Genomic DNA, 72,089 nt, shown 5'->3' on the forward strand with positions numbered 1-72,089 from the left:
TAGATATATTTTGTCTGACTGAAAAGAATTTACAGTTTTTCAGTCTTAAGGCCTTTGAATGGGATGTGCTAGCCACAGTCCTACCTAGCCCCATTATCTTATATTGGTTTAATTTACTGGTTTCTGTCTGTAGACCCGGGCCCAGTAGAAAATTCATTGAAGCCAGCCAGAGGGCATCTATGATGAAAAGATTTCCAAAATCCCTCATTCTTCCCTCTTAGCACTGGAAATGCAACTGAAGAAATAATTGGTAACAGTAATAATCCTATAGGCATCGAGAGAGTGAGGTTAGTAGACAACACTTAAAAATAATTAGAGTATTATGTTCTGGAAGAGATCGGGGCTGAGGCTATTGCTCAGTGGTAGAGTGCTTGCCTGGCATGCATGAAGCCCTAAGTTCAATCTCCAGGACTGCCAAAGATGGGGTAAAACCCAGAAAATCAAGAAGATAACAAAAATTTGATGGCATCGGTAGATATTTGGGAACTATAAAAAGAAACAAAGTGGAAGAAAATACAACAAGCAAAATTACTATCTCAGTTGACTGGCCACAGCAGAGGGGAAAACCAGAGAGCGGAATACAGCTTAAAGGAAAACACAGAGAAAAAGACAAGAGAGAGAAAAGGATGGACATATGCAACTGAAGGTAAGAAGCAAAAAAGGGAATAACTGATGAAAGATGTTTAGTTGTAAGAATTGCATTAAAATATATGATTGAGAAAAAGAAGTCCAGAAATAGAGAAACATCATAATAAGCTATGGAAATGAACAATAGTGAAAACAAGAGTGGCCAGAGGAGATAAGTTCCTTCTGAAGATACATACAGTCACAAGACTGTTGGTTTCTCAAGAGAAACAATGGAAATCCAAAACAATGCCATGTAGATTTAAAACACCAGAAGAAAATAACTGCCAATCTAGAATTCTATACCCAGTGAGACTATCCCCTTAAAAGTTCTCTGGGGAGTCACAGAAGCATCCTTACCTTTTCCCATACACAGGAATGAACTGGAAATGGATCAGGTATGTAAATGGACAAAAATAAAATTGTGAAAGTGCTAGAAGAAAACATGGGTAGAGTCTTGAGAATGTGAGTGTAGAGATTTTCAAATTATGACTCAAAATCCATGTGCAATAAAATACTGATGAGTTGTTTAAAAAATGATCTTAATCAAATACCTCTGTGTGTGTGTGCATGCGTGCGTGCGTGCGTGCGTGCGTGTGTGTGTGTGTGTGTGTGTGTGTGTGTGTTTAGAAACAGGGTTTCACATAGCCTTGGCTGGCCTTGAACTTGCTATATAGCTGAGGATGACCTTGAACTCTTGACCCTCCTGCCTCCATCTCTTACAGGTGCATATTGTCATACACAGTTTATGCAGTGCCAAGGACTGATCTCTTGGCTTTGTTCATGTTAGGCAAACACTCTACCAACTGAGCTATAGCCCCAGCCCATTAAAACATGTTTTAAGAGCAAAATTTTACTATCAGTAAAATCTAAACACAAAAGGAAAATATCCGCAACATGCACCACAGATATAAGTTGTAGCTTTAATATTTAGGTTTAAGTTTGGTGCATAATAATCTAGAGAAATAAACCCAGGAAAGCTGAAGATCTATGTATCAGTGGGGTACAGTTGCCTGAGAAAAGGGACTAGTTGCTTCCCCGTTGTATTAGTTACTTTTTCAGCTTTGTTAGTTACTTTTCTGTTGCTGTGATAAAATACTAGGCCCCAAAGCAGCTTATAGAGGGAAGCAGTTAATTTGGCTTACAGTTAGTTGCAGAAAGACAAGGGTCCATCATGCTAGGCCAGCATGGCAACAAGCGGCAGGCATGGCAGCGGGCTCAGGAAGCAGGGCAAGCATGGCAACAAGCGGCAGGCATGGCGGCGGGCTCAGGAAGCAGGGCAAGCATGCCTTCAGCCTCAAACATGAAGCAGAGAGAGCGAACTGGAACCGGGGTGACTTATGAATTCTCCAAGCCCACTCACTTCGAATGACATACTTCTTCCAGCAAAGCTGCGCCTCTCACAACCTCCCCAAATAGAGCAGCTGACAGGGGCCCAGTGTTCAAATACCTGAGCCTGTGGGGACTTCTTGTTTAAATTACTGTAAGTGCAAAATGGAAAAACAACAGCAACAAAACGAACAAACCAAAACCAGGCGGGAGATCCGAACAGACACTTCACAAACGAAGCTATCCCAGTGAACAATAAATGCATAGAAAGGTGTTTGACCCCAGTGCTAAGTGGGGGTTATAAACCCAAACCCGGAGTTACCACCATGTTCACAAGAATGGAAAACACTGAAAGTTGGCTAACATCAAGTCCTGGACTGGAAGGGCACCAACTGACACTCTCCTCATATATGCTGGCCAAAATAAAATACCCACTTCTCCAGAAAAAGAGTGGTCTGTGTCCTTTATAAAATATGTGCCCTAACGTCCCCAAATACCCTCCCTACATTCATACCTGTGTCAGCTACTTTTATTATTGCTGCAACAGAATACTGGCACAGACAGCTTAAGGGAGAGAGGCTTATCAGCTCATGGCTTCCGAGGGGTCAGTCCATCATGGCAGGGAGGGCATGGCCATTCATCAAGGCACACAGGAAGTGGGACAAAGGGAGTGTCAGCATTTGACACAGCCACAGTTTTCTTTTTCCCTCTTTTCATTCTGTCCAGGCCACCAACCTGTGGGATGGCAACACTCACTCTCTTCCTCAGTTTACCCTATTTGGAAAGCCCCAAAAGACATACCCAGTGATGTGTCTTGACAACTCCTGGGTGATCCTAAATCTACAGTGAAAATAAAGCGTCTTAGTACTCAACAGAAATCCATGTCCGCGTGTATGAAGAGATTTGCATGAGGAACGTGTAGCTGCATTATTCATAATGGTCCTGGAGTAGGAGAACACATGTGCCTCAACAATAAAATTTAATGATCTGAAGTGATGTGCTGGTAAATGTTTGGGGAAAAGCCAGACTAAAGAGAGTAAATACTCTAAGATTCCGTTTATATCAAGTGAAACAACTAGGCAAAATACTCAGGGTTGGAGATGTATGCTTAAGTAGTGAAGCTAGCAGGGAGTGTGTAAAAGTGGTTGTCAAGGAGAAGGTTGCTCTCGTTGAGAGAACATGACATGGCATTTGAGGGTTGATAGCCACCTAAGTGAAGGGTCAGAGAATCATAGCCTGTATGTCTTTGTGTGTCCATGTGCACACACATGTGAGTGAAGATGATCACAGACTCCAGAAGGCAGCATGGGATCTCTCTTCGGGGCTGGACTTTCAGGTAGTTGTGAGAAATGTGATACTGAGAACTGAACTCAGGTCCTCCAAGAGCAGTGCACACTCTCAGCTGCTGAAACATCTCTCCATCCATTTTTCTAATGTGACAACATTAGAAAGCCAGGATTTGGAGAGCTCATTAGGCCATGGAGTGGAACCCCTGTTAAAGAGGGCCTGGCAGGCTAGTTAGTCTTTCCTACCTTGTGAGAAGTAGGCCTTTGTGGAAGCTATTGGGTGATGCCTTCAAAGGGACTGTAGTACTCTGGCTGTGCCTTCTCTTTCAAACAATTTATTTAGAAAGTTCATGGTTATTTATGTGCGTAGCACATGTGTGTATTGCCCAAGGAGGCTAGAAGAGGGCATAAGCTCCCCTTGAGCTGGAATTACAGGCAGTTTTGGGCCACCTATGTGGGTACAAGGAACTGAACTCTGATCCGATCCCTGGAAGAGCAGTATGCAATCCTAACCACTGAGTCATCTTTCTAGCCCCCTGGCCTGGCCTTCTCTTTTTCCCATCTTGCTCCAGGCTCATGACATAAGTAGTCCTGCTTTATTACCCACTCCTGCTATGCCGTTACCTCAACAGGCCCCAAACAGTGAGGCAAATCAATTATGGGTTGTGTTGGTTAGTTTTTTCATTGATTTAACACAAGATAGAGCCGTCTGAGAAAAGGAAGCCTCAAGCGACAGTTTGCCTCCATCAGTCTGGCTGTACGTGTGTCTATGGGGCTTTATCTATCTATCTATCTATCTATCTATCTATCTATCTATCTATCTATCTATCTATCTATCTATCTATTTATTTATTTATTTATTTGATTAATGGATTGACTGGGAGGGCCCAGGCCACTGTGGGCGGTGCCACCCCTGGCAGGTGGCTCTGGGAATAAGAAAGTAATCTGAGCAAGCCATGAGAGTGAGCCAGCCAGCAGCTTAGCTTCCCTGTATGCTTCCTACCTGTGCTCCTGCTTGTTGAGTTGCTGCCCTGGCTTCTAGAGATGACAGACTCTAACCTGTGAGGTGTAATAAACACTTTCCTCCCCAAAGCTGCTTTTGGTCATGGTGTTTTATCATAGGAACAGAAACCCAACTAACACAGCAACCTACAAAACCATGAGCCAAAATAAGCTTAACAAATACATTATTTCAGGTGTCTTATAAAGACAGTGAGATGATGGACACATCTAGCAAGAAGATGCCATCCATAGATCGGGGAATGAGTCCTCCCTAGACACCAAATTTGCTGCATGCTTATCCTGTACTTTCTAGGCCCTAGACCTGTGAGCAATGTATTTCTGATGTTTATTAGCCATTCAGCTTATGGTATTAAGTTATAGTCAGATAGTTGCTAAGGAGGCCAAATCACATAAAGAGAATATTCTCTGTGCTGTCCTGATTTCTGGTCCTTGACTTAAATCTTACCTGGATGTTAATTTCTTAGGTGTTCTGCTGTGACTTATCATAGGTGCTTAGATTTTTCTCTTTGTTGTACATTTTTGGTTTGGGGATATTTTCCTGTCTAGATGTTCTATTTCACAGCATAACAAAATCTGAGTCCTATAATACAATTCAAGCAGAGACGAGAGCCATGAGTGCTAGGTCATGAGTTGCCTTCTTAGAATGCCTTACACACAATTCCCATTCATATCTGTGCATGTTTACACTTTGTAGCTTTTCAGTTCCTCAAAGAACAGTCAAAACGTAAACATTCAATTTCACAAATGAAGAAATGGATGCAGAGAGGCATTTGCTGTCTTGCTGAGGTCTCAGAGGCTGGCAAGAGAAATAGATGCCAACTGTAAGTCCATAGTCAGAAATTTCTATTTACCCAGAGGCTCCCTCCTACTAGCTATTAGAAATGAAACAAATAAGAAAAAGCCGAGAATGATCTGGAAGCACTGGAAGAGCCTAGAATGAATTGCTAAATTTAGCCAACGTATTTTTTCCCCTCCAGAAACCAGGAAAAATAGGCTTAAGTGGATCATGTTCTTTGGTCTCCTTAATAGATGACTTCATCAAAAATCTCCGTGCAGTTTGGGGCTCTAGAAACTTCTAATTCTAGTAGCTTACCAGCATATATAGGGGGGCAACTTTCTAACTCAAGTGGGCCTCCAGGCTGTAGGTGATGCCAGCTCTCATCCTCACCACCCTTCCAGATTTTCCTGTGAACCGCTGCGGAATGACAGTGCTGGCCCAGCCACCCATTTCCTACCAGAACTTTATGATGTATTCTTCAGATGACACAGAGTCTCAGATGGAACCCTTGCCTTTTCCTGGTGACTGTTAAGGTAAGATGGCTTTCTCAGGATGCTGTCCCCAAACACTTAATACCTCTGCCCCATCCTTCACCAAGTGTGAGTTATGGCTCCAATGAGTCTGCCTGTATCTAGAATTGTTCATCCGACTCACTGCCAGGAGCCCTCATAGGAAACTAAGCCTTGCAGAGTGCTAACAGCTTCTGGCTGAGCCCCAGCGGGTCTCTCCGAATTTATTTCCATGAGTTTTCCATAGAGGGTTTAGAGATTCCAAAGTGATCTTCAGTTGTTGAACTCATCATAGCACCTTCCAGCAACATACTCTCTCCCATTATGATGGATGCTATTTCTTTAGTACATAGAGTTATATGCAAAACTCATGCTAGTCCTTAAAGGTATCATAGAAGATCTACAAGTCAATGTGTTTATTTTGACATCTCAGAGTCCTGTGTTCAAATTCCAGTTCTTTTTTCTCAAGTGGGGAAATTTAAAACATGTTAAATAATCTCCCAAGGTTAGCTGGGCACATGCCTTTAATCCCAGCATATGGGAGGCAGAGGTAGGCAGAACTCTGTGAGTTTGAGGCCAGTCTGGGTGGGCTACAGAGTGAGTTCCAGGAAAAGCACCAAAGCTACACAGAGAAACCCTATCTCGAAAAACCAAAAAAAAAAAAAAAAAAAAAAAATCCCCCAAGCCTTCAGATTCTTCATATATAAAATACAGTTAAAATTCAATGAGATAGCAAAGTATAAGACATGCTGTCAAGCCCATATGCAGTGATGGTGCCATCATTGTAGTTATTTAACTTCTGATGTCCTCCATTGACAGTGCTGATTAATAATACCCTAAATTAGGGTGGGAGGGACCAGGAGAAATGGGAAGCAGGGAAGGAGACTTATGAAAATGAAATGAAAACACTCAGTCAGTAGATGGCTTGAGGGTATAAAATTTGCTATACTTCCTCAGGTCTGGCACTTACCATGACTCACATCATCTCATAGCCTAGGGCTGGGTCTTGTTCCTTTATTATCCTAAATCCCTGGCACTATCCTATGCTCTTTCCTGTCACTGGCTGCATGGCAGTAGAATTTTTCCAAAATACTTTTGACATTTAATAAACATAGTATGTCACTGTGACATTATGTCATGTATCTATAACCTTTGACTTGAAACATCCCTTCCTGGAAGGAAGCTCATTAACACCCAGGAAATAAATGAAACTCACAAGGCTCAGGAAGTATCCAGAAGCCACAAGATTGGTAAGCCCCTTCCCCAAGGTTCTATAAGTAGTACTAACTGCCAGGGAGAGGAGACTAGGCTACTGTCTCTTTAAATGTGGCAGAGTGGACTGACCATCTGTAATGGTTAATTTCATGTGTAAGCATGGTCAGATCATGGTGCCCAGATATTTGGTCAAATATTCTGGATGCTCTTATTAGAGGATATTTTGGAAGAGACATAATTTTAAACTCAAGATTTTGAGTAAAGCAGTCCACTTTCCATAATCCATGTGGGCCTCATCCAACCAACTGGAGGCTTTAAAAGTCAAAACTGATGTCTGCAGCAGAGGAATTCTACTGGCCGATGCCTTTTGTGTCTGGCCTTAGACAGATCCCAGTGACTCCATTTCTCTGGAGAACACTGACATTAGGCCCCAAACAGGGGTGGCTAAGATTATGGATGTTCCACCCTTCATGGTTTGGATGTGAAATAGCCTCCATGTATTTGAAAACTTGTATCCTGGTTGTTGGTGCTGTTTGGGGAATAGCCTGTGAGACCAAAGCTTAGATAGCAGAAGTGGGTCACTAAGAGTGGGTCTTGAAGGTGATAGTCTAGCTCCTACTTGCGGTCTCTGCTTTCCAACCCACCAACCAAGCAAGAATGGTTTCTTGCCCAAATGGTTATTTTTGCCAAGAAGAAGATAAATTCCATATAGAGTGTCTTTGATGCCCTTCCTCCTCTCTGAAGTAAATCTGTGATGCCAGGAGCAGACATGTCTCACTGTCCAGAAAGTCTAAATCTTTTTTTTTTTTTTTTTTTGGTTTTTCGAGACAGGGTTTCTCTGTGTAGCTTTGCGCCTTTCCTGGAACTCACTTGGTAGCCCAGGTTGGCCTCGAACTCACAGAGATCCGCCTGGCTCTGCCTCCCGAGTGCTGGGATTAAAGGCGTGCGCCACCACCGCCCGGCAAAAGTCTAAATCTTTAAAACATTTAAAATGCCATATTCTGTAGGTCTTTGAAGTTTTAGATTACCTAACTAATTGAATGATATCCATGTATCCTAGAAAACTTAACCTGACTATAAGTTTGACTATCATAGAAGACTAATTATTAATCTGTATTTTTTAAAATTATCCAGTATAATCTAAATGAGTTACATAAACATAATACCTCAAATGAGAGTAGAAATATATATTATAATAAAATTAAGTTTAAACTTGTATCAATAAACTAAAATCCATAGTAATGTAAAACATTTATAAACAAGTGGTTCTCTAAAAGTAGGTTCATTAATCTACCCTTTCAATAGTTAGGATATCTTCTTTAATTTTGCCAAATACAAATAGACTAGATATTATAAATAGATTAGATATTGTAACTGTAATTCTTGCTTGTTAATTGTTTTGTTTTATGTAATGTTATTATGTTAAAGTTAAAACCTTTCTTTTTGAAAAAAAGAAAAGGGGAAGTGCTGTGGATATCGATTGCTCTATATGCTGTAAATGTATTGCTCTGATTTGGTTGATAAATAAAATGCTGATTGGCCAGTAGCCAGGCAGGAAGTATAGTATAGGCAGGACAAGCAGAGAGGAGAATTCTAGGAACAGGAAGGCTGAGTGAGGAGTGTGGGAGCCCGTTCCAGGGTTCCTCGTGGCTTTACCCAGCAGGTCCGAATAGAGGATGATCAGGACCACGGGCCTGAGTGCAGGTGTCTGAGATGGTCTGCACTTGGCTGTGCTGGGGGAGGAGGTCTTTTGCTCCACCCCTTGGCGTCTCTATAAAAACCCTGGACCAGAGACAGTCGGGGCCCGTTGGAATAGGTTCCAGGCCCTCTCGAGGCTATCCTTTATTTTCTATCTGTTTATCTCCGCAACATTCTCCACTATAAATCCTTCTATCTAATATTTCCTGCTGCTCGCACTCAAGAAAACTCTGGGAAGCTGTGGGGGTGGTGGGTAAACGCCCCACAGAATGGCGCCGTGAACAGGGACTAAAAAAAAGGGACTAAAGAAAAAAAGGGACTAAAGAAAGGGGAAAAAAGGGACTAAAGAAAGGGGAAAAAAGGGACTAAAGAAAAAAGGGACAAAAAAAAGGGGGGACTAAAGACAAATGAACAGGGACTTAAGACAAAGTAATAGGGACTAAAGATAAAGGAAAATAATAGTTTTATTACAGAGTTTTTGGTGAAAGTGCTGAGTTAGCCCTGCCAGTGGAAAGGCATGCCGGTGTTATGGAATATATATATATTTTTATATATATTTTTTGGGAAGGCAGGCGTTTTATCCTCGAGAGAAAAGGAAAGCGGACTGGAAGGATGTCCGATGCTGCAGCGAAATTCTCTTCTGTCAAAATTTTCTATCTTCTATCCCTTTCTCAATTTCTATCTGTGATAAGTATAAGATATAGGGTAGTAATATAGTTTAGGAAAAACTTAGAAGAATAAGATTGTGTAGGAAAAAATAAGTAAGGCAACTAGACAGAAAAACTCAATTTTCTAACTTTGGGGGCTTTGAAAGCAAACTGGGGAAAAAATCTTTCTTTGGGCTTTTCGGGTAGTAAAAAAAAAGCTCTTCTTGGAGCTTATGGGGAAGGAAAAGTTTCCTATGGAAGCTTTTGACCTGGGGACAGCTGAAATGCTAAGTCCAAGCGGCAGGAGAAAGTGTTTTCTCCCTGAGGCAAAAATGGGGGTGTAAGAAGTCAAAGTTTAAAGTTGGGAAGTTTTGGGAAAAGTTGGTCTTTCTCCTGGGGGAAAAATCTTTCTCTTAAACTCTAAAGCTTTTCTTGAAAAATTTGGGGGAAAAAACTCTCTTAAAAAGCCTTAATCTATCTCTTAAGAAACTTAGAAACTAAAGCCTTTCAAAACTCGCTCTCTCAGAAGGACAAAAATTAGAATCACCTGAAGATATTAGTATGGGGACCACCTGTGATTAGCTCTAAGGGAAAACAACAAACTTAAGACAGCAAAACCTAAGTTCTCTTTCAAGCTTTAACAATCCTCCCTGCAATGCAGGAGGCAGGGACAAGTTTCTAAAAACCTCTTCTAAGCTCTGTCTCTTCAAGCTAGTAAAAGACAGTGGGTCAGAGTACCCTAAGGGAAACGCTTGGGGAGAGTGTGGGTGAAGAGCTACAGAGAGCCCAAAAGGGCTGGAAACTTTACCAGAGAAAAGCAAAAAAGCCAAGCTTTTCAGTTACAGCCGAGCTGAGGCAGCAAAGGTTCTGAGTGAGCGTTTCAGAATGAAAAGGTGCTCCTCATCGTCTTATGCAAAGATTCCCTGAAACTGTTAGCATTGTATCCTCGCTTCTGAGCAAAAACCCAGAGGCGACTGGCCAGCGTCTCTGAGTTGGAGTGCATTTCGGGGATACTAGGGTTCCTGCAGTTGTAAACTTCCTGGAGCACAGAGCTGAGGCAGGAAGGTGCAGGACCCAGGGGAAGATTGCTAATGAACAAACAAAGCTAAAGCCGGTGTAACGGCACAGTTGTCCACTTTCCTACAAGTCCCGGTTGATAGGTCCACAGCTGCAAAAAGAAATCTGAGAAAAAGCTTTCCTATCAGAGTAAGGACCTTTCTGGGAAAACAGTAAAGCTGAACTATCTGAAGCAGTTGTGCTGCTGAGTCAGAACGCTGTCTGGGGAAAGAGCCCAGCCAGGGCAGAACAGAATTATCCAGGGGTAAAGCTTTCTTTTCTGTCAGAGAAAGCATCTCTTTGAGAAAAGCTTTGTTTCAACTGACTCCCGATGAAATGAGGGAGTGTAGCCCTGAGGGGTGATTGCCTCTGGCATAAGCTCTGTCCTTGAGCACCCAGACAAGCAAACACAACCCACTGGGGGACTGGGCCAGGTGAAGGCCTGATGAGGCAAAGCACCTGTTCTAATGGGAGTTTAGAAACGGCAAAACCTCCCTTGTTAGATTTTCAGTCTGTACGCAAACCACACAGACCCTGAAAACAAACGGACAAAAAGCCCCTACCTTCAGTAGCAGGGAAAGCCGCCGCTCTAGTGTCGGAAACTGTTTCTGGGGTAGAGGGGATAAACTGAGACCAAACTGGGAACTGTCTGGGAGAAAGACTCTGAAGAAACAGAGAAGGGACATAATCCTCCCCAGAAAATATGACCTGACAAAGCTGCTAGAATTTGAGGCAGATTCGGGGGGAGAAAAAAAAGCCCCTACCTCCAAAGGCAGCTAGCAGAAGTACAGAGCTGCAGATACCTGAAGCTCTGCATCTGGGGAAGGAAGGAACAAGCAAAATGAGATAAATCAGTGGGAGAAAATCTCTGAAGGAGCTATGGAAAAGCTGTTACAAATGATCTTGTTTTTCACTGACTGGCTAAAACAAACACAAGCCCCGAGGAAAGTTGCTCTCAGAAATGCCAGCCTCAATGCGTGCTAACGAGGCAGGTGTGGTTCTGATTCGGGGGCCAGTGTCTGATGAAGTTGAAACACCTGTTAAAGCCAGCTGAGGAGAATAGAAACCTCCCAATGTGCCATAGCTGAAAATGTAAAATGCTTGTTCAAATCTCCCATTGCAAAAGCCAAAAAACTTTGTTCAAACCTCCCGGGCAAGAATTTGTAAGCAAGTCTGGTAAAAGAGAACCAGTTGACTCTCAAACCCGATAAGAAATATGGGAAATGATATAAGGGACTGATATAAGAGACTGATATGGGACTGATATTATGGACTGATATAAGGGAAATGCATTCTGGGAAAGGTAGTTTTTCCGCTAAAGATGGCGACATTGCCCTGAAACACTTTTGTCAGCTCGAAAATACGTTCATGGTAAACTTAAAATACAGCCTTTAAAAGAAGAAGGAAAATCATCTAAGAGTTTAAGTGTCAGTTCCAATGAAAAATTGAAAGGATATGGAACTAGGTGCTTCGTGGTTTGGGGCTAAGTTGGTAAAATGCCTTATTTACCCTAATAGCTGTGCAAAGTTTTTTACGGTAGTTGGATGACAAAAAGCTACCTATAAGAGCAAACAAGTCACTTTAAAATCCTTAAAATACCACCTAATAGCTGTGCAGTTTTTGGTGAAGAGCTTTACAGCAGCTAAATATGGTAATTTCACCCTCAGTGTGAAGTGAAGTTTTTCAGTAGAGCAAACCAAAAGTACTGCTGTGATAGAAACGTTTGAGTTGAAGTTCTTAGGGGAGCCATTATGAATTTGGGTGAAGGGACAGCCTCTAGTTAAAAAACCGTTTACCGCTGACAGTGCATCTCTGCCGGTCTGGAACGGCTGACAGAAATGGCAACTTTAGAGTGTGGCTTCGTCCCGAGAATGTTACAATCCCCTAACAACAAGTATCACAACTCTATAATAACACTCACTAAATCCCAGTGCTTTATAACAAAGCTAACTATAAACTGTAAACTTTAGAAATGATGTACGTACTTCCTGTCTAGTTAAGAGAATCTTTCTAATAGAGATAGTGATAATAATTAAAAGTAAGAAGTAGAAAAATGAAAATAAGATGTGAGTTTGTAGAAAAATTGTCTTGTTAGATCTGTGTTAAGAAATCTTAGGTGTTTTGCTAAGTTAGATATATGCTAATGGTAGCCTATATAAGTTTGTAATATAGATCTATAGAGTTCCTTTAAGAATATAAGCTTGTAAGAAGTATCTAAGGTAGTCTTAAGACATGTAGTAATAAGTTTGTAAGATGCTAGTTGTAAATGTAAGTTTAAATAAGAAATAAGATGGAATGAATATAAGTATATAAGAATTAATAGGAAATATATTTGCTAAAGTAGTTCTATAAAGTATAAATAAGTAGATGTTAATATGTGAGTTTGTAAAAATGTGTAATGTTGAGTGAGTTCATGCTTAAGCACATGTTATGTGGGTTTGTAAAGTGTAAATGTTAAGTGTGAGTCTATTCTTAATGTATATGGTGAAAACACCTGAGACACAGGAGAATAGTGTCCTAGTAGACTGCAAAGTACGCGGTCTGAATGGTTTCAAAAGCTCCAGAAGCCGCTAAGAAGCTAAGAATGGCGGACGCCAGAACCAGCACAAGGCATCCGCAGCTGAGATCTGTGGAATATCAACGCAGCACAGAAAAACCTGAGCTAACAGCAAAAACGGTGCGGTTTAAAATATTACTATAACTAAAAAGGTCTGTGAGAACAAAAGTTGCAGAGACGCTTGTTTGAACAAAAATTAACTGCAAAAAGTTTTGGTTGAAAAATGTCTCTTCATATTTGGAAGTGAAAGCCTGATACCAGAATTTATTTCCTGTTTGAACTTTTTGAACTTAAAATGAGATAAAATTACAAAAAGATTTTGGTTATTGATTTCTCATATTTGGAAGGCTAGTACCAGAATTTATCATTTGAATTTTAAGACTTAAATGAAACAAACCATAGAGATTTCATTGCAATGGGACAGTTTTGAGTAATGACCTAGGAACGGTTTTCTGGAATTGGGTTAAAAATGGAACTGTTTAAACGAAGAAATGTATTTCTACTTAGAATCAAGATGCAATTTTGTGTATGCATATATGCTTTATTAACTGGAGATTTATGAATTGTTTTGTGGAACTGTTTATGTAAAAATGGAATTACTTATTGAACAGGTTTTGTGTTACAAATGGAACTGTTTAAACAGAAAAGTTTGGGCTTTCTAACTAGGCTTGAGATTTTGCTTAAAAATTATAAAGAAAAGGAGGAGCTATGAGATTGAATTATGTTCGCAGAAACCTATTGATATTAATGCACCCTGGCTTTGTGGATTTAAGGAAATGTTTAAGTTTGATGTGAATACATCGAAGTTTTTCCTATGTTCTGTTAACATGAAAATTCAAATGACTGAGTTAAAGTTGTAAGACGGAGAAAATTGTTAACTATATATAGCACCATATATGCTAATTCTAATGGTTCTGTTAAGAGTTTGCTTTGAGTTGTAAGATTGAAAGAATTGTAACTATGTATAGCAATATTTATGTTAACCTGTTAATGGTGATGATGAAGCTAAGGGATTCTTTAAGTTTGTAGTTGCCTTAAGAGTTTTTGGTTTAGAAAGGGCTTGAGGCAGCTAAGACTGCTGTGGTCACCTTGGACCTAATTCAAAAGAGAAATGCCATCTATATCATCCTCTACTCCCATACTGGGAGGTGTAACAGCTATGGAGATTGCTGTAAGCCATTAATAGTTATTTTTTTATATATTAAGAAGGGGGGACCTGTGGGAGCCCGTTCCAGGGTTCCTCGTGGCTTTACCCAGCAGGTCCGAATAGAGGATGATCAGGACCACGGGCCTGAGTGCAGGTGTCTGAGATGGTCTGCACTTGGCTGTGCTGGGGGAGGAGGTCTTTTGCTCCACCCCTTGGCGTCTCTATAAAAACCCTGGACCAGAGACAGTCGGGGCCCGTTGGAATAGGTTCCAGGCCCTCTCGAGGCTATCCTTTATTTTCTATCTGTTTATCTCCGCAACATTCTCCACTATAAATCCTTCTATCTAATATTTCCTGCTGCTCGCACTCAAGAAAACTCTGGGAAGCTGTGGGGGTGGTGGGTAAACGCCCCACAGAGGAGACACTGCCAGCCGCCGCCATGAGAAGTAAGATGTAAAGTACCAGTAAGCCACAAGCCACATGGCAACTTATACATGAATAGAAATGGGTTAATTTAAGATATAAGAACTAGATAACAAGAAGCCTGCCACGGCCATACAGTTTATAAGTAATATAAGTCTCTGTGTGTTTACTTGGGTCTGAGTGGCTGCAGGCCCTGGTGGGATTGGAGAAATCTCCAGCTACACACCAATATGTGATCAATCTATGCTCAAGCTCCTGCTGTGGTCACCATGCCTACCTCAAATACTGTGTTGTTTGCTCTGAAACCATGAGCCAAGGTAAATGGCATAACAAAGGAGAGGCCTATTGCTAGGTTGTACAGTCTGGCCTCAAAGGTCCCAATTGCAGGACCTTCTCACTTGTTCAACAAATATACTCAGGCCATCACATATCTATTCAGCTGGAATGGTTATGTCCCGTGGACATTTGTGGCATAAATATAGGAACAGAGCTTGCTCTCTCAGATGGTGAAGATGACTCTGAAGGACCACAGTTTCGTGAGCATCAACAGTTTTCAGTAGTATGGCTATCCTAGAAGCTTTACCTGCCAACTTGATAAAGCCTAGAGTCCCTTGAGAAATGAGTCTTAATTGAGGGTTTTCTCAAATCAGATTGGCCCATGGGCATGTTTGTAGAAGATGGTCTTAATTGTTAATTGATGTAGGAAGGCCCAATCCAGTGTGGATAGCGCCATTCCTGAGCTGGTGGTTGGTCCTTGGATACCTTGGATATATATATATATATATCAAGCAGTATTCCTCCATGACTTCTGCATCAAGTCTGCTCTGACTTCCCCCAGAGATGCACTATGACCTGGAAGTGAAAGCCAATAAATCTTCTTCTCCTAAGTTTCTTTTGGTCAGAGTGTTTTAATCACAGCAATAGAAACAAAACTAGAATAGCAGCCCAAACCCAGTGGGAATAAAGTAATTTCACAGCCTGTGAGCCCAGGAAGCACCATTGGTGTCACCTTGCAGGTGACAGCTCAGTGCACGGCTATGACCTTGGAATACTGTGTGTTGGGGGTACACACTTGGACTATGAATTGGCCCTTGACAAGCCTCAGTCTCCTCATCTAGCAGTAGGGACCACCATCGTGCTTCTCAGACAATTGCATGAGCCATGATGGGACTTACTTCATCCCTGCTGCAGGTCCACCCCATCCCCTGAGGTGTAGGCTCATTCAGGAACATCTTGGCACACTACTTGTAATTTGGGTTTTAATTTCCTTCTTTTTGTTATAAGCATAATAGAAGCAAAAGAGACAGATGGCAAGGCTCGATTCACTTTTACCAAACGTTTGTATGGTGCTAATATAAAACTAAAAAGCGAGAGACACAAGCTGGTTGCAATGATCCAGGGAGCTGAAGGCAGGGAGCCCAGGAGAGCTCTGGCCTGCAGGACAAAGCAAATTGCCCGTGGCTTGAGCAATGCTCTGCAGCCTGGCCTTCACCGCCTAGGCTACCATGGGGATATCACTGTTGATGAGGAGAGATAGCTAGCAGCAGATGGATTTCTTCCTTGACATAGTTCCTTCCCACAGGGACTCAAGAAATCAGGACACTGGTCACTTCCTTGCTGATAGTTCTGAGTCAGACAGCAAGATGGCACTTCACTTCCCCAGCGTATGAAAGCCATATTCTCTAGCCCAGCCATGGAAGTGGAGGGCCAGCCTGAGCCTTGGTCCTCAGAAACTGTTAGGTGAGAAGTTCTCAGCTGTGATGTTATTCACATCCTGAGCTGGCTAGTTCTTTGTTGGAGGCACTGCCCTCTGTGTTTGGAGGTCTAGTGACATCCTTGGGCTTTGCTGTGGTGGTTTGAATAAAAATGGATCCCACAGGCCCGTAGGGAGTGGCACTATTTGGAGGTGTGGCCTTGTTGGAATAGGTGTGACTTTGTTGGAGGAGGTGTGTCACTAGGGGGTGGGCTTTGAGGTCTCAGAAGCTCACATCTGGCCAGTGTGTTACTGTCACTTCCTGCCGACTATGGATCAAGTTATGAAACTCTCTGCTACCTCTCCAGCACATCTGTCTGCATGCCACCATGCTTTCCGCCATGACAACAATGGACTAATCCTCTGAAGTGTAAGCCAGCCCCAATTAAATATTTTCCTTTATAAGAGTTTTCTTGGTTACGGTGTCTCTTCACAGCAATAGAACCCTAACTAAGACATGACCTATGTACCATCATCCCTGATCCAGTTGTGAAAACAGAGATGTCTTCTGATGTCACCACATGTTGTGGGGTGAGTGGGGCATGCAGAGCCACTGAACTGATGGACTGAGCCTAACAATTAGGGCCATGCTGAAACAGATGGAATGGACGGGGCAACCCTGGCAGGGCATCTTCTACTCACTTTCTGCCCATTTCCACCCTGCAAAGGGTTTTCTTGGCCACTGGCCTCTGGTTGGCTTTGGGTGGCAGAAGACACATGGAGGAGACTCAAGGAAGCAGGGAGCGTGAAGCCAGGGCATTTCTCTTTTCCTGTGAGTTAGCAGAAGACCACTAGAGTGGCATCAGTTCCACCCGCTTCCACTTATCAGTGTTTGGAGTTCATCCTCTAAATTCCTCTCTTGACTCAGTTTGAATAGAGCCTCCACATACTGTTGTATTTGACGCAAATATGCCATAAGGCCTTAAGCAGATTTTCACAAATGAACCCCCTTCTCTTGAGTTCATTCATGTGACCAGTCAGTTACCCAGTCGGTGGTTTCCATGCTGCTATGGTTTGAAGACATCTCCCTCTTCCCCAACTCCATGTGCTGGGAATTCCACTTCTCCACATTGGCACATGAAGTTCTGTGGGGGTACAGATCATGGCACCAGAGTCCTCCTGATTGGGTGGGATGCCACTAAATGAAATGTAGAATAATGGAAGAGATTGCTTCTGGGCATATGTCTGAGGAATTAATTCTAAATTAAGTTAATGGTGGTGAGCAGGTCCACTTTAAATGTGAGCAGCACCAACCTTTGTGTGTGTGTGTGTGTGTGTGTTTGGGGGAGGGTTCTGGGCAGCATAAAAGGAGAAGGTAAGTTGAGCACCAGCATTCATCTCTCTTGCCTTCCTGACTGTAGGACTGACCAGCTGCCTCAAGCTCCTGTTGCTGTGTCTTGCCTCCCTTACTATACCCTCAAACTGGGAGCCAGAGTAAACTTTATTAGTCACAGTTTTCCAGAGTCACAGAACTTATGGAGTGATTATATCTATCTGTCTATCTATCTATCTATCTATCTATCTATCTATCTATCTATCTATCTATCTATCTATCTATCTATCGTCTATCTATCATCTGTCTGTCTATTATCTATCTATCCTTTTTCTGTCTGTCTGTCTATATAGAATTTATTTGAATGACTTACAGGCTGCAGTCCAAAAATGGCTAGTTGAAAAGTCCAAGAGTCTAGTAGTGGCTCAGTCCCAGGAGGCTGGGTGTCTCAGCTGGTCTTCGGTATATGCTGGAATCCCGAAGAAGTAGGGTCCAATGCAAGTGAAGGCATGGACTTGTTAGCAAGGTGAGGACAAGCAGCCAAGGAGGAAAAACCTCCTTTTTTCCATGTCCTTATACAGACTTACAGCAGAAGGTGTGGCCCAGATTAAAGGTGTGTCATCCCATTGCAAGATCTGGATCAGAAATGTGTCTTCCTACCTCAGAGGTCTAGACTGGAAGTGAATTCACCCACTTCACATGAGGCAGAAAATCTCTCACAGGTTTGCCCTCCATGTCTGGATTGTAGTTCATTCTGGATATAGTCAAGTGGATGACCAGGAACAGCTGTCACAGAAACCTTCCTTCTCACATTTCCTTTGTCAGGTGTCATAGCGACGAGTGACGTAACTGACACATTGGTGACTGTCTGAGAGATGGTGCTCAGGTGTTCAAGTTCTGGAGGAGGCAAGGAGAAAGTGTGGTCTGGGAGCCTGGCTTCCCAGGGAACAGGAAGCTACATGTTTTCCAAAGGTCATGAGCTAGCCCTAGCAGGTGTTCCCAGATCATAGCGCACTCTGGAAGAAGTGGAGAATCTTCCATTCTTTCTTTAGAACCGAGGGACTCTCTGGGGATGCCTGAATGCTCTATACTCATCTCACAATCCCTGTGGACAGGCCCTGGAGTAATCATTCTGGTCGTGTGTGTGTGTGTGTGTGTGTGTGTGTGTGTGTGTGATGTCCCTGACACCCCCTAATCCCCCACACCCTACCCCCCAACTCCCCCTAACCCACCGTGGACAGGCCCCGAAGCACTCATCCTGGTCTTCTCTGCCTTGACTTTTGAAACTCCCGACTGACGCCTTGAAGAAAGAGAACATTCCAGAGCAGAGAAGTCCTTCCCCGCTGTGGCTGTCAAACAGGCTTCTCACAGAGGTGCCTGGCAGCCATATTTCAAAGGTCACAGTTTCTTCTCAGCGGTTTCCTATAGAGTGGAAGTCTCTGGGACTCTGAAATAAATTAAAATATTGATTGAATCTTAATATTCTCTCAAATCTCTCAAAATCTCCAGGTCTTACATAAATCAATGTGTCGGTTCCAGGGACTTACTCAATAATCTGCGAAGTATCCTGGTAATTATTTTTGGGTACACCCCGTGGAAGAGGCCAGCCACCTCTCCATCATTTTTAGGGCCCAGGGTACAATAACCGATTAAGGGACTCTCATTTCTTATTTTAATTGCCGAGTTTCTTCCACTGTGTCTCCCACCGTGTCTCATGCAGCATGAGGAAGCCCATGAGTTGGAGCGAATCGGCCAGACTCAGTCCATGAATTGGAGTGAATGTGAGACACCCATGGGCTCGGAGCTCTCAAGCTCAGCTTTATTTTTACTAAGTTCCCCGCCTCTTCCTCTGGTGTCCTTGGCTTCCTGGCTATGACCGTTAAGAAAATATTACTCCTGTCCTTCTCCAGGCTAGGTGAGTTTGTTTTATTAGGGAAAAATGTACTTCTGATGGTACCCAAGGCAGTTACCTGGATTTCAGGAGGGGAGGAGGGTAATGGGCCACGTGCCTTCCACGCAGCCCTGGTTCTTACTGCAGCTAGAAGAGGAGCGCTTCAGTGTGTTGTGGGTTGCTGTGGTCCTTGGAGAAGTGGGTGTGTTTCAGGGAAGCTAGGTTGGGGCTTTCTCCAGGATCTTTCTCATCTGACCTGGGCTCTTCACAGCCTCACACTCTGCTCTTCCAGGGAATCCTCCAACACCCTCCAAATGTCAGCCTGATGGATGGTCAGCCAACCGTGAGGCCACCCTGGTGCCACCCTTGCCTTTGAACATATCCTGTTTTGATGCTTCCTCTGCCTCTACTTCTGGTCATCCTTCAATGTCTAGTTCACATGGGAACTCCAGCGTCAGCTCATAGGCTTCTACGGCATCCTATGTTTTCTTCTGCATCTGGAGTTCAGAAAAGTCTCAAAGGTTCTTTCGCACACAGCTCTTGGCCTGACTTCCCATCACCATGCACTAGAGTTTTCATGGCGACCCACATGAACCTCTGTTCCTTGCCCTTCACTGACTCCGTGGGTTTCAGCCACAATGGACACATGACTGTCCTTCTAGTGCTAGCACACCTGGTCCTCCTAGGGCTGTACTGCAGTTCCCTGTTCCTGGGGCACTGTTCCCTGCTGTGGGATGTTCTGTATGTCCTGTGGGAGCCCTTCTTGGGTTCTTTGTGGCGTTACCCAGCAGGTCCGTATAGAGGATGATTAGGACCATGGGCCTGAGTGCAGGTGTTTGAGATGGTCTGCACTTGGCTGTGCTGGGGGATGGTCTGTATGTCAAGTTGCTCTGATTGGTTAATAAATAAAACCTGATCGGCCGTGGCTAGGCAGGAAAGATAGGTGGGACTAACAGAGAGGAGATATAAAAGGACAGAAAGGCAGAAGGAGACGCTGCAGCCGCCGCAATGACCAGAGAGGCTGCAGCCGCCGCCATGACCAGAGACACTGCAGCCGCTGCCATGACCAGCAGCATGTGAAGACGCCAGTAAGCCACCAGCCACATGGCAAGGTATAGATGTATGGAAATGGATCAATTTAAGATAAAAGCACAGTTAGCAAGATAAGGACAGTTGGCAAGAGGCCTGCCACGGCCATACAGTTTGCAAGCAATATAAGTGTCTGTGTTTATTTGGTTGGGTCTGAGCGGCTGTGGGACAGGCGGGTGACAGAGGTTTGTCCTGACTGTGGGCAAGGCGAAAAAAATCAAGCTACAGTTCCCTGTTGTACCTGCAGGTCTTGATCCTTCATGTATGCCAGCTCTCTGCCCAGATGCTGTCTCTCTAGACCATCCTTCACTGACCAGCATACTTCAAAGAGCCCATTAGTCTAACTTAACTTTTCTTCCTAGCACTTACCATGATCTGGTGATAAAATACACCTGTTTACCACTTACGTTTCAGACTAAATAGTAATTGGTATGAGGGAAGGGAAGCCAGTCCATTGTTTTACACTATTGGATCCATGGATCTACAGTGTTTGAAACTTAGTAGGATCTCTCTCTCTCTCTCTCTCTCTCTCTCTCTCTCTCTCTCTCTCTCTCTCTCTCTCTCTCTCACACACACACACACACACACACACACACACACACACACACACACACACACACACACATGAATGAATGAGGTTGAAGCTGTTAGTGATAGAGAGAGCTGTCAGTTGCTGTCTGGCCCATCACCATCCGCTGGAAAGGTATCTGACCTCTAGGAAGGCAGGGATGCAGGCAGAGGCTCCGGAGACTGTTTCAGAGGTGCCATGGAGGTCACATGGTTTAGACCTCCAGAATGAATGAGTCAAGAGACAGTGTCAAGGAGTGGGGTTTTCTTTCTGCCTCTGCTCACGGGGTGAGCTTTGGATATGAGGCTGAGAGTGAGTTGTGGGTCAACCTCAAGACACAAGACCTGGTGGGAAATCGGAGGGGTCACCTGGAGCTCAGAAAGATGCTCATGACACATATGCTTGTGATATACCCAAGATAACACACATGGGATTCCCCCAACTTTCAAAGGGGGTTTTAGAGTGGGCTACAGTCTTACATGAGCAGAGAAGTAATAAGACAAAAGGGCCCATGTGTTATTCTCACAGGGACTCCGCTCCTATCTGCAGGATAGAAGAGGTGTTTACTGTGTTAATAGAGTAACTTGGGGTTACAAGACGATTGGACACTAATACATAGGTGTACCTGTTTAGAGTGACCCAAGTTATTTATGCAAACAGTAGGAAAAGAGTCTATCATGAGTCTTCTTGGAACACAAAGAATTGGGTCTCATGCTCAAACTTATTGTTAAACTGCTGAGTGGGAATGAAGGGAACCTTTGAGTTGATATTTGCATAGGCCAAGCAGTCTTCACCACAGGTAGCCAGGAAACTGTATGATTCACAGAGGAGCTATGTAACTTAGGTGATGTCTTGGTTACTGTTCTGTTGTTGTGAAGGGACATCACAATCATGGCAACTCTTATACAAGAAAGCATTTAACTGGAGCTTGCTTACAGTTTCAGAAGTTAAGTCCATCATGGCAGGCAGACATGGTGCTGGAGAAACAGCTGAGGAGAGGTATATATCTGGATCCACAGGCAGTAGGAAGAGCTGAGCCACTGGACTGGGCTTGGACTTTTGAAACCTCCAAGCCCATCCCTAGTGACTCACTTTTTCCAACAAGGCCACACCTACTCCAACAAAGCCACACCTCCTGATCCCTCTCAAATAGTGCCATGCCCTGATGACTCAACATTCAAGATTATGAGCCTATGGTGGCCATTCTTATTCAAAGCACCACAGGTACTGAGAAATCTTTCTGTCCCCAGATAGATGGGGAATAAGGAGGTTCCCATAGAGGACATATGTTTGCTCAACATCCCTTCCTTTACTGAACCACCTGCCCCCTGTGCAATGTGGCCTTGTTGTTGCTGTTTTCCTGCATATCTGTCCCTAGCCCAACAGGAACACTGATGCCACAACTGACAGTCCTTCGCCTCCTTGATGATGTCATCAGTCTGTGGGGGCACACCAGAGGTCAGCCAGAGAGCCTTTGTTTCTTTTTAGATGGCTGTCTCTCAGGAGGATGAATGGAGTTGGCAGTCTCTCTTCCTACAGCTGGAGGAGGTAGCTTGTCAAGGGAAGTCTTCACTTGGAGGAAAAAAAAGGGGTGGTGGGGGGAGTGGCAGAGCCTTGCTGGTTCCATTGGAGCCGGGTTCTAGTCACTCCTGAGTGAAATTCATCCTGGGCTTCTAGGTAAATATAAAACAAGTCCCCATTTCCCTTTGGCTAATTTCAACTGGACTTTGTCCCTTACAACCCAAACACTCTGACAAATACAAGTTCTTTCTCCTCCGCAATCCGTAAGAGCACAATGGGAGTAGCTGAGAAACCACTCACCAGGAGCATCGGTGTAATCATCTCTTCGCATGCCACCTGCCTCCCCTACACTCTACATGTATGCAAATGTAGGCACAGGCACACATGCACACAGGCATGCATGCATGCACACCACACCCCTATGCACTGACAGCAGGGGCAGCAGTGAGGCTGGGACTTAAACCAATATAGTAAAATAAGAATCTGAAACGTCCTCCTCAGCCTCATGCGCCCCCAGCAGGTGCTACTGTCTGTGCGGGAGGGGTCTGTAGGAAAGTTAGGAGGGGCAGGAATTGGCTCCCTGGGGGTGGGTCCTTGAGAGATGCTATCTCTGGCTACTTTTGAGCTTTGCTTTCTGCTTTCTGTTTACCATGGCGTGAACAGCTGTCCTCTTCTGCATATTCCTACAGCCTGCTTTCTGGTCCAGAAACACAGCACCAAGGGGCTGTGGATCGGACTCTCGGAAATTGAGTCCAAGTAAATCCTTCCTCACTTAGGCTGTTTCTCACAGGTTCTTGGTCACAGCAACGAGGAGCTAACAGTTTCCCTTTCCAGCTGGGAGTCCTCTGCCAGCGCCCAACCCCATTTTGCTAATTGAAGCAGACTCTGGTCATTCATTTCTGTTCCACAGCTCCACATTCTGAAGAGACAAAAAAAAAAAAAAAAAAAAAAAGAGTTGACATAACTTCCTTCGTTTTCTCCAGGCAGGAAGTTTGGGTTTGTCTTAGCTAGAGAAAGGGCCTATTTTAGCTCACACTTGCAGGCTGTAGTTCATTGCAGGGAAGCCAAGATGGCAGAAACCTGAAGCTGAGAGTCATGTGACACCCACAGTCAAAAGGAGAGAGGAAGGGATGCATGCTTGCTTGCCTCAGTTTGATCCAATCCCACACAGTCCAGGACTCCTGCCAAGATGACAGTATTCCTCACAGTGGGGTGGCCTCCCAAAATCAACCATTTTAACCAAGATAACCCCTGAAACATGCCAACTAGATCTAAGCAATCCACTGAAACCCCCTTCTCAGCAAGTCTAGGCTGTGTCAAGTCAATCATCAGAACTGACTGTCACAGGAATCAAAACAAAATGTCTAATTTTTTTGTTTTTACTTGAGAGTATCTTGGGCTAGGCTGGCATATGGGCCCCATGCACATGTAGAGCTAGAGTGGATCAGTAGGGGATGCTAAAATAATACAGAGTTCACAGCCAAGGAAACAGGCAAGGTCCAAGGTGGAGGCTTTGTGTCTAGTCAGAAAAGGCAGAGGAAATGTCAAGGCTGGACAGCAGATGCAGGAATCCCAGAGCCAGTAGCCTAAGAGCAGGCTAAAGAAGCTTTAGAGCAGTGGTTCTCAACCCATGGGCTGTGACCCCTTTCACAGGTTCACCTAAAATCATCAGAAAACACAGTTACCACATTTGGATTCATAACAGCCACAAAATCACAGTTATGAAGTAGCAATGAAAATAACTTTATGGTTGGGGATCACCAGAACATGACGAACTGTATTAAAGGGTCGCAACACCAGGAAGGTTGAGAACCACTGCTCTAGAGCAACCACGTGGAATGGGTAGAGAGAGCTTCTTGCTATTTCTTGGGCCTGTGAGGATGTGATAACAAGGCTGGAGCGATGGCTCAGTAGTTAAGAGCACTTGCTGCTCTTGTGGAGGACCAGGGTTCTGTTGCCAGCACCCACAGAAGGGATCACAACTATCCCTTAACTCCAGTTCCAGGGGATCAGTGCACCCTTCTGGCCTCTGTGGACACCAGGCACACACAAGACTCATACATGGGCAAACTCTTACACTTAGAATTGAGCTCAGCTGCTGGGCATGGCCTCGAGCGATGAATTTAGGAGGCTGCTAATGTCTTCTTCCTGTCAGGACCATCTCTGTTCCTTTTGCTTTCTCTAAGCTAGGGAAGGGAAGGAATTATTAGATTTGTTTTTCCTAGAGAGAATGCCTGCCTGAACTTTACCCATTTTGCTAATTTTTTTTCCGTTTTCCCCCTCCCATGGCCACAGACCTCTTTATTCCATGCTTCCTTGACGACATATCTTGAGACTTCTATTACTCATAGCCTGAAGCAGGGATTTAGGAGAGTGGAGTTCCAGACCCAGCCCAAGCATGGGACCTCAAGAATGTCACTGACCCTCTCTGGACAGTTCAGCTGAGTCACTTTCTGCCTCTTGTCTCCTTTCATTGATCAATCTCCATGCCACCAGGAACCCTAACCCCTTACCCCCAATCCAGAATATCACTCCAAATGCTCACTGGCATGCAGGTGTCTGCCTGCAGACTACACTCCTGAGATGCTACAGGCAATTTGGGAACTATATTTTTATAACACCACAGATGGGAGACCAAATTGAAATGAGATTTGCTTGAAAGTGCTGCTTTGAGCATTTTAGGCCTGTCCCTTCATCCGTCACGGCATTCAGGCATTCAGCTTTTCCGATGACCGCCTGAAATAGCCCATGGTCTTCCTGATCTCTCTCTAATGGTCTCGGAAAAAAGCTTGGGATCGATGCCGATGAACACCTCTCCTCTCTGCCCTCCGCAATCCTCACTCTAGACCATGCAGAGCTATAGCAATTCCGTAAGATGTATGTTCTGACCTCTGTGCACAGCCATGGACAGACTGGCTTTCCCATCATGCCCTGCGGGCCTGGAACAGCTTCTGTTGCCTTCCCACTGTGGCTGGCAGTATCCTTGGTCTAAGCTGTTGGCTCTGCATGTTCATTTGCATGCACCATCTTTGAATCTGCACCGCAATGGTCTTCCTGCCTCTGTAGTGCTACTTCCCTTCACTAGAAGCCATCTGTCTTCCCTACATCCCCGGGAGAGGCGCCTTTTTCAGCCTGAGCAAGTCTGCCCCAACTGGTTGAGCAACATGTCCTGCAGGGATAGCATTGTCCTCTGGGCTGGCTTTGCCCCAGGCAGGCCAGGGTGCAGGCTTAGGCAAGGGCTAGGGTGGTAGGGAGGTTGGGGTGTAGATGTGAGCATCTCAGGAGGCAGGGAAGTTGGAGTCAGGCAGAAAGCCATGCTAGGAACAGGGGTCCAGGAGTTCCATGGAGAAAATCAGATGTGGTGACTCTGGCAACTGGCTTCCTTCAGTGTCAGTGAGATGGAAGCAGAGTGCTTCTGTGATAAATTATAGTTGTGATATGATATGACTGATATGATTTTGTGATATGATATTACTCAAAACTGTTCATTTGAGCCCAGACTCAGGGGGAAGGGATTAGACAAGGGTAAGAGCACAAGGAAGGATGGACCCCAAAGGCTGCCTACCATACCCTGAACCCCTCCCCAAGGCAGGCCCCAAGTGGGCTTCCTCCTCATCAAAGCACCAGGAGGCCAACATCACAGTAATTTTGGTTTTAACTTGTCTCCCTCAAAGTTCTTAGCTGGAGTCTTCAAACTTTTGAGTGAGAAATTTTGTGTGTGTGTGTGTGTGTGCGTGCGCGCGCGCACACACACACACACGAATACAGGTGTCTTCAGAAGCCAGAAGAGGGAGATGGATCCCCTGGATGTAAAGTTGCAGGCATTTGTGAGGTGCCCAATGTGAGTGCTAGGAAGTTAACCACTGAGTGGTCTCTTCAGTCTGGGATTGGTATTTTTCAAGGAGGATTTCTTTCTTCCCCCTGCAGCACTCCGTTATCCACTTCTTTAAACACAGGAAGGACAGCTTACCCCCAACCAAGCCCTAAGAAAAGCCATAGCTCAGTTCTGTTGAGCGTGGGACTCACGGCAGCACACTTGACTTTCACACCCACAGGACTTCCAACTCTAGTCCTGCTAAGGGTCTGCAACACCTGACCCACTCAGGAGGCAGCCTGGGTGTCTTTTATAGGACAGATTAGTCCTGCCATTCGCTGCCAAGGCTGAGCACACCTGTCGAGTAGGCAGAGCCCTGCCAGGCTACAGAAACTGCCAGGTTGAAAGAGATAGATCAAGAAGATCCTAGGGAGGGGAAGCTGGCAGGACAGAGTGACTGTCTCTGAGGGGAAGTGGAGAACTGTGGGATGGAGCTGGACGTGCGAGACCTAACAGCCCTCTAGATCCATCTCAGGAGCCTGTGCCTCTGGTGTTAAGTCAACGGAAGGAGTTAAAGGGCCTTGGTCCGTGCGTCACTTTGAGGCAGCTCCACAACATAGACATAATCCAGCTCCCAGAGTTCCTGTAGGATCATCTGGGTCTTTGTTGGCTACGCATTGCCCTTCAGTTCCTCCCCCTGTGTAGTACCACACCCTCCATCACTCCACAGATGTAGATCCTGACAAACACTACACACACCCATTGTCATTCAGAGGTGTTCTGGAAGAATCTGGCCAACCATAGTGCCTGTGTGCCACTTCCAGTCAGTTACATGGGTTTCGTCCCTCAGAGAAGTCCTTTCCTGTGACCTCTGCCCTAAACTCCAGAACCCTGAAAAATATGTGAGTGTTGGGAATTCCCTAACTCCCTTCCCCAGGATGGGTCTGATTTTCCATTCTAGCTATGAGAATCAGGAAAATAGAATAGGTAAGAAAAGAGACTTGATTGAGGGCATAGAATAAGGTCATGGCCCTAAGTTCTCTTCTGCATCCTGACATTATTGTCCCACTACAATACCTGCTTCTTCACCCTGATAGATTCTATCCAAACCAACAACTTTCCTTGTGTTCCTACTCCAGCCCTGCTGTTCCTGCTTCCCTATTCCTGGCCTTCCCATCACCACAGGCATTTGTGTTCTTTTCCTCCTTTCAGCTCATGCTTTAGAGACAATCTTATCTACTATTCACTCTTGGCTTGCAGATATTAACAAATTCATCTGCCTCATCTTATTTATTGGAGTTGTCTGTAACTACCAGAGTTTCTGATTCATCAGAGATAATCACACATGGTACAAACACTGGATGGCTGGAAATGGGAGCATGTTGCTTATTTTAGTTTTAGCTCTGAAGCAGACTGGAAAACTTGCCAGTCTTGTATGATATGGCAGGTTGTGTCCAGGTCACACTGCTGGGACCTCCTTTTGGCACACCATCCCCAGTTGAGAAGAGTGGTCACATCACAAGGCTGTCCTCAGCTGGGGGGCCAGAGTCTGGGTGTGAGTTGGCAACACTGAGCTTTCCCACATCACCTCGGGTACTGTCACAGCTCAGGAATGTACTCCCCATGCTTCGAGACACTGTTGGCAGGTACATACATCACACAAAGGTTGGGAAAGTGGTCTCCATGGAGACAGAGACACCTGGAGAGCCCAGTTCTGTCTCCTTTCATGTCGGTGTGCTGAGGTTCCTGTCAAAGCCACTGCAGATGTTTTACTGCTCTCTCCAGAGCCTGGGGCCCAATGGGATCTTCACAGGAGAGTGTGACACCATGAGGCCATCAGACATCACTGGAGGAGGGCGCATGCCACAGAGCTAGCTGTCATTTTTCCTTTATTTTGTTTTTCTTCTTTGCAAGTGTATATGTCTGTATTGTGCACAGGTGTATATGAGTGTTCATATCTGTGTGGGAGCATATGTGTGTGCAGGTGCACACACTCATATGTGAGAGCATGTTCAAGGTTGGTGTTGAGGGTTTATCTCCATTGTTTTTCCAACTTACTTATTGAGGCAACGTTTCTCAATCAATCAAACCCAGAGCTCACCGACAGGGCTAGTTTCCAGTTTGCTTTGGGGAGCCTTTGTTTCTACTTTCTAAGGCTTGAATTAACAGGGGACTCCCTTCACCCACAGCATTTATACGGGTTCTGAAGATCTGAACGGTTCTCCTGCTTATGCAAGTTATGCAAGTGCTCTAACCATTGAACCATCCCCCCAGCCTTCTCTGTCTTTTGTGATTGAGAGACAAAAATTGGCCATGACCTTATCCCAAAGGTCCATCTATAGGGACTGAATATTATGTTTTTCTGACAAAATAGGCTATGGCAGCTCAACTTTCCCCTCTAGAATGAAACAACAGTAACAATAACGCACATACATTTGTATATAATTAAATGTTTATTGTTTAGATATATGCAGTTCAGTCATTTATTAATGGGATCATAAGATGTGTGCGTATAGTCCTTTCAAACATTTTGATTAAAGCACTTGAAACTTTTTTAAAGTTAAAAACCAAGTTTGCCTCATTTTTTTGTATTTGTAAATATACTGGTTAAGGCTACCCAGGAAAACAGAAGTAATAAAAGATAGATGGATAGATAGAAAGAACGATAAAAAGATAAACAGACAGGAAGGTGGTAGATATATAGATAAAAAGTTAGACAGACAAATATACAAAAGAAAGATGAGAAGATGATAAATAGAAATAATTTTTAGGATGATTGACTCACAGTATTACATTGGCCAAGAGACATGTCTACCATCTGCAAAGCTGAGACTCTCTGACATGATTTCAGTCCAAGCCTGTCGGCCCCAAACCAGGGAGCTACAGGCTGTGAAGGTCAGAGAAGCAGCAGTGCCGATGTCTATAGCCAGGAGGAGATGGATGTCTCAGGTCAAGAAAAGAGGGATTCCCTTGATCTTTTTGTTGTTTCTGGCATCTTTATTTCTTTGAAGTTTTATTAATTTATTTTTTTGTTTTCAATACATCCTGACTGCAGTTTCCCCTCCCTTGACTCCTCCCAGTCCTTTCCTCACCTCCCATTCCCCAAGATCCACTCCTCCTCTCTTTCCTTTCAGAAAAGAGCAGGCCTCCCATTGGTATCAACCGAACAATGCCTAACAAGATACAATAAGACCAGGCACAAACCCTCATATCAAGGCTGGATGAGGCAACCCAGGAGGAGGAAAAGGATCCCAAGAGCAGTTGAAAGAGTGAGAGACACCCCCACTCACACTGTTAGGAGTCCCACAAAAACACCAAGCTAACAATCATAACATATGAGCAGAGGACCTGACTCAGACCTGTGCAGACTCCATGATTGCGGCTTCAGTCTCTGTGAGCCCCTGTGAGCCCAGCTTAGTTGATTCTGTGGGCCGTATTCTCCTGGTGTTCTTGAAACCTCTGGCTCCTATAATTAATTCTTCCTCTGCCTCTTCCACAAGGTTCTCATGTTCTGAAGGAAGGGACCCAATGGAGAACTCCAATTTGGGCTCTTTCCACCTAATGTTTGGTTGTGGGCATCTGCTCCTATCAGCTGCTAGAGGAATCCTGGTCTCATAATTACAGCATTTTAAAAAAGTTTTAATGTTAATGATAAAGACTGGGAAGCCTGAATGAGGATTCAAGGTAAGAAAGCCAATGTATGCCGGGCGGTGGTGGCACACACCTTTAATTCCAGCACTTGGGAGGCAGAGCCAGGCAGATCTCTGTGAGTTCGAGGCCAGCCTGGTCTACAGAGTGACCTCTACCCAGAGAAACCCTGTCTCGAAAAACCAAAAAAAAAAAAAAAAAAAAAAAAAAAAAAAAAAAAAAAAAAGAAAAGAAAAGAAAAGAAAGCCAATGTAACTGTTTTAAGAGACAAATCATTGTGGAAAATGTTTACAATGAGCAAAACTATAGAGTAAATCCTAATTGGTCTTAATAATAAAAACCCAGAGCCAGATATCAGGGTAAATGCTGAAAGATCAGAGAGACAAAGGAGCAAGACACAACCACCTCTTACCTCTCCAACTCCTCAGCCTGAAAGGGGCAGAGCCCCTGTCTCCACCCTGCCTTATCACTTCCTCTCTCTGGCCTGCCATATCACTTTCTGTTTCTGCCTCCCAAATGCTAGGATTAAAGGTGTGTGCCACCACTGCCTGGCCTCTATGGTTAACCAGTGGCTAGCTCTGCCCTCTGATCTCCAAGCAAACTTTATTTGCTAGAGCACAAACAAAATATCACCACACAAAACATCAATAATTGCAAACCTTTTGTCTGGGTGTGGGCGAGAAAAAGGAAACGGGTGGAGGGCTATGATGAGTTCAGCTGTAGAATGCTTCTTTCGCATCGACAAAGCCCTGCCAATCTCCATTACTGCACTAACTGGGTGTGGTGGTGCACACCTGTAATCCCAGCATGAGGGAACTGGAAGCAGGAGTATCAGAAGTTTGGGGTCATCCTCGGCTACAAAATGAGATTTAGGCCAGCCTGGAAAATGTAAGACCATCTGGAAACAAACAAACAAACAAACAAACAAACAAACATACAAACAAAAACAGAAAATGCTTACCTGGCTGGGGAGATGGGAGCAATTGCTACACAAGTGTGAAGTGTGAAGGCTTTAGTTCTGATTGTCTGCATCCACATAAGAACCTGGTGTGGCCACATACACACCTGTAACTCCAGATCTGTAGAGGATCTCCAGGGCTTGCTGGCCTCCAAGCTAGCTTTGACTTTAGTGAGAGACTCTATCTTAAGGAAATAAAAGCAAAGCATGAAGAGCAGGACCCTGGAGAGTTTTCTCTGGTTCTCTCTCCCTCTCTCCCTCTTTCTTTCTCTCCCCTCCCTCCCTCCCTCCCTCCCTCCCTCCCTCCCTCCCTCCCTCCCTCCCTCCCTCCCTCCCTCTCCCCCCCCACAGTCTTTTTGAAAATTGCCACAGAAAAAGAACAACTTATGTCCATAGAGTCTTGGTTTTGAGAAAGGTTGCATGTTATAAGGGGAAACCATAAATACCAAAATGCAACTACAGTAATAATAAATAAATCAAACTCCCAAAGGGCAAATAGCTAAAGCTTGTCAAGTAGTCTTCAAACTGGGCTTATTGCATGCATCTTTCCCTTCCCGTATTCTTGATCAGATCACCTATATCCTGTTAATTCCCCTCTCTGTTGCTCCCCAATGACCCCACCCCAGCAATGGTCCCTTTTTCCTTTCCTGCTTTTTTGCAGGGACTCCAGGGTATGTATGTCCTTCTGGAGATTGGAGCTAGGAGTCTCCAATGAGAGAGAACACGTGATATTTGTCTCTGTGGGTCTGGGTTTCTTCCCTCAACATGATCTTTCTAAGTTCCCCCCATTTACCTGCAAAGTTTGTGATTTCGTTTTTATTTACAGCTGAATCGTGTTTGATAATGTGTGTGTGTGTGTGTGTGTGTGTGTGTGTGTGTGTGCCACATTTTCATTAGCCATTCCTCAGTTGCAGGTCATTTAGGTTGTTTCTATTTCCTAACTATTGTGAATAGAGCAGCAATGAACACAACTAAGCAAGCACTGTGGAGTAGGATGTCGACAGCTCTGGGCTTTCAGTGCCCATGGCCCGGCATTCAGAAGCTAATGATCCGGCTCTGAGCTCAGGCTGTTGGGACCCTTGGCTCTTAGTATCCCAGCTCCTTGGCAGTCAGAGATAGTGACTTTATGGCTTTCTGGGACTCTCCAAGCAGCTAGGTCCCAAAGCTCTTCACAGCTGCCTGCTTTTCACAGCATCAGCTCTCCCCCTTCTCTCTCCTTCTCAGCCTTTCTGCAGTCCCTCATGGTCTCAGTCCTGCATTCCCTGCTTGCATGCCCCTTATGTAAGGCTTTAGCCACCCCCTAGCCAGCTAGGTGTGCTGTCCTGGGCAGCATCTGGGCAGCCTGGGCAGCATCTGGGGAGTCGTCTGTTTCTTGTGTTCCCAGCTCAACCTATTCTGCCTGTGCTAAAGAGCACAGGTTGCTTTAGGACAGGCTGTGAAGTGCTCAGATGCGGTTTTATTGGGGTCTAGGCTACAACACCAAGGGTGGGTGCACAGGAGGAAGACCTTCTGGAATGTTCTGACAGAACTTGCCAGCCACACATGCACACAGCCTCCTGACTGTTAAGTACAGCGCTTTTTACTTTACTTAGCCACACAGTCTACACAGGACAGGATCCATGAAGCAGCGGATAAGTACCTATAAATAATCCAGTTCATGGCCTATAGAACAAAACTCAAAACTTCCCACTGAGGACCCCAAAGAAGCTAACCAAGTGTAGATTAGATGTGTGGTTCTCTTAGATGGGAGAACTCAGTAGATTAAAGGTGTTAATTTTTCCGGTGAATTGATAATATGTAGCTACAAATGGTTTAAGATTCATCTGGAGCAACAAACAGGGAAAAACAGATTGAAGAAAGTATTTCAGGGGCTGGGGGAGATGACTCGGGTCCAGTGTAGCGCCTGCCCCACAAGCACTAGGCCCTGGTGGGAGTGTTTGCCTTCAGTTTCCTCTCCAGAAACTTCCCCTGGGGCTCATTGCATTCCACTGTGGTTTTTGTTTTTGTTTTTGTTTTTGTTTTTGTTTTTGTTTTTGTTTTTGTTTTTGACTACTGGGTGTGTGAGATAAGACTGGGGCATGTGGCTAAAACCCCAGGGTGCAACCTGTTTTTGGAATCCCGAATGTAGGACCCAAAGCCCTGGAGCTGCTGCAATGGGCAGATCTGACTGGAATATCCCTTTTCCTTGAGCCCTTTAAACAATGGCCTAGCCAACCCTTGGAACTAAGAAACTTTGTTCAAAAGAAATCTTTGGAATGTTAGAGGGGCAGCGAGGAAGGCGGGACACTTTCCTGTGTGGCCTCCTGATGCTGGGGTGCTCCATCTCTGTGCTGGGGGTGCTCCATCTCTGTGCTGGGGGTGCTCCATCTCTGTGTGCTGCAGGGTGCTTTTCCCTTTCCAAGATGGGGCTGTTCAAGATCTGAAATGACTGCAAATAGTTGTCATGGTGTCTGGTTCAGGGAATAATTACAAGGGAAATAACTGCATGTTCAATATTTTTCTCTAAATCTCACCAGAGCAGGGCTTTCTTGACATTTTTCTAAGGGGTGAGTCACTCATAAGGTTATGACACCTCCATCACCACTGCTGCCTGTATCACCACCTCCACCACCATCACCTCCACCACCTCCACCATCACCTCCACCACCTCCACCATCACCTCCACCACCTCCATCACCTCCACCATCACCTCCACCACCCACAATCATCTCCACCACCCACAATCACCACCACCATCACCACACTGTCACTACCACCACCATCTCCACCACTACCATCTCCACCACCATCACCACCATCTCTACCACCACCTCTTCCACCACCACCATCACCTCCACCACCTTCACCTCCACTTTCACCACTGTCTACTCTGGTATTTCTAGACTCATAATGTTCTGACAGCCTAGCCTTCTTGTGTTGAACTCTGTCTATCATCTTGAGCTCCCTGCCCAGCCCTGTGAGTAAAGCTGCATTTGCTTCACTTCCTGACACTGGCTAGGGCTCTGATGTTCTGATGTGATGGAATCATCTGTGACTAAAGAGTCTAACACTCTCTGGACCATGCTGCAACCCACCCCCAGATTCTGTACTGTCACTGGCTGGGTCTGCACTCATCACCACTGACTCTTGTGACCTTCACCTCCCAACTTCCTGGTGGGAGTCCCATGCTCATTCCGTTTCAGTAGCTAGGGTTCCTCTTGCGTGCCATTGGCAGGTATAAGGGAGAACCCAGTGTCTCGTCCTCTTGCTGCCCCTTCCTGCCTGGAGGAAGTGCCTGTGAATCCCTGAGCTATGAGTTAATGGATTGATTTTGTTCAGCAGTGTGCATTTTGTACAACAAAGTATTAATGGGGTCTCTGCTGCCCCCAGTGCCTTACTTGTCAAGGAAAAATTGAAGAAGACCAGAGCCTGCTGCGAAGCCAGCTGGTGATTTAATTTCACCTAATTTTTCTACCTCTGGGGAAATTGCCAAATTAACGAGAAGCCAGACCTCTCAGCCATTCTCTGATGCAACAAAGTGAGAGCCGTTGTCCCGAAAATGTGGGACATAGGCCCTATGTCCTCTGATACAGGGGCACTTGGGGGTCCTGAGGTAGCCAGAACCATTCTGCCTGCTGCTGGGACACAGGATCCAGGCTCACAGTGAGAATTCAGCTTCAAGTCATGGTGAGAGCAAGTTTTCCCTCAGCGCTCCATGGCTGTTCCTATTAAGGGACTGATTTTTCTTGACTCCTAATGATACCAGGCACCTGGGATCGTGGACAAGTAGCCTATTGGTTTCTGCAAGCCTAAACATAGCAAGGACAGGAACAGCTGGCACGGGGACAGGGCTAGTTCCAGCTCTGGTACTGGAGACTGGGCAGGTCACTTCTCACTGGTTCATCTCAGCCCTGGGACATCTCAGGACGCATGCAGCCTTCCGGTTCTATTAATCTTTATTTTATTTGTTTTTCAGAGCACCCTGTAGCCTTGAGCACTAAACAGTCTTACAACTTTTATGGCTTCTGCCACCACAGACATTCTGGCAATGAAAATACTTTAGGAAAAAAGCCTGCTACATCTTCTCTCTCTGTTTTGAGGGATGGTAGCAAAGGAATTCCTTTCTTACATTAAATTTTTAGGTTTGCACAAAAGGTACTGTTTCATCATGGCACCTTTATACATGTGTCTTATACTTTGTTCTCGTTCAGTTCCCCTCTCCATTGTTTTTCCCTGGGACCCTTCGCAGCCCATCGCCCCCCCCCCCATTACTCCCTTCTGCTTTCTTTGTTTTGTGTGTGGGTACGTTTGTGTTAGTCGGGGACATGAGTGTGCAAGGGTATATTTACGTGGAGGCCAGAGCAGGATGTCTGTGGTGGTGTGCCTTCCTCACTCTCTTTCCTTCTTCTTGCCTTGAGAGAGGGTCTCTCCCTGAACTGGAAATTCATTGTTTGGGGCTGGCCAGCCAGTGAGCTCTTGGAACCTGCCTATCTCTGCACCCTACATGCCTTAATGGAGATTCAGGCCGGTGCAGCCATGCCTGGGCTTTATGTGGGTGCTGGAGATTCAAACTTAGGTCCTCCTGTTTGCAGATCCAGCTCACCCCCTGAACCCTCTCCTCAACCCGCACCATCTGCTTTCTTATTGGCTGTGTTCCATTACCGTCTCAGCTTCCTGCTTCTCTCAGGACTGCCTCCTCCCCACGCCAAAAGGGTTGTGAAATCTCACCACTAAGAGGCTGAGTCAGACCTGGCCAGCATGCTGCCTCTTGGATTTATGAGGAGTTTTCTTCCTTTGTCTCTTCTGGCCCCCAGTAGTCATCCCTCAGAGGATTAGTTCCAGAACTGCCTGAAGAGGTCAAAGGTCAAGAATTCTCAAATATTGGAGATGGAATATTTACACACGGCCCCTACATAGCGTCCTGTACTTCTTGTTTACTTGGTATTTTTGAGACAGGGCCTTACTATGTAGCTTCGACTGGCCTTGAACCCTTGTTCCTGCTGCCCCAGCCTCCCGAGGACTGGAATTGCTGGCATGCACCACAGTACCGAGCTATCTTCCTGTGTGCTTAAACCATCTCTACATTACTTACAGTACCTAACACAAGGCAAATGATATGTTAGCAGTTGTCTTAATTACTTTTTGGAGAAGTTTGCACATTCTCAGTACAATTTTCTTTAAAATGGCATTCTCAGTGCATCATTGGTAACATCTGTGGATGCAGAATCAGAGGCTATGCAGGGCTGGTTCTATTCCCTGTCTTCTGAACTAGGCAGCAATGGCAAGTGCATGTAGGGTTTGTGGCTAATGTTCACCCCCAAACTTGGCCAGTGTAGACCATCTACCATATCTCGGGATATTGGTTTCTTCTGGAATCCTCAAGATCCTGGACTCCTTACCTGGAGGGAAGTTGGCCTTGGCAGCTGCCAGCTCTAGTAGCAGCTTCTCCTACCATGTACTGCTTCTGATTTCTCCAAACAAGGACACTGCTCTGTCCCAGGTGTGGTGATATTTTGTTTGCGCTCTAACAAATAAAGCTTGCCTGAAGATTGGAGGGCAAAGTCAGCCACTAGTTAGCCATAGAGGACAGGCAGTGCTGGCACACACCTTTAATCCCAGCACTTGTGATCTCATGCCTTTGCTCCCAGTACTTGGGAGGCACAGGCCTTTAATCCTAGCACTACGGAGGTTGAGACAGAAAGTGATATGGCTGGGTGGAGAAGGAATATAAGGTGGGAGGAGACAGGAACTCAGTCCTTTTGGCTGAGGAGTTGGTGAGGTGAGAGGTGGCTGTCTGTGGCTTGTTCCTTTGTCTCTCTGATCTTTCAGCATTTACTCCGATATCTGGCTCCAGGTTTTTATTAAGGCCAATTAGGATTGGTGCTATACCAGGGACCTCTTGACTCATCCATAAATTCTTTCAGGGCTCCCTCAACTGAACAAAGATTCTACTCAAAAGGAAGTGAACAGAGATGTCACAATATAAAATCTTCTAGCCAAATAGGGTTTCAAATTTTTTTGTGTGTATTAATCATGAATTAAAGTTAGTCAGATTTCTTTACTTGACACTCTCAGAACATTTCAAATATTAGCTTGTCCTGGAAAGCTCCTGAGATAAAGGTCTAGCCTACAGCCTTTCCCAACTTAAATTTGCTTGGAACAGTTTGGTTTCTAAGATTGGATTAACATCTCCCTCAAACAGTATTCAGTGGAACACATTTAGGAAAACATTTTCCTATTATAAGATTTATCACACGGTATTGGAATGATTCATTCACATGTCTGCCTCCCGCACTGGGCTGTGATTTCCTGAAAGGAAAGAAATGTGTCTCATTCTTGTTTTCCCAGTCTCCAGCACTTAGCACAGTGTTGCCCAGCATTGGTCTCCTCTGCTCTTGTTAAGGTCACCCACAGTTTCCATCTCTCTTTTCCTCTTAGGAAATCCTGGGCATCTTTATTCTCAGTTTGGGCCTCTTTCTCCTGTAAGCATCTGTGTTTTTCGGTCCCTGTGATGTCACACCCTCTTTGGCAATAACACTATTGAATCATTCTCTATGACCTGTTAGCTAAACATTGAAATGCCCAGAGCTCTGTGGGTGGACAGTTCCTATACTGCAGTCATACTGTATTTCAGGTGATGTCAAGTAGTCCCACTGCGTCAAACACTGTATAAGCTAATGGCACCAATGTCTGTGCTTCTATAAATGCCTCTTCTCTTGAATGGAGACTCATATCAAATTGCCTATTTGAGATCCTCTTTTAGATGCTGTATTTAGCAACTCCAGACTAAAACTTTGGTTTAACTCAGCAAACCTGCACATTGCTCAGTTAGCACACCACACCTGCCAGCAGCTCACATCCAAGTTCTAGAAAGTCTCTTCACTTTCCCTTTCTACTCATTGGCATCCTGTTCTGATGTCAGGTCTGTGATCACTAAGATTAACAGCTGGCACAAATCCACACTCCCTCTGCAGAGGGAATGTTCACCACCTAGTTGGTGGTTAACTGGCTTCAGCTGCTGGGATGTTAGCAAGTGTGTCCAGAGCTCCAGTCTTGAATGTGTTCAGAAAATGTGGTTTGTCTCTTGTAATCTGTGTCAGTCACTGGATCAGCTCATTTTCTGTTGCTGTGATAAAACACCATGACCAAAAGCAACATGAGGGTTACAGTTCCAGAGGGAGAGAGTCCATAATGGCAGGGAGGGCATGGCAAGGTAGCAGGAGAGGGAAGCTGGCTGATCACATTTTTATCCACACAGAGAAGCTCAGAGACCGGGGCTATCAACCCTCAAAGCCTGCTCCTAGTAATGGACTTTCTCCACAATGCTGCCCCTCCTAATGTTTCATAATCCCCCCAAACAACAACACCAACTGGGGACCAAGTATTCAAATAGATGAACCTATAGAGGATGTTTCTCATTCAAACCACCACAGGCACCAATATGTTGCCTCTCAGATGATTATCAAAACTCATTCTCCCTTTGATTTTATTTATTTATTATTATTTTTCTGAGACAAAGTTTCTCTGTGTAGCTTTGGAGCCTGTCCTGGAACTCGCTCTATAGACCAGACTGGCCTCGAACTCACAGAGATCTGCCTGTCCCTGCCTCCTGAGTGCTGGGATAAAGGTGTGCACCACCACCATCCAGCCAACCTCCCCTTTTATAATAGGCACGATACCACATCAGTAGCAGGTTGCTGGGTGTGCTTGCCTCCTTGATACCCATTTCACCAGACTGCCTTGATGTCTGAAGGGTGTTTCTAGTGCGGATGGTTTAGGAACTCAGAAAAATGACTCCATAAATGAGTTCCTTATAGACTACAATGCTTCATTCTACAACTGCAACCTATCCCGAGTCTAGATGACTACAGTGCTCAGTTATTATGCGTTGAGTGCTGTTTCAGACAGACTTACCCATTTTAGCATATTGATCCATCAGCTTAATTTTGAGTCTTTAAATACAGTCTTAACTATGATATCATTATCCTATATGGTAGGGCAGCTCACATCCCATTCTTTGACATTCTCTCCTTTTCTCCCCTTCTCTCCATATATGTGTGCTGTATATGCAGAGGGCAGAGGTCAAAGTCGGTGTCTTTCTCTCCCACTTTCTACCTTATTTCTTTGAGACAGACGCTCTCACTGAAAGTGGAGCTTTCTGTTGGCTAGACTGGCTGGCTGGCAAGTCTGAAGGATCCTTCTGCTCTTGACCCCTGGCACTGGGATTGCAGGTGAGAGCCACAAGGCCTGGCTTTTTACATGGTGCTTTGGATCCAAACTGAGATCCCATGCTCATGTAGCAGGGACTTTACTGGAATGAGCCATCTCCCTAGCCCTGACACATGTTCCTGTCATCTGTTCTTCGCTATTCATTTCTTCAGATGGTTTTAAAAAATTATTTGATACATTCTACCCCCAGACTTCAATACTATAGTTTCACCTAGAAGAATTAACATCTTTATTCTATTGAGTACTTCTGTCTAAGAGGTTGACACAGCTATATTTAGTTATCTTCTGTTGTGTCCTCAATAGAAGGTTCTGGGTTTTCTTCGAAGGCCATGAATTAAGATTATTTATAGGCCTTTTTCCTTTTACTCTGTATACAGGAGTCTTTCCTTTTGTTGGTCCTTAAGTGATTGATATTATTTAGAAAAGCTATTGATTTTTACATGTTTATTTTGTGACAGATCATTTTATTGACTTCTTCTTCATTCCAGGCACTTTCAGTGAGCTTTTTGGAATTTCTCAATATGAAAACACATTGATGCACATATGGTGGCCGTTCTCCTCCCCTCCAGTAATTACACTTCTCTTGTGTACTCTTGTGTACCTCTCTTGTGTGCTTTGAATCTCATTATGCCAAGCTGGGCAATGTTAAAAAAAATAACATCCTCTAAGCTTTTTGCATTCTTGTGCAAAAATATGGATATTAACCCTCTTCTCACACTATAAAGAAAATTTAGCCCAGACTGAACTAAAGATTCAAATATAAGAGCTGAAAACTATCAAACCAGAAGTGAGAAAATAACAGAAAAAAAAAATCCGTGTTCTTGATTTAGGCAATGATTTCCTAGGTAGGACTAAAACATACAAATCATACCAAGAAAAAAAATGACAAATTAGGTTTTATCAAAATGAAGCTTTTACTTTTTGAGAGACAGTTCTAAGCAAATGGAACAGTGAGTCACGGAGCAGGAGGAAGCATCTTCGAGATGAGCATCTGACCGAGAACTTGTCCTGAGAACATAAAAAGAATCCATACAGGTCAGTAAAGATGTCAGCACAGTAAGCAGGTAGACAAATTGAACAGACACCTCATCCATAAAGAATTGCAATATAATCAAAACACCACTGAACATCTGTTTGGCAGTTAAAATTAAAATCTGGGTATTGCCAAGTATTGGAAGGAGGCAGAAATACTGTGGCTCCCACAGTGCTGTGGAGAATGCCACCAGCATTGGTACTTTGGGGCAAACTAGTCAGCTGCTTTTGAAGTTAAATATTTACTTAATGCAACTCAGCACTCCTACCTTAAAATATTTACCTAAGAAAACAAAACAAAACAAAAACAAAAACAAAAAACTGTTTACATAAGCCTATCCACAAATGTTTATAGAAACTTTATAACAGTTTCAAACTGAAAATAATCTAAATATCTAAAAGGATGAAGCAAACAGATTTTGGGTACGTCCATACACTAGAAGGCTACATGCAAAAGAGCATGGAGGGAGCTCAGCTGAGTTCAAGAGGCAGTGTGCAAGTGACTTACTGCTTCTACCATGTGGATTTTGTCTATGTCCATCGTGGGGGAGGCAAAATTATAGGAACAGAAATTAAACCAATGGTTTCTAGGGCTGAGATGAGAAGGGCGGTTAAATCTAAAGAAGCCTGCCAGGCAGCGGTGGCGCACACCTTTAATCCCAGCACTCGGGAGGCAGAGCTAGGCAGATCTCTGTGAGTTTGAGGCCAGCCTGGTCTACAGAGCGAGATCCAGGAAAGGTGCAAAGCTACACAGAGAAACCCTGCCTCGAAAAACCAAAAAAAAAAAAAAAAAAAAAAAAATCTAAAGAAGCCTGATAAGACTTTGGGGCGTGATAGAAATAGTCTATAATTGAATGTTGAGGTTACTTAGGTAACTATGTATGATTGTCCCAGCCTCGTCCATTTATAGTCTAAAGGGTACATATTTTACTATGGGAAAATGGTACCTGAATAATACTACCTGGCTTTAAGAAGAGAGATGGATGCACGTATGACTGTACCAGTCATGTTATTAGTATTATAGCAAGGTTGGCCACTCCGGTCTTAGAAGAAATGCCACTGCTATGCATAATTTTGGCCACAGATTTGAAAAATATGACATATTCTCCGTCATGTTAAGGAAACTGACTTTGATATCTAAGATTTCTTAGGTACCAGCAACAGAAACGGAGTCTGGCTGATTTAAGCAGAAAAAAAAATTTCATGGGCAGGAGTCTGGATATCCCAGAGCCGGGAACCAGGGAAGATCATGACTCTCTGTGAGTGACATGGCTGCCACTGTCTTTGGATAACTGCTGCCATCTTTGAATAAGTGATACCATAGCCCAAAAGACCAAGGATGCTGGACTCTACCGTTTGGATGTAGGCCTCCTGCTTTTTCACTGGGGTTGAGGTAGCTGATGTTGTTATCATTACTGGGACCCTCATCCCAACATGTGCGCACAGGCTCTGTTGCCTGGCTTCTTTGTACCACCATCTGAACACAGGTTGAGTTCTATGCCAGATGACCCCACTGTTGCTATTAGGGAGGGGCCAGCACCCAGCAGAGTGAGAATGCGGCATTTTCTTCATTTCTATGCTAGAAGGCAGCTCTGCTGCTGCCTAAATTCAGAATGTGGGCTGGGGAGACTGGCTCAGCCATCAAAGTACTTTCCTTATGAGAGTAAGACCTGAATTTGATTCCCTGAAACCCATATAAAAATGCTAGGTGTGGTGATACACACTTGTAATCCCAGCACTGAGGAGGTGGGGACAGGTGTCTCCCTGGAGCTCCCTGGCCAGCCAGTCCAACCTAATTGGTGAGCTTTAGGCCAGTGGGAAATACTGTGTCCAAGGAGGTGGATGGCCTTTCTGAACATGACATCTGAGGTTGCCTCTGCCAACTATCTACCTTTCCCTATTCACAGTTCACACACACACACACACACACACACACACACACACACACACACACACACACACACACACACTCATAATGTAGGGATTTCCCAAATACGAGAAAGGCATTTGGTTATGAGACATCTTCCTTCTAAACAAAATAAAACAAAACCAAAAATCCCCGCAGCTGTCAGCATGTACTACCCCTAGTATCTTAGACAACGTTCCCATTAGGAATCCATGATGAATCTTCATGGTGGGTTTTTCTGCTCTTGTTGAGATAATCATATGGCGTCTCTTATTTGATCCACTTGTGTGTTCCATAAACAGATTTACTAATATTAAAACAGCATCGCCTTCTTTGGGAAACCTACTTGCCTGTGGTAAATTATTCTTTTAATATACTGTTGAATCCAATTTGCTAGCGTTTTGTCTGGGATTTTCGCATTTAGATTCATGAGTGAAATCGGTCTGGTTTGATTTTATGCGGTCCTTTTGTCAGCATCAATGACATTCTGGGCTCCTTCCTCCCAGGGATTTCATGCCCCCTGGTCGAGATGTGATCTCTGAGATATTTTTCATAAACCACAGGGTTTACCGCAGCCCACACGGCTCATCGAGTGTTAGGGAATTATGGGATAGATGCAGATATGATGAGAAATTCTAGATGCCTGAGGCAGCCCTTAAATTAACTCCAGGACATTTATGGAGGGCCTGCCATGTGCCAGCTGCTAAATGATGTAACCTGAAGCTTAAGTCAGCTGCTTCTCTGTGGGGGAAAATTCAGAGGAGCCATTGAGAATGTCTGGAAGTAGAGAATGGGCGGAGATGTGGAAGGCCATCTCATTTGCCTGTGTTTTATTGTAGGGTAACCAAAGCTCAGAGAAGCATGAGTCTTGCACACAGACCATTCCTGGGTTCTTTGACTCCCTGCCCCCGGCTTTTTCAAAGGCTTTATATCTCTGCAGACAGGGAAGCCAAAAGTTAGGTTTAGACCCCAGGGGAAAGCTTTTTTTTTTTCTTCAGATTTCTTGGCAAAGGCAGATAAGCTACAAGTGGTTACACAGCCTGTGTTAATATGCTATGGTGTTTGGCCCTTGACCTTGAACCTCAAGGAATTATAGACCTCTGTAGCCTCCCCACTCTGAGTTAGTTTTGCCCACAGGCAAGTCAAAAGAGCATTAGCTATAGTCGAAAGATAGAGCCATGCTTCTTGGATCTGGTTTCTGGAGATGGCCACATATTAGCCTCAGGGCCTTGAAGCCCAATGCCCCAAGTTGTCATCTGAGAAATGGGATAATAAGAGCACTTTAAGCAATCCCTGTCTGTCTCTATAACAAGCTTGCTTATTGCCATATCAGACTTAGTAGATACAGAGGTGGCCAAAGCCTAATAAGACACATTTCATGCAGTTCAAATATCTCTGACTTTGCATTCATAGGAATGGCATCTTCAAAAGCCATGTCTTAGTTCTCTTCTGGTGCTATGTTTAGGAAAAGGGAAAGTCTTTGAATGTGGTCTTGGAATTGCCTCACCAGACACCCTAGGCTCTTGGATTTCCAGGGTGATGCTTCTGAGGACTCACCTCTCTCCTGTGCTCATAGCTCACCGGATCTGCTGGTATTCAGCATCACACCTCTCGGGGAGCTCCTTATAGACGTCTCCCATTCAACAGAGTCTCTTTTTGCTTTGGGAAGGCAAATCCGTGGCTGCATTGCTCATTCTGGGCATGTATGGGATCTGGGTGGTGCTCTGGTCGGGACTGCTTGTTTCCCTTCCATGCTGTGGGCACACCTGCATCCACAGTCCAGCAGCCACGGCTCCCCACATGTTCTCTTGGTACATGCCATAAGAACTGAGACTGCTCCACAGCAGAATCCATGGAGAACTCTGACTTTGTATCAGCTTTGGCTCAGGGTGTGGATGTCATGGGAGAAAGGGAGCCCTCTAGGACACAGACAGGCCAAGCTGAGCTGTCTCTCACTCACCTAAGTGCCCTTGAGTGAATCCATTATCCTCCATCCCCCACTGGATCTGTTTCCTCATTTGTATAATAAAAACCTTCCCTAAAGCATCCCTTTCTCCGATCTGGTGCATTCAAGTAAGAGTGCTGCTATTGGTTGGAATTTATGTGGCCCCAAGGCCCACGTGTTAAAAGCTTGGTCCTCAATATGGTGCCATTGGGAGATCATGGAACCTTATGAGTGTCCAATAGGAGGTCTCTAGGCCATTGGGAATGTGCTCTGGAATAGGATGCTGAGATCCCAGCCTCTTCCTCTTGTTTGTTTGTTTGTTTGCCTCCCAACTGTGGAGTGAGCAGTTTTCCCCTGCCGTATACACCCACTACAATGTGCCACTTCACCCGGGCCCAAAGTGACAGAGACATTCTACCATGGACTAAAGTTTCCAGAACTATTAACCCAAATAAACCCTTTCTCTCTTAAGGTGATTTTCTTATTGTGACGGAAGGCTGACTAATCAAATGGGTGAAGACAGAGGTCTTGGAAACATACGAAGCTGTCATGAGTGGAGCCCTCTTACCGGCTATGGTTTTGTTCAGTTGGCATCCGGTATGAGAAGATGACTCAGTCAGCAGCTATTTGGCCAGAGGAATAGAAAGATCCAGAACTTACTTAAGAGAAGGAAGACAGGGGGTCTTCAAGCTCCTAATTGCAGGGATTACAACCAAGGTGGCCTCTCAGAGACCAAGTCTGCAGGTAACTCTTCTCTACCTCGGCCTCTCTCTGCTCCATCCCTGGAGCCCAGCTTCCCCAGGTCCATGGCACTCTACTCCCACAATCATCTACTGTGTGGCCCTGCCTGGCACTGGCTACAGCTGGGCCCCCACTTCTTATCTATCACAAGACAACTTCCTGTCTCTGTAGCCTCAGGCCCACCACATGAGAGGTGTCCCTTTCGGCTTGCTCTAGGATGTGTCATGAGAGTACCATCCTATGTGGCCTAGACCTGAATCAATAAGATATACACATAGGCTAGATGTGGCTTTCTGGGATGTAGTCACACATCTCAAAGTTTCATTTTACAAATGAGTCAAGTGTATCTTTTGGTCCAAGTTAGAGTGCAAGGTGACATAGACTCAATGACAATACCGGGCTTGAATTTGGTCTTCTAAACTCACAGCACAAGGTCTTTTCAGGGCATCACTGTGGTCTTTTTCTGGCTCAAACATAAGGGAGAATTGGCCTTTGATGGACATGCTGCGCCACTGAATTGCAAAAAAGAAAATGATGTGATATTACAGTCATGCAGAATGTATCATAAGCGGGCAGAGGTGGAAGGGACCATTCATATAGTGCTCATCAGCCACTAGATCTCCCTGGGACACATTTTGGGTGTCTTCCCTTGCTCTCTGAATCCATCTCCAAATACAGTGCTCCATCCTGTATCCACACCCTCCCAACCATACCAGAATAAAAGAACACTTATTCTGAGAAACTAGGCTAGGCCCTGGGGATGCAGTGAATAAATAGGCAGGATTTCTGCCATGATGAATCTGAGGATAGACAAATTCATATTTTGATTTGTTGTGACAGGAAGGGACAGGAAGCCGTGGGAACATTTAGAAGGCCTGGTTTGGCTCCCAGGAGGCCCTGGGGGAAGTGTTGGTCTGAGGCCTGAGGATGAGCTGTGCCCATTGCTGGTGTTTCTGAGTGTGCCCAGAACCATGTGTTAGGTAATGTGATCCCATCCACACTACAGATCAGGAACCGAGTGTAGGAGTTTGTATGCACTGGCTCATGCTGTGTGGCTTAAGAAGAAAGTGCTCCAGCCTGTCTGTCACACAGAGCATCACTGAAGACTTGTGCCAGTGGCCACAGAACCACGTGACAGCTGATACGTTGGCAATGGTATGCAGCAACAGCTGGAGGTGGGGAGAAGGCCACCCTCTTTGGAATCCAGCAGGAAAGGAGCAGCCAGGTACAAGAGGCGGCCTGGGGCTTTGGAGGGCCTTGTAAAGACTCATGGACCAGGTTAACAGTTCATTCCAGAGTGCTGAAGAGATGGCTCAGTCTATAAAGTGACTTGCACACAAGCATGAGGACTAGTGTTTGGATCTCCAGCATCCATAGAAGACTCAGGTGAAGTGGCATGACTTCAGGGCTGGAGAGGTGAATGAAGACAGGCAGATCCCCAGAACAGCCAGTTTACGAACTGAATTGATAAACTCCAGGTTCAGTAAAAGACTTTCTCAAATACTAGAAGGGGGCTGGTAGACGGCTCAGGGGCTCAAGGACTTGCTGTGTAAGCACAAGGACCAGAACTCAGATCCCAGGACTCACATAAATGCCAGGTGGGTGTGTGACCTGCCTATAATTCCAGCCTTAGAAGGGCAGGCAGGGGATGCTCAGAGCAAGCTAGCTTGGGAAACAAGTCCTGTTGGAGAACTCTGAGTGTGATTGAGAGACCTGTCCTCAGTGACTAAGGTAGAAGAGACATTGAAATGATTCCCAACATCAGTCTGGAGCATCTGCATCCATGCACACACACATGCACACATACACACATGAAAATCATGCATGCACACAGTCTCTCTCTCTCTCTCTCTCTCTCTCTCTCTCTCAAACACACACACACACACACACACACACACACACACACACACACACACACACACACTGGTTTTTATTTTAAATGCGATAGGTAGGAAGACACTAAAGGAATTTAAGGACAGGAAACACGTGATCAGAAATGTGTATTTTTAAAAGACCATTCTGTTTGTGGGATGACGCACAGATTGGAAGGGGGCAGGAAGAGATGTGAGAAGACAGATATAGAGGCCACTGTCTGGGCCCCGAGGAGGGATGATGGCTGTGTGTGTGTGTGTGTGTGTGTGTGTGTGTGTGTGTGTGTGTGTGTGTGTGTGTGTGTAGGGGGTGCCCATGAAGACAGAGAGATGCAGAGGGAGATGGCAAGTAAGATGGACATTGTTTTGGGACATGGGCATTAGTGGCCAGGAAGATGCCTGGTAATTCCTCAGATGCTGTCTGTTGTAGGCTGATTTCTTCACAGAGGAAGAATGTTCTAGAAAGCTGTGCTAACTTCCTGTGTTTTCATTTGTACCTCACAAACCCAAAGGATAATTTTACTTTGAAGGTATTTGAGAATAGCTGTGTATGAGGGGCAGTGGGATAGCTGTGGGGAATGACAGGGTGTCAGCCACCTATTGACTTTTCTGCTACTTGTGGATGATGAGCCATCACAAGGCCAAGGAATTAGCAGGAGGGACTGAAGTGAACCCCTGTAGAGCAGAGGCAATGGGGTTCCTAGCAGCTGTCCTGGGGGTGAGGTTGAAGGCTGGTTCTCTCAGCTCACTTGGCAGAGAATTCAAATGACTCTTGTTGCTTCCTGAGGATTCATGTTCTTTGAACCCTGGTTCTTTCAGGGGGTCTAAGCACATATTGGGGAAGAAATGAACAGAACCAAAGCTATGAGGATTCCCACTGCAGGCATTGCAGCTGGACAGAGCTGTGGAAATGAAGGGCCGAGGGCAGCCACGACACAGGCGTCTTCTGGGAAAGGGCAGCGTCATCCTATCACTATCCCCACAGAAGTCTTGTGGTCTCATCTGAACACCCTGCCTGGCTGTTCCTGTGTACTTGCCCCAGATAAGAACACGTTGCACAAGCATTCTCGCTGTTATGGTGCCTGTGCTGGCTCCCCCATGGCAGCCAGCCTCCCAGCTGCCAGGAGTGGTGGCTACGGAGGGCTCTCAGGTCTAGAAATGACTCTAGGACCTTGCTGTTTGCCCAGAGTCACGTGCTCTTCCCATGGCAGCCATGGCAGTGTTGAAGGCCATGCTGGCTCCAGAACACCCCACAGTCCCAGTTCCTGCTGCAGCTGCCTGGGAAGTTCAGTCACACTCTGCCCAAGGACACACCCCCAGGCCTCCGGACTGCATAGTTCAATCAGAGTCAGTTTGCTGGGAATCTCACCCAAGACACTTTGGTGGCTTTGTAATCTGTCAGTGCGTTTTGTCAATATACAACAGTTCCATTGCTGCCTGTCTCCAGCTGGGTCCCAGAGGGACTTCCTCTTGAGATTGTGGAGGTAAAGAGGAAGCATGGCAGACTTCCAGCATGCTGACATACTTGCTGCCCGCTGACTCATTTTCTTGCTGTACATGTATTTAGCTCAGCGCCAGGGGACCTGCACTCCTGAGCCTCAACCCTTCACCAAGGACAGACTCAGAAAGCACAGATGGGGTCCAGACCACCCATGCTTCCCCTGTGGACTTGAGGTTCAGGCATTAGACACAGAGGCTGTCTTAGAGAGGCCACTTAACCAGCCCCTTGACACATAGATATATTTCCTGGAAAACCAAACCAAACCAAAACCCTAAGATACCTTTCAGATCTCTTTCTGATCTCCCACCCTCCCCTGTCCCTCCCTTCCTCCCTTTTTCCCTCTCTCCCTCCCTTTCTCTTGTTCTTTTTCTCTGGCTCAACACTGAATTAAGGGAAAGCCAAAGCCTCTGGACAGACAACCCAGCAGCAGATCAGGATTAACTGGAGAACCGGAAGCTCCATTGAAATGTTTGCTGTTCGGAGGCGTGTGAGTCCTTTGTGTGTCCATCCTGATGTTGGGTGGGAAGTCAGGCTATCCTTGCCATGAATGAATGTATAGTTGATGGAAAGGCCTAGAGCAGTGGTTCTCAACCTTCCTAATGCTGCAACCCTTTAATACAGTTCCTCATGCTCTGGCAACCCCCGACCACAAAATTATTTGCTACTTCATAACTATAATTTCGTTACTGTTATGAATCATAATACAAATACCTGTGTTTTCTGATGGTCATAGGCGACCCCTGTGAAAGGGTCATTTGACTCCCAGAGGGTTGCGACCCACAGGTTGAGAACCGTTGGCCTAGAGCAATTGACAGGATCCATGTTAAAGGAGACCCTGCTCCAGCTCCTCCTGGCTTAGGGCTTCACTGGTGACTGTTCCTGTGAGGACCTGCCCAGGCACAGTGGGCCTGGTGTTGTGTGGAGCAGAAGAGGGTATGAGCCTCATGGAGGGTGAGAGTACGCTGCTGGTGAGATAGGAAAATCTTCCTCTTTCTGCTGTCTCCCCTGTCTACATGTACGTTTGCAGACTTTGCTAGGTCCCCAAGATAGCCCCACCCCAACCCCTAGAACTTTTGACTGTTCCTTCCACTCTTTAAAAAAATGACTTTGCAGCTATAGTTCAGTTAAGGACCGTATTAGGCAGGGTTCACTAGAGGGACAGAGCAGATAGAAGCCTTTTATGCTGGTAACAGGCATTTATTAGACCGATTTCTGGTGTCTAAACAGAGAGAATGGTTTCCGCTGATCTGAAGGCACCAGTTGTGAGCCTGCTGCACGGACCTTCATGTGTATATGACAGTCAGTACTTCCTGCCAACAACAAGGGTGTGGCCTTTGAGAAAACGGTATGGGGAGAAGAGCCGCAGCTGGACAGAGCGTATAGGACTTTGTGCAGGTGGCTGGGAGAAGGAAGAGGAGTTCAGATGCAAAGAAAGCGAAAGTCCAGGGCTGGAGCCCAACACACCTGTGTGTGTAGCCTGGCTTGACTTCTCATTCGGTCTTTGATTTGTGAAACCCTTTGAGCATCCTTGTCTAAAAGATAGAGAAAGTACTATATACCTTATATACTGTTGAGAGAATTTAATGAGCAAGGTCAAGCTAAAAATAGCATGTAGTACTCTAGCCCAGTTAAATGCCAAGCAGGTGGTACCACGAGAAGAGGTGGTAATTCAAGTGAGGATCTAGCAACTCTGGCTTTCAGAAGAGTGGACCCCTGAGATCTGGTGCTAAATCACACCTCCATTTGCCAGCTTGCCAGGGCTGCAGCCAACATTATGTCTGTGGGAGTCAGAAACAGTGCTCAGGAAACAGGGAGTGGATTTGCCTGGGGGAGGGTAGAGGGTGGCAGGAACCAGGCAGATTCTGGGTACCAGTCCCACAGGGTCTCAGAACACCAGGCAGCAATACCAGCCACTTGATTTGCAGAGCTCAAAATGAAGGTGCAGGCCCCCTTGCTCAAAAAGTATTAAAAAATCTCTAGGCAAGAAGAGCAAAGGACCACATCAGGCAGGGACGGAGCCTTCTGAGCACAGCTTTCCTAAACACAGGGCCCTGGGAGACAGCACAGATGGCAGGTCTGTGGTCCAGCCCCTCTGGGAGACAGCAGAGACTGCAGGTCTGTGGGCCAGCCCTGCCATGTTGAAGACAGTAGGTATTAAGAATGAAGTTCAGCCAGGCCAGGCCAAGCAGGGCAGAGTTTAGCCACAGGCCAAGGCACAACTCTGGCAGATTCGGGACTGTCCAGGCTGTCTGACCCTGTGCCTGGAACAGCAGCTCTGGCGAGGGCACAACATTGTCTGTGCAGCTTGTCTTTACTGGACACAATTGCATGCTAGAAAAAATGAAAATACTTTCTAAGTGCTATTTCTCTTGGTTTATTCTGTGGCTTGGCCTAGGTTTAAAAAGAATTAATAATAATATTAATTGAGTTGCATATTGATTCATTTAAAGGTGCATTAAACTTTTGCAATTCATTTGCTGTATTGTTCTGCATATGTCCTTCCTGCAGTAGGTACTTACTTTTATACCCATTTTGCAGATACAGAAACTGAAGTAGAGAATGTCATCTTGGGAGCTGCCTGGGACTAGTCACTGGTTCTGAGCCAGCAGGCTGTACATCCTTGTCTGAGAGCCTGGCATCCTTCCCCTTGCTCCTTGGGCCCAGCCTTGGACTCCCTTCTTCTCACTTTAGCTCTGATTAACATTTGGAGATCAGCTCACTGTTAAAATTATTTTCTGCCTATATGAACATGTATAACTTTCAAAGAAAATGGCACTAATTTTTTTACCCCCAGGCACAATAGACTGACTATAAACAGCCACAGACTCTATGGGGGTCAGGGGGTTCTTGGTTCTGGTGTCAATTGTGTGATTTTTTTTTTAGACTATCACCAATATTCTTTGGGGCACTGAAAGACTGTCAGAGATGGAAGTTAATTTTTTAAATGCCCTGAATCTCTAAGCCAGGTAATGCATGGGGGATACTGGGGATAGCCACACTGAGATTCCAAGCCCGTCATGCCTGGTGCTATAAATCTAGATAAGAACCCATGACTGGGGAGTTTAGAGGCCCTAGAGTTGAACCTACTACTATTACTTTGCTGAATGGACATAGTTTCAACTGTCTTCTAGATTCATGTCACTTTACTCGTTAGTGCTGCTTGAGTCCTTATCTGAGAACTGTCTTTGTGCAGCGGATGGCAGTTAGTACAGAGACTTGCCACTGGTGCAGAGAATAAGTGTCTATGGAGGTTTCAGCCATCGCTGGAACATCTATATCACACACACCACCCCTTCAGGTCCATTGAATATTGGAGCAGAGGGAGTAAAAATATTTTAAGAGCCAGAGGTCAGGGAGGACTGGGGCAAAACTTCCTTCTGAGCAGGACAGGACCATTGCACTCATGAGCCCACAGAGCAGCTGTGGTTGCCTACACGAGACCTGCATGGGATCAAGCCACCCAGCATTCCAGCATTGCTACTTTTGAGAGCCCTGGGTCCCAGAACCCAGACTAGGGTCTTCAAGAGGATGCAGAAAGACACATACAATGAAGGTTCTCTAATGGATACAGCCACAACATGGAACCTCCGCTTATTGGGTATAGTACAGGAGGAGGGTTAGCTAGCCTTGGTAGGAGGTATCTGTAGGAGCAGTCTCAGGCTCTGAACATCCCAGAGGAGGAAGCTGCACTTGCTAGTCTGGCCCACGCTCATCAGTCATCACATTGATCAATTATTCATAAACACTCTTTTTGGACTCTGTTTCATCCTCCATCTTGAACCTGGCCTATATAGATAATGGCTTTGCCCATTTCCCATGGACCAATTAGTTTCAGAGTTCTTGACTAGCTGTGCCTATGTCAAAATTCACATTTGCTTATGTCTTCACTCACTCAGGACTTCCTCCATTCCCTACAGAGTATGGATGGGGGAGGGACATGAGCGCCTCCACCCCTAGCTGAGGCTCTGTTGACAGTTGTTGGCTGTTAGGGGGAGGGCTGTGCTCTAGTGGATTGCCCCATACCCATGTGTGCATGGGCAGCACTAACTGGATTGAATATATATATATATATATATATATATATAAAGCCAAAACAAGAAGGACTTGAATTTAGGGGCTGTTGGGAGGGACCTGGGAGAGGTTGGAAGTGGGGAGTGGAGAATGAATATGATCAGCACATAATGTATGTGCATATGAAATGCTCAAAGGATAAGTATGTTTAGCTCTGACATCGCCCTGACACCCACTAACACTATTGTTCTGAGCAGGGAACAAATGGGCCACCACTAGTCCTTGCTCTTTCTTTCATCAGGTTCCTCATTCTAGAAGGAAAACCCCACCAGCCAATGATCCAAGTTCTGAAACACTGATGGTCTAGCATGTGACGCCAAAGTTCCTCTTCCTGACTGGAGTTCAAGTTTACAGGTCTGGCTTCCAAAGTTCAGCTTCTCTGAGATGAGACATGACCCCGAGTTTCTCTGGGTTGATAGAGACAGAGACATTCTGAGGTCATCCCTGACATTGCCCTGGCTCACCTGTGGTCTTTTCCTGGCGCCTCTAGCTGGTGTTTCACATCGGTAGGCCCAGAAGCTTATGTCTCAGTAATTCAACAACTACAGCAGCTGGTTATTTTCCCTGAAGATTTAATACTTGTCATTTATCTGTGTCAAAACTGCAAAGAAGAAAGTTTCCAAAGACAGATTTATTATGTGCACTGAGCATCTCAGGTGCAGCGGTGCATACAGATGTGCCGAAGCCCATATTTCCCCCCTGGTTTTGTTCTATAAAAATAGCCACTCTTACTTTGCATTCAGACAAGTGAGGAATATAGAGTCTTGAGCCATGAGTCACCATGGGGCACTCAGAGAGTCACAGTATTGTGAGAATGAGCTCTACCATTAGCTTTGGGGTCAGCCACAAGCTGGCAGGGTTGGCTTTGGCAAGGGGCAAGCTGCACCCAGAGTTGCTTGGAAATTTGTGAGGCTTGGGGCAAAATGAAAATGTGTGGCCTCAAGGTTAAAAAGCAGAAAAGATGTGCCATTATAGATAAGCTTTTTCTTCTCTTCTGTGGTCTTTCTGCAGGCTTGATGTGGTGGTTTTCATTTGTTATTTAATGGCCTAAGAAAGATTTGAGTTTTCTGCTATTGCCATGGGTTCTAAAGTTTATTTTTATGTCACATAATGCAGATATAAATACAAATGTGGGACAGTTGGCTGGCGCACGGAATCACTGCAGCTTTATCACTCCTGTTGGCAGCCCCTTGCGACAGGGAATCCTGAGTTGTCCAGAAGAGACAGACCCAAGCCATGCTTGAGACAGGAGGCAGAAAGGGTCTCCCAGGCATGGAGCCTCTAAGGGAGGACCCCCAGAGTGAGGAAAGTGTGGACCCTCCAAGTGCTCTGGAGTCCTGTCCTCAGGCCCCATCTCCCTCCAGTGGAGGATTGAGAAGACCTCAGAGGCCACTAGGGAGGTGGCTTGGAGAAATTAAGTCTCATAGCCTTCTTTTCCATGAATCCTCAACTCCAACGCAGAGTAGATAGGTTGCTTGGTAATGGTTTAAAATGGTAATGGTTGCTTGGTAATGGTTTAGGTGTCACTGCTGTCTGTATCACACATGGTGCCTGGATTGGGGAGTTGAATGGTTAGGTTCCCAGGAGATGTGACCTCTTGGCTGTCCTTCCTCTAGATGGGTAGCCCTTTTCTGAAGGACTCTGCAGGGTATGTGCTGGAGTCTTGCTTTCCTCTGTGTGCCTAGGATGGAAGGCAACAGTAATTGTGGGGTGGGGTTTAGAGGAGCGGTCCTGCAGGCCGTCCTGAGAATTATCCATGGAGGCATGACCATGAGTGAGCTGAGATCCATAGACTCTTTGAATGCCCATTGCCTATCCCATAGGTTCAAAACAAATTCAGTGATAAAAATATTAATAATTTACAAATGGCAGCTATGAAGCTGTAAGCTAGAAGTAGAAGGCTCTTCTGAGGAAGAAGCCTTATATCAGTGCACTGTTGTGAGGCCTGCCTTAGCCGTAACCTTAGATCAGAATCACGGCCTGGGACTGATACTGCCCTGTCTGCAAATCCATAGACCCTGTATTCAAGGACCATTGTTCAGCAGGTCATCAGCTGTTAGAGCTATGAGGCAGAGAGCAGCCACAAAAAATACTAGACTCAGAAGTAGGAATTGTAGTCTTGTCCATAGGAACCTCTTGTCTGTGAAAGTTTAATGACCACTGTACTTCCCAACAGATGGTCCCCAATTTAGCATGTTTTGACTTTATAATGGTGTGACAGTGATATGCATTCAGTAGTCCATACTCCCAATTTTGTGTTTGGATTGTTTCCTGGGCTAGTGGTATGTAGTATGATTGACTCTTTCAAGTTTTAAATTTAAATTTAATTTTATGTGTATGTGTGTTTTTCTTGCATGTATGTCTGTGCACCATGTGTGTGCCCGGAGCCTCCAGAGACTGGAAGAGGGCACTGGATCTCTTGGAACTGAAGTGACTGCCATGTGGGTGCTGAGAACAGAGTGTGGGTCTTCTGCAGGAGCAGCTGGTGCTCTTAACTGCTGAGCCATCTTTCTAGCTCCATGACTGACACTGTAAGAGGCTGGGCAGTGGTGAGCCACAGTTCCTTGCCATACAGACATGAGGGTGAGCAACCCATGCTCCAAAGTATATAATGCTGTTGAGATAGAGTGCCCAGTAGGTGAGGGATTAAGTGCGTTCAGCAGGATATTTTAAATTTATCACTGATTTATCAGGGCACAACTCCATCATAAGCTAAATAGCATCTGTATATAAAAAAGGACAATAAAAAATAAACTGTTAGAGGAAACTGCCATTATCCACGCATGTCATGATCTTGTACCTTGGAAAAAGAAAGACAGGCCAACAGTGGCAGAATGAAAAATGTACCCCAAGCCATCCCAAAGATAGCAGACCATGTAAATTGTTCTTATTCTGGACAAAGGTCTTTGCAGAGATGGCCAACTTAGGGCTCTTGGGACGAAGAGGTGGCCTTGGATTACCCGAACTGAACTAGCATTCCCAACGTCCTCATGGGAGGGTAGCAGAAGTTGGTTCCATTGTCTTTCTTTTCCCATAGCTCTGATGAAATACCCTGACAAAAGCACCTTAAGGGAGAGAGGGTTGATTTGGCTCACGGTTTCAGGTTACAGTCTGTCTCGGCAGAGAAGGAGCAGAAGCAAGAGCTTGAGGGAGCCAGTGACCTTGCATCTCCAACCAGGAAGCAGAGAGCAATGTGTGCCACTTAGAATCCACAGTCTAGGATTCTAGCCAGGGAATGGTCCTGCCCACACTGCAGAAGGGTGTTTCCACATCAGTGAACATGACAAAGATAATTGCCCACAGGTACACCCAGGTGATTCTCACAGGTACACCCAGGTGATTCTCACAGGTACACCCAGGTGATTCTCACAGGTACACCCAGGTGATTCTCACAGGTGTGCCCAGGTGATTCTCACAGATACACCCAGGTGATTCTCACAGGTACACCCAGGTGATTCTCACAGGTAGACACAGGTGATTCTCACAGGTAGACACAGGTGATTCTCACAGGTACACACAGGTGATTCTCACAGGTACACACAGGTGATTCTCTCAGGTACACACAGGTGATTCTCACAGGTGTGCCTGGGTGATTCTCACAGATACACCCAGGTGATTCTCACAGGTGTGCCCAGGTGGTTCTGGAGTCCATCAAGCTGTCCATCAACATTAACCCTCACACGGTGAGAGGCAGAAGAGAAGGCCATAGGATGACTGAGGCAGAGGCTTCAGTGATGTGGTCATAAGCAGTGTTGGTGCTACCTGAAGCTGGAAAAGGCAAGGGGCAGATGGATCACGGCTCTGTGACATGTTACTTCTGGCCATTGTGGCTGATTTTGGACTGCTGGCCTCTAGAACTGTGAGAGAATACATTGCTGTTGATTGAAGCAGACACTAAGTTTGTGGTTATTTTTTATAGCAGCCTTAGACAATGTGCAAACTATTAGAATTGATAAGTATGATTAGCAATGTTGCCAGATATGGGATAATATGCAAAAATCAATTGTATTTCTACCAGAAAATTTCTACAAGTCAAAATGAAGACAAAATATCCAATTTGTAATATCATCAATAACTATCATGTTGCCAGGATAAAGTCGAGTAAAAAATATTACTGGGAGAATATAAAGAAAATTTAAATGAATGAAGGGATATATCATGTTCATGTATTGGAAACTCAACACCACAAGATGTTATTTCTTCCCCAAAATATCTATAAACCAGACAAGGCTAATAAAACCAGGTAACTTTGTCCTGTTGGCTAAAATTGAAAAATGGATTGCAAAATTCATATGAAAATTCAAAGGACCAAGAATAGACAATCTTGAAGAAGAATGGATAATTTACACTACTAGTTAACAAGATCAATTATTCATTTATAGATGTTTAGACAATGTGGAATTGTCACAAAGATAGAAAAAGAAATACCAAATTAATCCCAGCAAAAGTACATTTGATTTGTGATTAAGGTAGTGAACAGGAAATAGAATTTGTATAGTAAATGTTACTCTGTGCATTTTACAGAAACATGGTATTTTCATCTTAGTATTTTACACCAATGAAATAATCAAATACCAATGGGTAGTAGCTATAAGCATAACAATAAAAACCACGAGTTTTAGAAGAAAATCTAGGTCACAGTTACGCTATCTTTGAGTATGTAAAAGGATAGAAATGTTGCTAGGCAGAAAGAGAGTAAAAAATTTATGCCAATGTGGAAATAAGGTTATTTTGATACCTATAGCCTACAGAGAACATGACTGCAGAATTTAGAGAGAACTCTCACCCACTGACTGGAGAAAGAAAACCCAACATGAAAAAAGAAATAGACAAGAGGCTTAAATACACAGTGCACAAAGAGAACATCCAAATGGCTGTTAATTAAGTAAATGAAGCCAACCATGTGAAAAGATACTCAACTTCATTAACAAGGAAATGCAAGTTAAGCCCCAGTGAACCACTCACGCCCACGGTCCTGGCTAAAGAGGGAAAAGACATGACATTCCAGCTCAAGGCCTGGGAGAATGAGGGACAAAGTGAGCTCTGCTCCGCGGCTGGCGGAAGCGTAAATTGGCACAATTATTTTGGTAAAGTGTTTATCAGTGTCAGAGCAGAACACACGCATACCTTATTACACAGCTGTTCCACTTCTAATTACATACCCAGTAGAAATGCATTCATGGACACAGCAATAACAGGTTCTAGAATGAACTGAGCAGGGCTATTTGTAATATTTTTAAAAAAGGATACTCCTTAAATATCCAAAAACGATTGACTGAATATATCAATTTGGTATGCTCCCATATTAGAATACTATACAACAGTATGACTTAACCTCAGAAAGCAGGATATAGAGTATAGAAAGACCTTTGTTTGGACCCTCAGCACCCATGTAAAAAGGTAGGCATGATAGTGCACACCCATAATCCCAGGGCTGGGAAGCAGAGAGGGAGGGTCTCTGGACTTATTGATTATCTGGTCTCATTGAATCATGGAGTTTCAGGTTCAGTGAGAGATCCTGTGTCAGAAAATAGGGTGGAGAAGGATGAACAAAGACATCTAAGATTGACCTCTGGCCTCAACACCCATGCATACACACACAGCTGTACCCCCCTCGCCCCACACACCTACCAGAACATAACTAACCCCCACATACATAATTATGACTCCTGCATAGCATAAATGACTCCCTGCTGATCACCTGCTACAGTGACTACTACAACCTCCCCCTGATGTTGCTGGGTGCTTGGCTGACAAATGAGGTCCTGTCCAAATTGGATTCTGCCACAGTGACTGAAATTTGTCAAGATCAGTGTCGTCTCGCTAAGCATCATCCGATTTGTGAACTGAACCCTGGTGATCACTCGTGTCTGTCAACACAGAATGACTACTCTGCTTTCGATATATTTCTAAAACAGCCTGCCAAGTGAATCAAAGAGCCTCGAAAGAGCCATGACTAAGGTTCTCCACAACCATCTCTGACAGATTTCACATACAGATGTGCAATCTAGGGGAAAACCGGAAATGGCTCCTGATGGGATTGTTGCCAAGTCCAGTGAAGCTTGAGGAGCACAGAGATGTCCCCTAGGTGTCCCCGTGACCTGCCTCATCAGTATTAGCTGACTTCCGTAGGAAGTTTCTTCTTATTCTCTGTGTCGAGTTCTTTTCAGAAACAGAACCATTAGAAAGGGGCTCAAGTAGATCAGCTGACACACAGTCTAGGCAGTCCAGTGATGATCTTCCCTCTGTAGAGCCGGAGACCATAGGAACCGCTTAGTCCATGAGGCTGGATCTCTCAGAAGTCCCAAACTGGTGATGAAGAACTGGAGGATTCCTGGAGGGCCACTGGCTTTCAGTTCATGTTGGGAGGCTGAAGAAGCTGGCTTTTGATGGCAGGGAAGGATGGCAGCAGTGGCTGCAGCGGGATAGTGAACAAGGTGGATGAACTTGTCCCCAAAACTTGAAGACAAGCAGACAAAAAGCAGCAGCATTCCCCCTGTATCCACTTATATTTGGTCCATCTATAGACATGTTCCCTGTGTTTAGGGTGGGTCTTCCCACTTCATTTAACCTAATCAAGAAAACCCCTCATGGGTACATCCAGAAGCTTGTCTGTTAGCTGATTCTCGATCCCGTCAAGTTGATGCCCAAGTATGGCCATCACATTCTCCAAATGCTATAATGTTGATATAACCAACCATCTTATTAAACAAGAAACACAGAACCAATGTAAAAGAGAAAGCTGAGAGGTCAGAGCTCAGAGCTAAAATCTCACCCTTCCTCCTGCGAGCTCCCAGCTTCCCAAAAGAGAGCTATTTCCCCGTGTGTAAGTCGTTTCATAGTCTTTTGTTCTGCCTTCTCATTGGTTGTAAACCCAAACACGTGACTGCCCCATCACTGTCTGTATGTACAGCCCCCCAGGTCTTAAAAGCATATGTCTCCAATGCTGGCTGTATCCCTGAACACACAGAGATCTATGGGATGAAAGGCATGCACCACCACCGCCACGCTCTGTCTATGGCTCTAATAGCTCTGACCCCCGGGCAACTTTATTTATTAACATACAATCAAAATCACATTTCCGTACAATTAGAATACCACCACACTATAATGGCACTAAGGCCAAATCCTCAGATATTCCTAGTGGTGATTTGTGTGGAACACCTGAATCCATTGGTTTGTCTACACTCCTCCTTAATCTACAAAGACTGAAGGTGGTTTATACAGACCTTGTTGCTGGAACCATCTTTTGAGGCATCTGTTAGCCCATGGCTTCCTCCCTCTTGGTTCTGATGGGGTATAAGGAAGCCAGACTTGAACATCATAATCCTCCTTAATGACCCAGATGCAAAGATGTTATGGAGTTGGCAGACCGCAGCTGTGCTGCTCACTATCTTTCTTTCTTCTGAGAATTCCAGCTTGGCGCTTGGGACTGTAGGCACTTTCCATGGACTAGTTATCCTGAGATCATGTTGTCTTACAGAAAGGAAAAGAGAGGCAGAAGGAATGAAGCTGATGTATGAAGGAACAGCAAGGGGGAATGGGGGTGGGGAGAGAGAGAAAGAGAAAGAGAGAGAGAGGGGGGGGGGCGGAGGGAGGGAGGGAGGGAGGGAGGGAGGAGGGGAAGAGAGGAAGCGGGGAGGGAACCAGATGTTTTAATTTCTGACACTTCCTCAATCCTGGTTTTCCCTCCATTGGTTGGACACATCTACCCCCCCCATGTCATGAAATAGTCCCATACTATTCCAGCGACCCTTCCCTGATCCTTTAGCTTATGCTAACTGAAATACAGAAATTGAAATACATAAATTGCTAAACAGTCTTATTAATAAAAAAAACCCCAAACCCAGAACCAGATATTGGGGTGAATGCTGAAAGATCAGAGGAATAGAACAAGCCACACCAACCTCACCTCGCCAACTCCTCAGCTGATCCTGTTTCTTCAGACTGAATGCCTGTGAATCCTCACTCAAATGGATCTTAGCTGAACTGCTGCTAAAAAAGCTTCTAGTTCCTGGTCCTCACGCCTTAAGAGTGTGAGTTCCTGTTTCCTCGTGCCTTATATACCTGTGTCCTGCCATATTACTTCCTGGGATTAAAGGTGTGTGCTACCATGCCTGGCTCTGTTCTGAAATCTCTGTCTCCCATGTGCTACCATTGCCTGACCTCTATGTTTAATACAGTGGCTGTTCTGTTCTCTGACACCCAGATAAGTTTATTGGGGTGCACAATATATTGGGGGACACAATATATCACCACTACAAACAGTTTACATCTAAAATGCAACATGTGATACTAAGGTTACATTAGGGTGCATTGACAAGGTGATAACAAATGGGAAATGAGACTCGAGGTTGGGGTTGTGTCCAGAAAAAGCAAGGCTACTCAGGGACACCACAGACCCTGTGTGCTGATTACTTAGAATCAGGGTTAATGTTTCCTTTCTCAGCAACCAACACCCAGGGGCACAGTGAGTATTCACTCCGCCATGACCCTGGGCTCTCTGGCCCAATAGAGGTGATGCTTATTGCCTGCTAGTGACCTCTTAAAAGGGAAGGGGGGCAGGGTCGAGAGCTCTCTCCAAGGTGGAAGGCTTCCTGATGCACAGTTGGGTGAACTGGTCTAGAGTTTTTCCATCTTTCCCTGGGAGACAAAGAGGCAGCAGCGCCACTTCATTTTGTGTTTGTCAGTATGTGATCCCCATTTCATCCCTTAATAAATAAGTCTTCCAAGACAGCCGTGCATTTTCCGCATCACAGGGGGAGAATGCACAGGTAGGATCTGTGCTCAGTCAGGTACTTTAAAGATACGGGGAGCACCTGAAAAATACTCCCCCCCTTTAGAGACAGTGATCAAATTGGTCTAGGCTCTCATCACCGTGGGTCTAAAGTATGGCTGAGTGAACAACCACTGAGCTATATGATCCACCACATAAACAAATGAAAATAAACAAAACCAGTCCCCCAAGAGACATACAGGAGCAGTGCTGAGACTTCAGGGGACCTTCCAGAATCCTAATTCAGAAGGTGTGTGTGACATACTGAGCAGAGTCCTCCACTGGGTCCCCTTAGTAAGCACTCAGCTATTCCTGAGTGGGAATGAAGGATCATCCCGAAGGACCATCAGGAAAAGATGCTGTCTCAGCATGGACCAGAGCATCTCTGCCACTCAGCTTCTTTCTAGATGGGTTTGAGAAGGTCCAGGGCAGGGCCTTACATGAAGACTGCAGAAATCAAAAGCAACCTTTCTTTAAAAGTTTTGTCTGTTGACAGGCATCAGCTCTGACCCCCCAGGAAGTATAGGGGCTACCAGAAGAGAGAAATCCATGGCTGACTCTGTCTTGAACAGTTTTCTCATTATACAGGCGTCTTTCAGCTGCTCTGTGGCATTCTTTGCAGCACCTGATAGGTGATGTAGCCTGATGCAGGGCTAATGGTGTGAAGGAAGTGGCCTTCCTGGTCAGTTAGTGGGGCTAAGCCAATGCATTCTCAGGAAAGCTGGGGTGGTAGTGGAGGTTGAAGAGATGGTTCAGCAGTTAAGAGCACTGGTTCTTCTTCCAGAGGACCAGATTAGATTCCCAGCACTCACAGGGTAGCTTATAAACATCTGTAACTCCAGTCCCAGGGGATCCGATGCCCACTCTGCCTATCCTCTGTGAATACCAGGTGTGCACATGGTGTATAGACATACATGTAGGCAAAACTCCCTTACACATAAAACAAATAAATAAAAAAGACTGAGGAGTCTGACAAGGACAGAGACATGGAGAACAAAACAGGCAGCCTGGGGCATCTTCCACAGGCTGAGATTCTCCTGAGGAAGCTCTCAGATATACCCCAGCTCACAACTGAAAGGGCAACTGAACCCCCACATCTCTCCATCAGAGCAGAACAGCAATAACTTTTGTTTGGAAAACAAATTTACAGCAAGTGGGCCAGAATGCCCACCCCGTTCATAAAACATCCTGGTAAACACCCATGGAGCATTTAACCTCGAGAAATATAGTTTCCAGGTGCTCTCTCAAAGCTAAATTGTTTGCAAAATATATGACTATGTGACTGAATTAGTTAACTTGATCCTTAGGGTTATCGACCACAAGTCAGTTTAATATTGGAGATGTCTACCAAAAATGATGACTTTGTAGGAACATCGGATCAGTAGTCCTGTATAACATTAATTAGAGGGTGAAGAATTTGTCTCGGTGAGGTCTATCTTGGCTCACAACACCATGGCATATAGGTATGAAACTCTCTTACTATTTTTTTTTTGATGATAAAGAGGTGATATCCTGATAGTCCAACCCCCTAGGAGTCTTAGTAAGACTTTCAGGTGGAAATTAAACATAACACAAAGGCTGAATGCATATCTATTTTACCCCTCTGGAAAGTACCATCTAAGTTAATCTATTGTCCCCAAAATAATTTTATTGGATAGCCCCCAGAATAGGGATCAACAGCCACCAGACAAATTTGGCCCAAAGGCTGTCTTACAAGATATGAATGTGTATTTTGTTGTTGTTTCTTGTTGTTTTGAGACAGAATCTGAGTATATAGTTCAGGCTGGCTTCAGACTCACAGTCTCCTTGCCTCAGCCTCCCTAGTGTGGGAATTAGAGGGAGGCACCATTGTGCCCAGCGCTAATAATTTTTTTATGTCTATCACTGGTTGAAAGACATCTAAAGCCTATGCTAATACAAGGAACCTTCATTAAATACAGCAGGGCATGCGTGCATGGACACACACTCACACATGTGAAAGCAGAAGGCAGAATTGTTGGGAAGGGGCTCAGTGGAAAGGAAAAGTGGATAAGAAGTGGATAAGAGAGGGTAGTGCGGGAGAATTCCATCAAAGTACAGCATGCATATGTGTGTGTATGTATATATATATATATATATGCATGAAATTATGACAATAAGTAATTAAAAATATAGAAAATTCAAACTTCAGAGTCCATACACTAGCTGTTACTGGATTCTAACAATACGTGTGTACAGATTAACTGTGGCTGCTTTCACACATGAGCTGGCTAATCTACGTCAACTTTACACAAGCTAGGGTACCTGAAAGGAAGGAACCTCAATTAAGAAAATGCCACCATCAGATCTGGCTGTAAGGCATTTTCTTAATTAGTGATAGGAGAGGGCCCAGCTCATTGTGGGTGGGGCCATCCCTGGGCTGATGGTCCTGGGTTCTATAAGAATGCGGGCTGACCAGGCCATGGGAAGCAAGCCAGTGAGTAGCACCCCTCTATGGCTTCTGCATCAGTTTCTGCCTCCAGGTTCCTGCCCTGTTTGAGTCCTGTCCTGACTTACTTTGATGATGAACAGCAATGTGGAAATATAAGCTGAATAATTTCTTCTCCAATTTGCTTTTGTTCATGAGTTTCATTGCAACAACAGAACCCTAAGACAACACACAATGGCAAAACTCAATAGTTGCACACAGACGCCAGTATTTACTCTCTAATCTTACAGAAAAGTCTTTCAGGCCCCCTTTCAAGGTGAGCATTACAGCATTCATACTGAGCCCATGGAACTCCCATGCAAACGTCAAAAGACAAGGCAATGTCCAGGACCACCAATGACCCTTTAAAATTGCTCACAGGTATTTTAGGAATAGAGCAAAAGTCAGTCCCTGAATAAAGAGGTATGCATTTTGATGAAATATCCAAAAATAATGGAGACTATAGGACATAGTTTTACAAATTGGAATCACTTGGCTCGAGATCTCAGTTGGTGTTGTGGTTTAAATGGGAAATGTCCCCCCAAAGGCTCACATGTTTGAACCATGGTCTGCAGTTGGTGGTGCTGCTTGGAGAGGTCATGGACCTCTTAGGAAGTAGAAACTTGCTGGAGGAAGTATGTCACTGGGGATGAGCTTTGAGATCTTATACTTAGTTCCAGTTTCCTGCTTCTTGTGTGTGATTGAGATGTGATTAGCTAGCTTCCCGGTCCTGATGTCACTCTGTTTCCACCATTATAATCTCCAGCCCTCTGGAACCGCGAACCAAAATACACTTTTGTCTCCACGTTGCTTCTGGCTATGGTATTTTTTTTTTTCAGAAACAGAAAAATAACTAAGACAGACAGCAAAGTGTTTGCTGTGCAAGCAAGAGGACCCGAGTGTGGATCCCCAGCACCCATGTAAAAAGCCTGGCCTGTTGCCCTGTGCCTCAGATGCTAGAGCTGAGAAAATTGAGATGGGTGGATCCCTGGAGCTTGCTGTCTCGTGAGTCTGTCTGACTCTGTGAGTTCAAAGTACAGTGAGAGATTCTGTCTCAAAAGATAAGGTGACAAGATTGAGGAAGATGCCTGACACTGACCTCTGACCTCCACACATGTGTACCCACAAACCATACCATGTAACACCACACAAAAGGAGGGTTATCCTTGTTTTTTGAGTTTCTGAGCTAGTTATTTCAATAAATATATACTGACACATGGCTTTGCATAAGAAATCATGTCCAGAGTTATCCAAAACAGACCCACTGCCCCAGTCAGACTGCAAGAGCCGTTCTCGAGTAGTTCTGACGCGGGGCATTTTGCTCAGGTGTTTTATTTAGCTTGAGGGCTTTGTTTTAATCACCTGTATAGAATGAGAGATTTTTTTTTGCCAGGCTTCAATAGGAAGGTAGGCTGGTGCCTACAAGGTCTGAATAATTGCTCTTTCTTTGTAAAGCTGTGAAAATTAAACGCCTTGTACCTCAACACTAAACACAGGCCCCTGTAATTATTTCCTAGGGTTGGTGTCCATTGCTAGTTGTTCTAGCTTGGGTCAATTACATATGGAAGCTTCTAAGTGAAGCCAAGAGCAGCCAGTCAGTTCTCTCTGTCCCTTGAGGGGATGGTTCCCACAGAGAAGGTGACTAAGCACCTTGCATTTAGGATGCAGCGGGGAGGCAAATGGATTTAAGAAAGCAGCATTCTCCTTGTTTGGAAGGGAGAGGGGAAAAAGTATGCTTTGGGGCAATTAAAGCAAAGGTATGAATTGCCCCCTGGACAGAAGGCCTGATTGGGTCTAATAGACTTGGGAATGCCTAACTTAAATTCAGGGAATCTCCACACAATTCTGGTGGGCATGGTATGTTAGCAAGTAGTTTAGATCTTGAAATAACTGATGTCATCTCTATTACCAGAGAAATGGAACTTCAGGGAGGGCTACCCTGTGGGCCATCTGGGTTTTCAGGGGGTGGGGCAAAGGTAAAATTGTGCTATGACGGTCGTTCTCTTATCAATGGCCTTCACTCTACAGACGGTGAAATTGGGAAGCACAGAGGGCAGGTTTTTCAATTTTGTTTGTATGTTTGCTGGACAAATGCAAGGGAGCGAGCTCCAGTCTCCTGTCCTTATGGGACGAGATCTCCTCTTGCTGTCACATTAACGGGGCACATTCTGGCTAACCATTGTTAACAAAAAAAGAAAGATTTTTTTTTTTTGGTTGCAATTTTTGTGAAGAAAAGGGGAGAATGAATAAGATTATTCCAATCATGAAAAGGAGAATAAAAGGTTAGGAGGAGATTAAAACAACAGTAAAAGAGCAATACGTAGTGACAAGGAATATAAATCACAATAAAAACAAAAGGTTAGGAATGTAAAAAGAATAATAGAATACAATGATGAGCTTAAAAGAAAATGTAAAGGGCTATATACTACAAAAATGAAAGGTTACACATATAAAAGTAAATGAGATGAAAGATTGAGATAAAAAGATTAAAAGCATAAAAGGTGAAAAGTTAAAAAAAAGAAAAGAATGAATAAATGGAATTTGTTACTTAAGAACTAAAATTTAAAATGATAAAGGTAAAAATAAAGTCACAAAAAAATAATGTTAGAAAAATCTTGGAGATTAGAGAGACGGCTCAGCAGTTAGGGGCACTTGCTGCTCTTTCAGAGGACGTGAGTGTGGTTCCTAGCAACCACATGGGGCAGCTCACCAGCACTGTAACTCCAGCTCCAGGTGATCTGATGCTGTCTTCTAGCATCTTCTCACATGTGAGAATACACACACACACACACACACACACACACACACACACATGCACACAGATACACACACACAGACACACACACACACACACACCTTTTAAATCAATCTTAAAATAATGTCTCCATGTTTATAATGTATGTGAGAGAAGATGAGGAGGATGGTGCAGGTGGACTGTGGCGGTGGCTAGTTTTTTTTTTTTTTTTTTTTTTTTTTTGTCAACGGAACAAAAATCTTGAGTCATTTCACAAGATGGATCCTCAACTGAGAAAATGCCTTCATTTGATTGGCCTGTAGGCAAGCCTATGGGATATTTTCCTGATCAATGATTGATGTGGATGATGCTATGGGCAGTGTCATCCCTGGGCAGTTGGTTCTGGGTTGTACAAGAGAGCAAACTGAGCAAGCCAGAGTAAAAAGCCAGGATGAGGAAGCCAGTGAGCAGTGTTCTCCTATGGCTTCTAGGTTTCTGCCTTGAGTTCCTATCTCAGCCTCCCTTGATGATGGTGGTAGTTTGCAAGGTGCATTCTTTCCTCTCTAAGTTGCTTTTGGTCATGGTCTTTATCACAGCAACAGAAAGGGGCCTAGAACAGGGGCCCAGGTGCCTTCACATATGAAATTTCATGTCCAGGTAAATATAACCATTTAAAATCAACACAGATGCTTAAAATGGAAACCCACATCCATTTTCTAGTCTACAGCCCTCTGCATTCTAAAGTCTCCAATGTCTCACTTACCAGACTGGGAACACAGACCCTTCTCTTAGTTGCAAATAATAACTGTTGAGTATCTGCTGTTAGAGATGAAGAAATCAGCTCAATTGGTTCCCATCTGTTTACTGTTTATTGCTGTGATGAGACACCATGACCAAGGCAACTCAGATAAAAAAAAAAATTAACTGGGGCCTTGCTTACAGTTTCAGAGGGTTAGTCCATTATCATCATGCCAGGGAACATGGCAGCATGCAGGCAGACATATGCTAGAGAAGTAGCTGAGAGATCTACTTCCTTATCTGTAGGCCCCAGGCAGAGAGAGCAACACTAGGCCTGGCATGAACGTTTAAAACTTCAAAGCCCACCCCCAGGACACACTTCCTCCAATAAGGCCACACCCCCTAATCCTTTCCAAATAATTCCTCAACTAGGGACTGAGCATGCACATATATGAGCCTATGGGCGCCATTTTCATTCAAACCACCGCCCCATCCCAACATAATTTGCCCTTCTATTCTCACCGATATATTGCCAGAGTGCATATTCATTGAATTCTTTCATTTTTGTCTCCATCCTAGCTTCCACTTGGGTCAGTGGTTGTATTGTTACTGGTTTTGTTGCTGTGACTAAGGGACTTAAGGAGGGTTAGGTTTATTTCAGCTCACAGTCCATCACAGTGGGGAAGAAATGGTAGCAGTGGAAACCTGAGACATCTGCTCACGTTGTGTTCATAATCAGGAAGCAGAGAGAGATGAGTGCTGCTACTCAGCTTGCTTTCTCCGTTGTATGCAGTCTAGCTCATGCAATGAGGCTGCCTACAGTTACAGTGGGCCTTCCAATCTCAGTTGTCAGTCTAACTTACATCATCATTCACATGCTTGCTAAGAGACTGACTTAGATAATCCCTCATAAGTGTGCCCAGGTGACTCTGTCCCCTAGGTGATTTTAGACCCTCTCAAGTAGACAATCAGTATTTACTATCACAGAAGTTAAATGAATTTTCTGCTTTCTGGCAGTCTTTTAGCCAAGATTTCACTGATAATCTCTTTTTTTGAGAACTCACTCTTTATTATATTCCTCAAGAACAGCTTGTGAGAACAGCATTCCTAGAGTATGTGTATGGGTATGAGTATGTGCATGTTCATGTGTATGTGTATACACACAGAGACACTGGTTGTAAGTTGTGAAAGGCATTTGAGCTGGGTATAAAAATCCTTATCTCTGATTTCCTTTCCTTGAAAATCCAATAAGAATTATTCTTCACCATATTGTATTGAATAGTGTCATCTGACATTACCCTGGGTTTCTCTTATAAATTATGTTATCTTTTTGTTTAGTTGTTCCAATGATCCTTTAACATCAGGATATATAGATAACATCAGGATAATCTATCTATATCTATCTATCTATCTATCTATCTATCTATCTATCTATCTATCTATCTATTAGGGTATGTCTTGGTTTTGATCATTTGGAGGTCAGTATCACAAAACTACATCATCTGTCTTTTCCATGTGTCAAGTCTTCTTTAATATCATCCAAATGTCACTGAACTATGTTTTAGGTATTTATTTTTATTCTGTCATAGTTCTGATATTAATCTTTGGAGACATCAGTCATCCATATGTTAGAGTTTCTACATATCTTCTTATCATTTTCTCCATAATTCCTTTTATCTCTATTAGTTTCTATTACATTTATTCTATCTTCTCATTTTTTTTGAAGGTTTCTCTGTGTAACAGCCCTGGCTATCCTGGAACTCACTCTGTAGGCCAGGCTAGCCTCAAAGTCAGAGATCTGCCTGCTTCTGTCCCCCCAAGTGCTGGGATTAAAGGCATGTACCACCCTGATGGTCTTCTCATTTGTATCTTCTGTATCATCTACAAGGCCTTTTCTTTTTAGAACTCTAATATGTCCTTTATTTCTTAGGGGGAAAACCTCTTTTATTTCCAAATTCTGCCAGTTTTCCTATCATTTCTACTTGAATCGTTATGTTTTGCTCTTTTCATCTCCACCACCACTTTTAATTTTACAATGGTGTATTTGGTTACAATGTATGTATAGTGTTCTATATCTGAGGAAAGTTTTCTAGCTATTCAGTATTTGAATGTATCCCATGCTTATTCATGTCAGTCAATTGAATGAGATTGACTTCCAGAGCAGCTACCCGCAAGCAGCTGCTTTGTGCAGAAGGTGTGAGGGGTTGTGAGATGGACTGGGGAAAGAGGACGATGAAATCCTCTAGGCTTTGTAGACCAGTGCTGTTTGTGCTGCTCAGAAAGCAGTGGACCATTTACTCCAAACATGGCACCCCTTGTAAGCACTCCTGCTCTCCCCTCTCCGTCTAACCTGGCTCAGAAGCTTTCTAGAACCAACCCTGCTTGCTTCTGTTTGTTTCTTTATTCACTTATGCCCAGACTCTGCCGTGTGTGTGTGTGTGTGTGTGTGTGTGTGTGTGTGTGTGTGTGCTTGTGCATGCTTGTGCCTTCTCAGCATGCACTGGACCCTGCTGGGGTGCTTTTGGTATAATCTCTGTGTTGTTCCTTGGTCCTGGTCACAGCTGTGTCCCCTTGGGGTTGTTATTCTCTTCTGGGAATGCTCTTTTTCCTCATGACTGCCGAGACCCGTTGGTCAGGCCCCAACTCTTCTTGGTTTCTTCCATCCCTTCTCTGAAGCATCCCACAGGATGCTGCCTGGTCTCACTTGCTTTGGGGGAGTACATAAACTTAAGTCTGCAAAATTTCTCTGTTTCCCATTTTTTTGTACTTTTTCCCCCTTCATTTCCCTTATTGTTACTCTATATGGATTCTAAAAGAAATTGTCCCAAACAGAATAAAGCTTTATGATATTAAAACAACAACAACAAAATCCCTAGTGATGTTAATGTCCAAAGGAAAGATAGCTGTTTGAAAGTAAAGCAAGGAAGGGATAAACACAAAACCCAGTGTGGATTCAGAAAGGTAAAGAAGGCAAGAAAATGTAATTGGGAAATAAATATTCAAAGGTATTAGTAATATTTTATTTCTTGTATTGAAATTAAGTTCATGGGGGTTTACACTATTGCTTACCATATATAATTATATATGGTTGGAATATTGCTTAATAAAAGACAGCCAAAACCTTTATGTAATCAAGGAGAACAGTTTTAATGACTTGAAATATAATTAATGCTAATTTGACTGTTGCTAATAACCCTATCATGGTGTATTGTGTTTGAGAACAATGAAGAGAGAGCTTGGGGACTAGGGAGATGATGAAGCCAGAGAGAGTTTGCTGTACAAGCTCAAGGACCTGTGTGAAATCCAGGCATGCAAGACAGAGCCAGGGCCAGGGAATGGAGACAAACAGTTGCCTGGAGCTCATTGGTCAGCCTGCCCAGGCAATCAGTGAGCTCCAGACTCAGTGAGAGGCCCTGACTCAAAAAATAAGGTGGAGAGTGATTGAGGAAGACACCCAATGAAACCTATGGCCTTTACACATATGCGCGCGCGCGCGCGCACACACACACACACACACACACACTGGTGTCTTTAACAGGACCTGGTAACAGAAGGGGTGATCCTGGAGCCACCACCACTCGAGGTTCCCGTCTGCTCTGTAGGCCTGGAAGTGTGCTCCCCTGGGAACAGGATCAGAAAACACAGCGATGCAATAGCAAGAGAAACACAAACTCTCTAGTTTCCCATGGAAAGGGGAGCAAAAACAACAATCAACATGTATGGCGTGTCCTGTTATTGTAAATAGAACAGGAAGGTATCTATTTATCTACCTGTCTCTCTGTTCTGCAGACAGAAATGTCAGGATGGATAACTATGGTGGGGAGAAGGCTAGAAGAAAAGTTTCACTTCCTACTTAAATAATTTAAAATATATTAGGGCGTTTGTATATGCCTGTTGTAGTGTTTGTCAAAGAAAATGAAAAATAAAAATGCATCTTGTTCTGGCTCCAGTAATCTCAGCTGGGATCTTTGCCTTCAGCAGTTCCTTGCAGTGAACCCCTGCCCCTCCCCTCCAAAGAGGCTGTGGCAGCCTCTGTGCCCAGTGTGCACGCTGACTTGTCATCTGGTCATTCACTGAAGTCCATGTCTCCAGTGCCATCTCTCTAGAATGGCCCCGACAACTCAAGGGCTCCAGATACAACACGAAAATCAGCTTCTCTTAAAAACTGACCAAGAGCTACAGCTAAACATAAAGTTAAAACAGAGAGGTTGTGACTGCGTCTGTATTTGTCCCTCTCCTGGAATCTCTCCTTCAAACAGAAAGCTGCATTTGTAGCCATGGGTCCTGCCTTGGGGTTGCTAATCACAGGGTCTTATGGCCTCCCATCTGGTCCAGAGTCCATGAATGTCACCAGCAGAGGCAAGCCCAAGATGCTAGGCATTGGCAGGGAGTTGAGGTTGTCCTGAAGCCAAGAGGTTCGAACACTTCCTTACTCCAGGCGTGAAAGCTGAGGTGTAGGGAACAGGAAGTCTAAGTCTGGGAGATGATGGCATGTGTTACCAGCTCTAACAAGAAATCCAAACACGGCTGGTGAGGAGCAGGATATGTGATTATGGTGGGGCTTCATATCAGTTCCTAGACATTTAGCATCAGTTTCAATATTTTTAAAGTCTCAAATTTGACACTTTTTCAGAAAAAATGGGACATATATTTTTTTCATTTATAGCAAAACTCCAGAGATATCTCCTTATCAGATGAGTCTCTTGCTCCTACAAATAGAGTTCATTATTTTGTCAAAGTGAATTAAAATAGAATGTCACTTACTGAATGTCACATTTTTGGATGTGACATTGTATACAAAAAGGTCCTTTTAAAAGGGAGACAGAGAGAGAAAAAAATATTTGAAAGTCTTGGTTGGAAACCCACTTGAAGGAGAAATATAGGCATTAAAAAATCCCATTTGGGTTTCATAAAATTCCTTTCAAATGTGACAGTCTGGTAGAAATCCAGTAGCTTCCACTTCCTAAAATACAATTTTGATTAAAAATTTATAAAGCTATTTGGAGGAAAGATGCTACATAAATTGAGAATAAGTCTTATGGGGCCCTCAGAGAGAAGCTGGGAAATTTCCACATCTAAGTGGTAAACAGTATCTGCTGCCTGCAAACAAATAACCCTTTTTACTACTTGGAGTGAATCCCTTTCCACATCCCGGTGATTTATGTCTGTGGCAGCTAAGATTGAGCAGGCCACACTTGACTCTTCCAGAGCCCAAATCCTCCTCACCTCAGGTCACTTTCTGGGGGTGAGAATGACCCCTGCATCTTCCAGTGGCAGGTAGAAACAGGCAGAAAAACTAAAGAATGGTCTGCC

At 44.6% G+C, this 72,089-nt stretch overlaps 1 long non-coding RNA gene across 1 annotated transcript; it reads left to right on the plus strand.

Annotated features, from left to right (window-relative positions):
* The first annotated feature begins 44,380 nt into the window (after positions 1 to 44,380).
* On the plus strand, positions 44,381 to 55,207 carry LOC143272349 (uncharacterized). Its single transcript, XR_013049835.1, has 3 exons — positions 44,381 to 44,642; positions 50,895 to 50,977; positions 52,324 to 55,207. It is a non-coding gene; the product is annotated as an uncharacterized LOC143272349 (long non-coding RNA).
* The last annotated feature ends 16,882 nt before the right edge of the window (positions 55,208 to 72,089 follow it).

The sequence above is a fragment of the Peromyscus maniculatus genome, chromosome 1 (assembly GCF_049852395.1).
Source record: "Peromyscus maniculatus bairdii isolate BWxNUB_F1_BW_parent chromosome 1, HU_Pman_BW_mat_3.1, whole genome shotgun sequence".
Classification (NCBI taxonomy): domain Eukaryota; kingdom Metazoa; phylum Chordata; class Mammalia; order Rodentia; family Cricetidae; genus Peromyscus; species Peromyscus maniculatus.